Source organism: Zingiber officinale, chromosome 1B (genome assembly GCF_018446385.1).
Source record: "Zingiber officinale cultivar Zhangliang chromosome 1B, Zo_v1.1, whole genome shotgun sequence".
Classification (NCBI taxonomy): domain Eukaryota; kingdom Viridiplantae; phylum Streptophyta; class Magnoliopsida; order Zingiberales; family Zingiberaceae; genus Zingiber; species Zingiber officinale.
Genome location: NC_055986.1, coordinates 4,438,225 through 4,510,313, shown reverse-complemented (window position 1 = coordinate 4,510,313; position 72,089 = coordinate 4,438,225). Strand labels below are relative to the sequence as shown.

Sequence of the window (72,089 nt, the reverse complement as noted above, 5' to 3'; positions counted from 1 at the left end):
TATGTCTGCAATTCATTGCAGGGGTTCCAGGAAATCCGACAACTATATGAAATGGAAAATACCGTCTACATAGGCACTGCTGTAAAAGTAGCAGCTGTTGCAGTGGGAGATGTTCATCCTCCGATAGGAATAAAACATGGATTTTTGAGAAATTACCTTTATGTACCAAGTTTAGAAAGAACTAATTTTCATTTTCTAAACTATTCAAAGAACTTGATATTCTGCCTGATCCGGCGGTAAGAAGGGGGGGCCCACCCTCTGAAGGGTCCCAGCCTAAGGAAGGATGGAGGGCTGGCCCAGCGAATAATGGTCCGAGCGGAGCTATAGATAACCCATCCATGGGCTTGGATTTCCGACGCCAAGGCAGGAAGATCGAAGGGCCGAGCGGAAGTCCGCTCGGCTGGAACCAAAGGGCCGATCGGGTGGTCTGTTCGGCCAGGATAGGGGCGAGGGTGCAAAGGTGGTCGAGCGGCCTATGCGCTCGGCACGGGTTATGGGATATCAGCAAAAGCACGTCTGATGATTAGGCCGTACACAAGATCACACGATGGAGGATCTTGCCGTCACATCAGGGGAAGGTTGATACAGTAGTAGTATGGCCTCATGGACGTCTTCCTGACAGATCCATATCTGGGCATGGCCCCTCTGACAAACCCATACCTGGGCATGGTCGAAGGCAGGTGGTTGCTTTGACTGGTGCGCCTAGGCTTCTTCGAGAGGTCTATATAAGGCCTCCATTTCTTCATCGGAGGTACGAGGGTCTCCTACTTAAAAGCCACTTCTTTGCTATTTCCTCGCCTGACTTGAGCGTCGGAGGGTCGTCGCCGGGACACCCCTCCCGGCTCGGTTTTGCTGCAGGTTCGCCGGAGCGCTCGAGGATTCAGCAGGGAGCGCCACGTGCCCAGTGTCCGTTGGCTCCTGGTTCGGACAGGATCAAATTGGCGCCGTCTGTGGGAACGCTCCTGCATCCGACTGGAAACAATGGACGAAGCTGGACGACAACATACGATAGCGCTTTCGACGGAAGAACTCGAAGCTCTAGTCGAGATAAGGGCCGCCAAACTTGTGGAACAAAAACAGAAAGCAGCAGCCGAGCGGCCTGAGCAACAAGCAACATCTGCGTCAGGTGGCCGAGCGGAAGCACCCCCAGCCACCGTCGCATTCCATCGAGCCTTGTTTCGCACCCCTGAAGCCGTACCAGCTCGAAGAGATAGAGGATCTTCCTCAGATGAAATGCCAAGGCGGGATGACAGGAAGGGGAAAGCTCCCCGAGCGGACTCCTCCCCCGAGCGGATCAATCGCCAATTTTCGGAGGCTATCCTACGAGACCCTCTGCCCAAGCACTACGTGCCTCCGACGATCGGCGAATACAATGGAACAACAGACCCGGATGATCATCTGGGTAAGTTCGATAATACAGCCACGCTCCATCAGTACACAGATGGAGTAAAGTGTAGAGTCTTCCTTACCACCCTCTCGGGATCGGCTCAACGGTGGTTCCGGAGGTTGCCGGACGGATCCGTCACCAGCTTCAAGGACTTCCGAACGGCCTTCCTCCACCACTTCGCCAGTAGTCGGCGTTATCAAAAGACAAGTGTCAGCTTGTTCGCCATCAAGCAAGAGCCGAGAGAATCGCTTCGAGCTTACATTCAGCGATTCAACCAAGTGGCGATGGATATCCCCACGGCCACATCGGAGACAATGATGAATGCCTTCACGCAAGGCCTTGTGGATGGGGACTTCTTCCGGTCGCTCATCCGAAAACCGCCCCGAGATTATGATCACATGCTACATCGGGCCAACGAATATATAAATGTGGAAGAAGCGCAAGCCGCTCGGAAAAAGGAAGCTCCAGCCGAGCGGGCACCTGTTCATGCTGAGCGGAAACAGCACGCCGCTCAGCAGCCACCCAGAGGACCGAGGGCCGAAGCAATTCGATCCCCTCACGCCAGATCGCACGTACAAGAAGTGGCTGCCGCTCGGCCCAAACCAAAGAAGAAGTGGACCCCTATGTTCTGCTCCTTCCACCAGTCAGATACGCACAACACGAGGGATTGTCGAAGTCTTCCCTTTGTGGCTAATCCCGTTCCCAGGAAAGCCGAACGACGGTCTCCTCCCATCGACAGGAGACAAAGGACCCGTGAAGCCGACCGGACCCGCACCGAAAGTCGACATCAACAGACACCCGATCGGCACCGATCTCCCAGACAGGAGAATCGCCGAGCGTCCAGAGAACGGTCCCGACCATCCGCTCGTGAAGAGGAAAATAAGAGCAACACTTCCCGAGGCGAGATTAATGTCATCGCTGGTGGGCCGACCGGAGGAGACTCCAACCGAGCCAGAAAGGCGGGCGTCCGGCAGCTGCAGATCCACGCGGTCGGCTGTAGCCAAGAGCGGGCAAGTGGACCGGAAATCACTTTCGGGCCCGGAGACTTAGAAGGAGTAGAAGTGCCCCACGACGACGCGCTGCTCATTAAAGCGGTAATAGCAAATTACACCGTTCACCGCATATTTGTTGACACAGGAAGCTCGGTCAACATCATATTCAAGAAGGCGTTCGATCAGCTGCAAATTGATCGAGCCGAGCTGCTGCCCATGACGACCCCGCTCTACGGGTTTACGGGCAACGAAGTTCAGCCGGTCGGACAGGTCCGGCTGGCCACCTCGCTGGGAGAAGAGCCGCTCAGGAGGACCAGGACAATAAATTTCGTGGTGGTCGACTCTTCATCATCCTACAACGTCATTTTGGGACGAGTTGTCTCAACCTTCCACCAGAAGATGAAGTTCCCCGTCGAAGACAAGGTGGGAGAGGTACGGGGAGACCAGTTAGCAGCTCGGCGGTGTTACATAGAGATGGTCCGAGCGGAATCCAACTCCACTAGGAAGGCGCCTCGAATCGAGGTAAATGCTATCACTGAAAAGCCACCCGCCTTAATTTATGAGGAAAAAGAGGAGGTGCAGATTCATCCAACCCGATCGGAGGCCACGACTTTTGTTGCCTCTGATCTGGAGGAGAAGCAGAAGGAGGAGCTGATCCAATGCCTCCGACGAAATCATGATGTGTTCGTCTGGTCGACACATGAATTGCCCGGAATTTCGCCGGGCATAGCGCAGCATGAGTTGCACGTCCGACCGGACGCTCGGCCAGTGAAGCAGAGAAAAAGGGATTTCAGTGCCGAGCAGAATGCAATCATCCGGGCGGAAGTAGAGAAACTTCTGGAGGCCGGCCACATACGAGAAGTGCAGTTCCCGAGCTGGCTGGCTAACGTGGTATTAGTCTCCAAGCCGGGCGGCAAGTGGAGGGTCTGCATCGACTTTCGGGACTTAAACAAAGCATGCCCCAAAGATTTTTATCCCTTGCCTCGGATAGATCAGCTGGTGGACTCTACGGCCGGTTGTGAATTAATTTGCATGCTTGACGCCTACCAGGGATATCACCAAGTGCCGCTCGCCCGGGAAGATTAAGAAAAAGTAAGCTTCGTAACGGCCGACGGCACTTATTGCTACAACGTGATGCCGTTCTGATTGAAGAATGCCGGGGCTACCTATCAACGCTTGATGAACAAGGTATTCCGGGAGCAGATCGGGCGGAATCTGGAAGTTTATGTAGACGACATTCTTATTAAATCCGTCCGAGCGGCAGATCTCTTCAAGGACACGGAAGAAACCTTCCGAACGCTGCGCAAATATGGAGTCAAGCTAAATCCCCAGAAGTGCCTGTTCGGAGCAAAAGGAGGGCGTTTCTTGGGATATATAGTGACCGAGCGAGGAATTGAAGCCAACCCCTGCAAGGTGAAAGCTCTGCAAGACATGCTTCCTCCTAGAAACACAAGGGAAGTGCAACGGTTGACCGGGCGGATAACTGCTTTGTCCAGATTTATCTCCAAAACCGCCGACCGGAGTCTGCCATTCTTCAAGATCCTGCGCAAGGCTACTAAGTTCCAATGGGATGAAGAGTGCGACCGAGCATTTGAAGAGTTGAAAACATATCTAAATTCTCTGCCTGTACTGGCCAAGCCGATTGGGGGTGAGTCACTGTATATGTATTGTCGTCAACTGAGCATGTTGTAGGCTCCGCACTTGTGAGGGCGAGCGGCGAAGAGCAGCCAGTGTATTTTCTAAGCCACATTTTAAAAGATGCTGAATCTCGTTACACCGGGCTCGAGAAGTTGGCCTTTGCTTTGGTTCTAGCCGCTCGGCGCCTTCGACCGTATTTCTTGGCTCACACCATCATTGTTCGGACGAACAGTCCACTCGGAAGAGTGCTGTTGAATCCAGAAGCATCCGGATGGCTTATCAAGTGGACGACAGAATTAAGTGAATTTGACATCCAATATCAGCCCCATTCGGCTATTAAAGCCCAATCCTTGGCTGATTTTGTGACCGAAGTGCAAAGGCCAGAGCCGGAAGCTATGTGGAGAATATATGTGGATGGATCCTCCACTCGGCTCGGAAGTGGGATCGGAATATTACTACTCTCACCTCAGGAAGAAAAGATGCACCTATCCGTCCGGCTAGATTACAAAGCTACTAACAATGAAGCAGAGTATGAGGCCCTCATAGCCGGATTGCAGGCAGCACGGCATGTGGGAGCCGGTCGGGTAACACTTCACTCGGACTCACAGTTGGCCGCTCAACAACTTTCCGGCACCTTTGAAATCAACTGTGTTCGGCTTAAACTCTACACTGAGGCCTTTGAAAAACTCAAAGCTACTTTCCGAGAGGTTCTTATACAGAAGATCCCCCGAACGGAGAACCAGGCAGCAGACGAGCTAGCTAGACTCGCGAGTTCAATAACGCCAATAGCCATTCAGCAACCAATTGAAAAAGTACTGCTGGTGGCGCACGTCGATCGGATGCAAGGCCTCACGTTTCCAAGCGACTGGAGGACACCTATTATAGAATTTCTCCGTTCGGGCACCACACCATCCGATGAATATGCAGCCCGGCTCCTCAGAAGAAGAGCCGGTCGGTTTACCCTAATCGGAGATCAGCTTTACAAGAAAGCTTTCTCGCGCCCTTTGCTGAAATGTGTAAGCTCGGAGGACTCAGCTTACATCCTCCAGGAAGTACATCAAGGATCATGCGGGGGTCATCCGGGCGGACGCTCGTTGGCCAAGAAAATCCTCTTGGCCGGATACTTTTGGCCAACTTTACAAACAGATGCCGCTCGGACAGTATCTGCATGCCTTTCATGCCAGAAGTATCACAACTTCTCCCACCGACCGGCAGAGGAGATGAAGGCATCAACCATCTCCTGTCCATTCGATCAATGGGGAATGGATATTGTGGGTCCATTTCTGATGGCGACCGGGCAGAGGAAATTTTTACTAGTGGCAGTAGACTATTTCTCCAAGTGGGTGGAGGCCGAGCCGCTGGCAAAGATCACTGAACAAATAGTTAAAAAATTCATCTGGCAACACATCATTTGTCGGTTCGGCATCCCTCGCCGACTAGTGTCCGACAACGGGCGGCAGTTCACAGGGAAGATGTTAGAGGATTGGTGCAAAAGCTACGGCATTGAGCAACATTTCACATCCGTAGCCTATCCTCAAAGCAACGGTCAAGCTCGTATTCTGCGCACTCGGCTCGATCATTTAGGAGGAAGTTGGCCGGACGAAGTGCCGAGCGTCTTGTGGGCCATCCGAACGACGTCAAAAGAAGGGACAGGAGTCACACCGTTCCATTTGGTATATGGCGGTGAGGCCGTCATTCCGGTCGAAGTCGGCGTTGAGTCAGCCCGGATCCAGAGCTACGATGATGACAACGCCGAAAGGAGAAACATGGAGCTGGATTTGGTAGAAGAGGAGAGGGCAAAGGCATCCGTTCGGCTGATGGCGTACCGTCAACGAATGAAGCAAAACTATAACCGGCGCGTCATTCCCCGATCATTCCAGGTCGGCGACCTTGTCTGGAAGAAAGTCAAGCCGGTTGGCGACGTCGGCAAACTTGAAGCTCCGTGGGCAGGTCCCTTCAAAATCATCGAGAAGCTCCACTCGGGTACGTATTATCTGGAAGATGAGGAAGGTCGCCAGCTAGATAGGCCGTGGAGCGCGAACCACCTCCAGCCTTACCGGGCAGGGTGAAAGGTGTGCCTATGTAAATTATCTTGTGTACTTTTTTCGACTGAATACTTAAATTGCAGAAACGAAAAATCAAGAGAACAAATAAGACATCGCCAACAAGAGAACGAAGGCCCCGAGCCGCTCGGCCGGAGGTAAGTGGGTCAAGCCAAGCGCTCGAAAATTGAAGGCCCCGTACCATTCGGACGGAGGTAAATTATCCGAGCCAAAATGCTCGACGCAGCAGACCCTGAGCCGTTCGGCAAGGAGTACGTTCTCCGAGCTGGGTGGAAGGGGCATATGGATTATCCGAGCCAGGCGCCCGAATAGCGAAGGCCCCTCCAGCCGATTATATTCGCAAGCAAATGAACCGTGCTGTTCGGCCGGGCACAAAGACTGTCCAAACGCGAGATAAGTTATGAAGGCCAAGGTCGCTCGACCTGGTAAGGAGTTAGCCTTCAAGGCCGTCTAGCCCAGACGTTAAACCGTAGAGCCGCGCCAACAGGCTATAAAAATCGAGCGGAAAACCAACGAGCACCGTCGTTAAAGATCGAGAGCCGCGCCAATCGGCTATAAACATCCGCGCCGACGAGCACCGTCGTTAAAGATCGAGAGCCGCGCCGATCGGCTATAAACATCCGCGCCGACGAGCACCGTCGTTAAAGATCAAGAGCCGCGCCGATCGGCTATAAACATCCGCGCCGACGAGCACCGTCGTTAAAGATCAAGAGCCGCGCCAATCGGCTATAAACATCCGCGCCGACGAGCACCGTCGTTAAAGATCGAGAGTCGCGCCGATAGCGCCGATCGGCTATAAACATCCGCGCCGACGAGCACCGTCGTTAAAGATCGAGAGCCGCGCCGATCGGCTATAAACATCCGCGCCGACGAGCACCGTCGTTAAAGATCGAGAGCCGCGCCGATCGGCTATAAACATCCGCGCCGACGAGCACCGTCGTTAAAGATCGAGAGCCGCGCCGATAGCGCCGATCGGCTATAAACATCCGCGCCGACGAGCACCGTCGTTAAAGATCAAGAGCCGCGCCGATCGGCTATAAACATCCGCGCCGACGAGCACCGTCGTTAAAGATTGAGAGCCGCGCCGATCGGCTATAAACATCCGCGCCGACGAGCACCGTCGTTAAAGATCGAGAGCCGCGCCGATCGGCTATAAACATCCGCGCCGACGAGCACCGTCGTTAAAGATCGAGAGCCGCGCCGACGAGCACCGTCGTTAAAAATCAAGTCGGACCGGCGACTATAAATACCCCGAGCGGACGAACGAATATCAGAGCAAGATACGTGCAGAGCGAGTAAGCCTCCCCGCTCGGACTTTATGCAATGGGCCAAGCCGATCGGACGCGTGACGGTGAACGCTTAAGAGCATGACTGACTCTAAGCATACACGTTAAGCAAACAGAAGAATATTATGGATAATGAGTAAGAAGACAAAAGCAGAAGGGCATCGTTGCATTATAGGAAAAATTAGGCCGGACGGTACATACAAAAATTTTGCATCCGCCGAGCGGATGAAATACAGAAGGCACTTAACTCGCCTCACTCAGGGTCTTCAAAATTGAAAAAGGCGTCCGGGATATCATCGATCATGGCCGCCAGGTCGGAGGCGGGAATATGCATTCCCTCAGGAAGGTGGCCACCCCTCTTGAAGTACGCCATGGCGACCTTGACCGCTTCGGCGAAAGTAGAGGAGACGCTGCCACCGAATTTTACGCCGAACCTCTCCGAATGGAGGTATTCCTGGCGCGCTGCTGCTAAGCGACTCGGCTCTCCCTCTTTATATTTTTTGAGCACCGCCCGGGAGGCGATTAAGGAATCTTGGAGGGCCTTCAAGTCCATTGCAGCCTTTGTGTGTTCTGCCGAACGGTCCTCTCGCTCGGCGTTCAGCTGGGCCTCCAGATCCTTGGATCGCTGATCTAGCGCACGGACTTCGACTTTCATTTTATCTAGATCAGCAATTGCTCGCCTCTTCCGACCATTGGCGCGCTTCACGTCCCCGTCCCGCTTCTTCACCAAGTCTTCGAGTCGGGCCACCTCTGCAGCCAGATCGACAGCCTTCTTCTGTTCGGCCTCAAGAGCTTGTTTCTCCCGCTCGGCCGTGGGACCTCCCGATACTTGAAGTTTTTCCAGGAGATCCTCCAACTCGGCTAGCCGATGGCTAGTGGCGATTTGCTCAGCCCAGCGCTGTAAAGGAAATAATGAAGTCAGTAACCAAATAGTGTCATGGTACAGGAAGAAAAATGAATTTACCTGAGTGGCCTGCTGCATATTGTTGTCGCCGAGCTGCTTGGGCGTCATGAGGGCCACTTGAATCTGGGCGTCCTCAAAGAGCTTGGCGAGTGGACCCGTCAGGGTTACTTCGTGGACAGGGCTCGATGGCCGATCGGCTGATAGTAAATATTCCTCCGATGGGAATCGGAGGGTAGTCTTGATGGTCGGATGGCTGGACGGCGCTTCTTTAGTCGCGGCCGCCTGATGCAAGGACTCCCCTATGGTGGAAGTTTCGCCCAACCGACGTAAGCGGCGGCGAGTTCGGGGAGGAGAGCCGGAGGGCTGTGCGGTGGGCGAAACCGCAGGGGTCCCGATCTGTGATGGCGTGCGATCCGGCGAAGTTACGTCGATTGGCGCCTGTGGTTCCGCCTCTTGGGTCGGCGGACGGCTGGAGTCTCTTCGACGTTTCCGCCGAACATCCAATGGGGGATCCCCGACCTGGGGAACGCCCAGCTCGGCGGGGGCTGAGGAAACAGGATCCGCCTCAACCTCCGTTGAAGCGGATGGGGCAGCTTCTGCTTCAGGGGCGGACTGCGCTCCCCCCTCTCCTGCATCTGCCGGGCGGCTGGGGATGAGACCCCGCTCGGCGAGGTCTTTCTTGGTGGCCGCTTCAATCTCCACGGACTTTAATTTCAAATTAGCGGTAGCCTTGGAGCGCCACATGACTTCAGCTGCAGTAAAAGAAATTAAAATCAGTTAGACAAAAAAGAGTAAGAAAGTAAAGAATCCTTACTCATGCGGAAGGGTAGATTTGCCCGAACGGGAGACAATCCGAAAATATACAACACCCCCTTGAGCAGCAACTGGTCGATCTTGTATCGCTGACCGGACAACCAGTTCGCCGCATGGAGATAAGCTGGATTGCTTCTGAACTTGCCTAGCTCCGGCTGAGGCGGCACAGCGGTCTGCCATTTGGTTCGGAATGCTGGCCGCTCGGGAAGTCGGATATAGAAGAAAAACTCCTTCCAGTGTTTGTTGGAGGTCGGCATATTATCAAAAAATCTAAAGCCTATTCTACTTTGGAAGATAAAAGTGCCCGGCTCGGATTGTTTGGGGTAGAAGAAGAAGTGGAATATTTTGGGGTCCAGAGGGATACTGTGCAGCTTGAAGAGGACGACCGCTCCGCTCAGCAGCCTAAAGGAATTTGGCACTAGTTGGCCGAGCGGGATACGAAAATAGTTGCAAACTTCCAAAATAAATCGATGGGTGGGAAACCTAAGGCCGCCTTGGAATTGGTCTAGAAAGAAACAAATGGTGCCGGTCGGCGGGTCATGGGGCCGATCGGCTGGGCCGGCTATAATTATTTCATGGTCATCTGGGATCCCGTACGTCCGAACCAGACGCCGAGCGCCCTCTTCGTCAAACCGACTCTCCATACTCATATACCATGGACCGTGAACATGGGTAGAGGGGTCAGAAGAGCTCGCCATCTCGAAGAGACAAAAGGATAGCAACGAAAGAGAGGTAAAACGGTTAGGAAAGACCTGGTAAGCAAGGAAAGAAGGCTCACTAAGAAGGGAATGGGCGGAGAAGATCGCCGGTGAGATGGTAGCTGCCGAAGAACAGGAGCTGGATCGCCGGAGGCCGCAGCAACAGAAGAGGCAGGGGGGCAAAGCACGGGCAAAGATGCGTAGGCGGAGGAGGGCTAAGGCTTTATACGGCCGAAGTCGATGGGCCTCCACCGTCCGATCCAGGTCACGGGAAACAAGGACGCCATCGGGTCGTCCATTTTAAACGGAGGCGTCCCATCGTAAGTGACGCCGCCGTCACACAATGGTCGACACGTGGCGCTCTGTCACCAAGCGCAATTAATGCGCCCATACTGCGCATGCTTCGACTTAATGGAGAGGATTTGTGTGATTTTCAAGAAGATTTAGACAGGCAAACATTCCTGTTGAGCGACAAGACCACCATAACGAAGAGCCGAGCGGCTGAATTTGGAGAAAGGGCCGAACGGCCCCACGAATACTATAAGCAACGGAAAGGCGACGAACGCCCGCTCGGACACATAGTCCAGTCAGTCGGACTCACTGCCTCCTTGGCAAGTGATCCGGCGGTAAGAAGGGGGGGCCCACCCTCTGAAGGGTCCCAGCCTAAGGAAGGATGGAGGGCTGGCCCAGCGAATAATGGTCCGAGCGGAGCTATAGATAACTCATCCATGGGCTTGGGTTTCCGACGCCAAGGCAGGAAGATCGAAGGGCCGAGCGGAAATCCGCTCGGCTGGAACCAAAGGGCCGATCGGGTGGTCCGTTCGGCCAGGATAGGGGCGAGGGTGCAAAGGTGGCCGAGCGGCCTATGCGCTCGGCACGGGTTATGGGATATCAGCAAAAGCACGTCTGATGATTAGGCCGTACACAAGATCACACGATGGAGGATCTTGCCGTCACATCAGGGGAAGGTTGATACAGTAGTAGTATGGCCTCATGGACGTCTTCCTGACAGATCCATATCTGGGCATGGCCCCTCTGACAGACCCATACCTGGGCATGGTCGAAGGCAGGTGGTTGCTTTGACTGGTGCGCCTAGGCTTCTTCGAGAGGTCTATATAAGGCCTCCATTTCTTCATCGGAGGTACGAGGGTTTCCTACTTAAAAGCCACTTCTTTGCTATTTCCTCGCCTGACTTGAGCGTCGGAGGGCCGTCGCCGGGACACCCCTCCCGGCTCGGTTTTGCTGCAGGTTCGCCGGAGCGCTCGAGGATTCAGCAGGGAGCGCCACGTGCCCAGTGTCCGTTGGCTCCTGGTTCGGACAGGATCACTGCCTATTTTAATAACAAAGTTATTATCAAGAAAAAGAAGGAAGTTATCTGTTCTAGTACGTTGGTCGGCAATTTAAAAATCCAATAACTCCCACGATGCAACAAATGGAAATTAATAACATATCTTCTAACTCTAATAAGAGAAAGCAACCTTCGAAAGTGAACCAATTATATCTTTGGTACCTAAGGCTAGGTTATATTAACTTGAGTATGATTCAAAGGATAATAGCCGATGAACTTTTTGGTTCGTTGGTAGTGGAGATCTTTCCAACCTGCGAGTCTTACTTGGAAGGAAAAATAACCAAGAAGCCTTTTAAATCTAAGGGGAATAGAACCAAAGATGTGTTTGAAATTGGTTCATTCTGATTTTGTATGAATCTATAACTATCCAGGCAAGAGGTGGTTTCGAATATTTCATCTATTTTATAGACAACTATTCAAGATACGGGTACATTTACTTGATACGCTACAAGTTAAGTGCTTTGATACAGTTCAAAGAGTACTAGGCTGATGTGGAGTAACGTCAAGGTAAAAGTATCAAGACACTACGGTTAGATCGTAGTGGCGAGCACCTCTTAGGAGAGTTTAGGAGTCACTTATCAGAAGTCGGGACTCAATCCCAACTAACTGCACCTGGTACACCCAAACAGAATGGTGTAGAAGAAAGAAGGTATAGGACTCTTATGGAAATGAGTAGATCGATGATGAGTTATTCAGAAATTTACCAAATTCGTTTTAAGGATATACTCTGGAAACAGAAGTGAACATAGTACCTTCCAAGTCAGAACTCTCTACTCCCATAGAATTGTAGAGTAGGCGTAAGCCTAATCTGAAGTATATTCGGATTTAGGGTAGTCCAGCACATGTGCTGAAGGGAGACACTGAGAAGTTGGACAGGAGTTCACTTGTTTGTGGGTTATCCTAGAGAAACGAAAGAAGGTTTGTAGTCCTTAAAAATTAGAAGGTCATTGTAAGCACTAATGGCCGATTTTTAGAAAAGGACTATGTAATAAACCACAAGCCTATAAGTAAATTTGTTCTTAAAGAAATAATAGAGGACACATCTAATCTAGTACCAACTGTACAAGATGAAATATCACAAGAAACTGTAACACGTATCACAAATGATACACAATTACATACAGTGCCTCGTCGTAGTGGGAGGGTTGTGAGGCAACCTAAAAAATTCATATTTTGAGAGAGTCTTTGGACTTGATCCCAAGTGAACATAAACCTGATCCCTGGATATATGACGAAGCGCTCCAAGATAAAGATGCAACATCTTGGCAAAGATCAATGAATACAGAATTATAATATATGTATTCTAATAAAGTCTGGGAGCTTGTAGAATCACCAAATGGTGTAAAAGCCATTGTGTGAAAATAAGTCTACAATAGGAAGAGAGGGATAGACAGGAAGGTAGAAACTTTCAAAGCAAGGCTTGTTGAAAAAAAAACTTTTTCACCGATTGACATGCTTAAGTCTATCCGAATTCTTTTATCTATTTCCGCTCATATGGATTATGAGATTTGGCAAATGGATGTCAAGACAGCTTTCCTTAACGGAAGTCTTGAAGAAAACATCCATATGAGGCAACCAGAGGGGTTTATTGAAAAAGGCAAAGAGCATCTAGTGTGCAAGCTAAATCGGTCCATTTATGGACTGATGCAAGCTTCAAGGTCTTGGAACATCCGGTTTAATGAAGTAATCCAGTCATATGGATTTATTCAATGTCCGAATGAATCTTGTGTATACAAGAAGTGTAACGGAAACGTGGTGGTATTTCTTGTACTATACGTAGATGATATTTTGTTAATTGGCAACAATGTAAAAGTGTTATCGGACATAAGGGTATGGTTGTCCAAACAATTTGATATGAAGGACTTAGGAGAATGTGCACACATTCTTTGGATCAAAGTCATAAGGGATCGCAAGAAAAGGATGTTGCGCCTATCTCAAGTTTCGTATATAGATATAATCCTTGCTCGTTTTAGCATGCAAAACTCCAAGAAAGGTTTCTTACCTTTTAGGCATGGAGTAGCTTTATCTAAAGAGATGTCTCCAAAGACATCAAAGGAGATAGAGGACATGAAGGCAGTTCCTTATGCTTCGGCTGTGGGAAGCCTAATGTATGCAATGCTGTGTACGAGACCGGATATCTGTTTTACCGTTGGCATGGTTAGAAGATATCAAAGTAACCTTGGACAAGGACATTGGACTGCTGTAAAGCATATATTGAAATACCTGAGAAGGACTAGAGATTATATGCTAGTTTACCAAGCAGACGATTTGCACCTTGTAGGTGACACAGATTTGGATTTCCAATCAGATAGGGACAACAGTAAGTCTACATCAGGCTATGTGTTTAATTTAGGAGGTGGAGCCATTGCATGGAGGAGTGTTAAGCAGAAATGCGTTTCAGACTCAACCGTGGAAGCTGAGTATATGGCAGCCTCTGAGGCAGCCAAAAAAGATGTATGACTCAGGAACTTCCTAATGGACTTAGATGTGATGCTTGGTTTGCCCAAAATCATCATAATTTATTATGATAATAGTGGTACAGTTGCAAACTCGAAGGAACCACGAGCTCATAAGGTGAGTAAACATATAGAGCGCAAGTACCACCTGATACGAGACATCGTCAAGCGAGGAAAAGTTGTCATCGTCAAGATTGCATCAGCAGATAACCTGGCAGATCCTTTCACTAAGGCCCTTCCGGGGAAAGCTTTTGATCGACATGTAGAGGGGATGGGAATTAGATGTATGGCAATAGATATGGCAGCTTAGTCTTTTAGTATAAGTGGGAGATTGTTAGAGTGTATACTAAAAGCCTAACTTTTGTAAACATTTATTTTGAAATAAAGAATCACTTTTGGTCAAAAATATCTACATTTATGTTAAGTATAGTTGTTCAATTAATTTAAATCATAGATAACATGGTGTGTGGTGTCACACATAGAAGATCATGTTATCAGTTCTTTATAAATTATAAACAGTTGCTCACGACTAAGATGGAAAGAAACAAACCGTTGGAATAGTCGTAATGTAATTAGGTATTAGTTTATCTTAACTAATAAATTACACTAGTACACTCTAAGTGTATTGAGTAGGACCAATTAAGGCAAGTTCTTTTTATACTAACTTAATAAAAGAACAAGTCCTTAGTTATTATGGAAGTGTGTGCTCTTAATCTTAATATTATAATAATAAGCACATATATTTAGTATTTATTTCTTTGACTTATCAAAGGGTGAGATTTAGCTCGATAAATCAACAGGCCTGATAAGTTGGGAAATGATATTACTTATAGTGTGTGTTGTTGATTATAGAAGGAAACTGTATCCTAGTTATCTAGGTTGAGAATGTCCCCAAGAGGAGCTCATAAGAATTGTCATGTTAAACCCTGCGGGTGGACTTAGTCCGACATGATGATAAAGTTGAGTGGTACTACTCTCGGAGCTAGATATTAATTAAATGAGTTGTCAGTAACTCATTAAACTAATGGGCATTTGATATCTTAAACACAGGGAGACTAACACACTCATGATAAAAAGGAGCTCATAATGTAATTTGGGATTGGTGCGGTAATGTAACAATAACTCTCTAGTGGAATGAGTTATTGTTGATGGACTTGAGTTGTGTGTTCGGGGTGAACATGAGATATTCAAGCTCGTCAGAAGTCCAAAACTAATTTCTCCTCTAGGTCCCTGTCGTAGCCTCATTAAAACCTCAAGTCCATCCAAATAAAAGCTCATCTTAGTGTCCAAGAGAGGGCCAGCCCAAGGCTTGGTGACCAAGCCAAGGGCTGACCACCATCTTCTCTTAAGGAGTCGGCCCCTTGCTTTACAGATCGGCCCCTTGCTTGGTGCCCAAGAAAGAAGGGGTCGGCCACATTAATTCAAAGGTGAGGGACTTTAACCAGCCGGATAGTCTTGTTCCGCAACTGACGCTCTTTCCGGTCGAGAATCCGTACCGGAACCTCCTCATATGTAATGTCAGGCTGAACTGGAACTGGAATATCTGTCAGCACATGCGTCGGGTCGGGCACGTATCTCCTCAGCATGGATACATGGAATACATCGTGCACGCCTGACAGGGACGGTGGTAGTGCTAACCGGTAAGCTACTGCTCCAATCCTCTCCAAGATCTCGAAAGGACCAATGTACCGCGGAGCTAGCTTACCTCTGAGGCCAAATCTCTTCACCCCTTTCGTGGGTGAAACTCGTAGAAATACATGGTCACCTACAGAGAACTCTAGTGGTCTGCGTCTCCGATCAGCGTAACTCTTCTAGCGGTCCTGTGCCTCTGGCATCCTCCGTCTGATAGTACGGACCAACTCTGCGTCCTGCTAAGCTCTATGAGGTCCCAACAGCTGGGCCTCACCAACCTCATCCCAGAGAGTGGGTGTCCGACAAGGTCTACCATACAACGCCTCAAACGGTGCCATCTGGATAGCCGAATGAAAGTTGTTGTTGTAGCCAAACTCAACCAACGTCAAATGATCCTCCCAACTGCCTCCGAAATCCATAACACAAGACCTCAGCAGATCCTCAAGAGTCTGAATAGTCCGCTCTGACTGTCCATCTTTCTGTGGATGGAAAGCTGTACTGAATCGGAGCTGAGTGCCCAAGGTCTGCTGCAGACTCTGCCAGAAATGAGACGTAAACCGTGGATCTCTACCTGAAATGATACTCAAAGGAACACCATGTAGTCTGATGATCTCTCAGCAATACAGATCTGCCAATCGATCCAGGAGATCAGTCCTCCGGATCGCTAAGAAATGCGCAGATTTAGTTAATCGATCAACGATTACCCAAATCGCGTCATGGTCTCGTCGTGTCCTCGGCAAACCCACCACAAAGTCCATGGTAATGTGATCCCACTTCCACTCAGGAATAGGAATCCGCTGAAGTAACCCTGCAGGTCTCTGATGCTCAGCCTTCACCTGCTGACAGACAAGACATCTAGCTACGAAATCCGCGATGTCTTCCTTCATGCCGTTCCACCAGTAGGAACGTCTCAAGTCTCGATACATACGGGTTCCACCTGGATGGATCGCAAATCGAGAGCGATGAGCTTCCTGAAGTGTCTCCAGTAAGACCGGATGAGACTGAGATACGCACAATTTGCCTCAGAAGTATATAATACTCTCCTCGTCTCGTATAAACTCGGTCTGCTGCCCGGAAGCTATCTGGCTGCAAATAAACTACAAATGTTGATCACTGGCCTGGGCCTCTCGGATCCTCGTCCTGATCAACGACTGGGCAACCATGGTAACTAGAGTACCCTGCTGTCCTTAACCCTCAAGGCCCAAATCAGAGGAACCTTAAATCAAGTCTGTGACCACAACTCGGTGGCAAGCTAAAGTCCCTCCGGACTTCCTGCTAAGCGCATCGGCAACCAACCTTAGCTCTCCCCGGGTGATAGCTAATGGTACAATCATAATCCTTTAGGAACTCCATCCATCTCCTCCGTCGGAGATTAAGTTCCTTCTAAGTAAACAAATATTTGAGACTCTTATGGTCAGTGAGAATCTCAAATGTAACGCCATATAAATAATGTCGCCAAATCTTCATGGCAAAATAATGACGACTTGCCCAGATCATGTACAGGGTAGATCTTTTCATGCTCCTTCAACTGTCGAAAAGCATAGGAGACTACCATATCGTTCTGCATCATAACAGTGCTCAAACCCTGAATAGATGCGTCGGTGCAGAGGACATATCCATCCTCTCCAGAAGGTAAAACCATAATCGGAGCCGACACTAGTCTCCGCTTCAGCTCCTGGAAGCTGATCTCATAATCCTCAGTCCAAGTGAACTTCACGCCTTTCCAAGTCAGGCGTATCAGTGACATAGCTATCTGAGAGAAACCCTCAACGTATCTTCGGAAACACCGAGCCAAACAAAGGAAGTTGCGAGCCTCCTATATAGACTCTGTCTACTCCCAACGGTAACAACCTCTATCTCCTGTGGAACCACGGTATACTACTACTGGTGACCGTGTGTCTCCAACATCTCACAGAAGATAACCAAAATACGCACTACTGATCTTCACATATAGACGTTTCCATCAAAACATCTCTAGAACTATGCGAAGATGGTGTACGTGACTCACCTCAGATCAGAAATATATCAACACATTGTCAACAAAGACAATGGAAACTAATCCAAACATCCTAGGGATACCCAAATCATTGAGTCCATGATAATATCTAGGGCACCTCAAGCACTAATGGTAAAACCAAGATACATAATGTCCGTATCACAGACATTCCTAAACATAAGATCCTCAACAATAAACAGATCTGACCACCAACAATATAGAATCGCCAAAAAAAATAGATCCTCCAATGTGAGAGCAATGCTCCATCACACGAAATACCACATATATGGGAGCAACGCTCTACCACAAGAAATCCTCCATATGTGGGAGCAACGCTCCACCACAAATAATCCGAATATGAATCTACAATAAATATGGGAGCAATGCTCCGCTACAAGCAATTCGAAATATGTGGGAGCAACACTCTACCACAACAAACAATAATATATAGGAGCTACGCTCCACCACAAACGATCCTTAAGTGCGCAAGGTACCTAACTATCCAGCTAGAAACTGCACGAGGTCTCTCTACCACAGATCACTGTGGGTAGCCTAGGGTAAAATAACCCAGTAAGCAAGTCAAATCCATAGTCAACTCTATCATCATCCTAGTGGGTCGGTCACCCACAAATAGGAGAATTAGTTGACAGGGTAATACAACCAATAACATAATGTAGACACTCAGCATTCTACTTTCAACATAGGTAGAATCATCACGATACTTTCAACAATGCATACCGAACCCGTGTGCATATATCATCGTAGATAAAATCAACAATACACCTCAAACATCACTCACATGACATATATACACATATGCCAAGAGTATAATCAACATATACTTCCAATAAGGCATACTAAACCCAGGTGCACTCACAAATCACACATAATCAGCAAGATACCTCAGATACCACACCAAACACATATGTATATATCACAACACCGATATAGTCGACAAGATACTTCCAATATGACACTCACACCCATGTGCACATACCACGACACAAATTTAAATCAATAAGATACCTCCAATATGTCAATAAGACACGTACAGCTAACTAAATAGCTAGAATCCACAAGGAACCTATCATAACTATATCAAGATGGGAATACACACACTACCTGCAAATGATCTATCCATCACAGAACTCCTACAACTCATAACAATCATATAAACACGATCAAAGATAGGAATAATCAACATATTTAACCCAATCACCCTGGCATTCTGAAACAGTAGGGTCACCTTCTACATTATCCTGCTAGGTACATACCGTCAAAAATTAAAATACCCCAAGGAATAGGATACATCGATCCTCTATAGACTAACCAAGCCGACAATGGTATACGGCTAATTTAGTCTTTCCCCACGTCAGTACAGGCTTTGTACTAAATATGCTTAAGATATCAACCTAAGCACGAATAACCCAAAAATCAACATCTCTATAAAATAGAGTATAACAATCCCCTACGGATCGAACTAACAAAACTATATCGGTAATCTACTGACTAATCAAGAATACCTTAATCCTCCATAAGCTACTAAGGTATATCAATCTGTGACTACCCAAGTCAACAAGCGTAAATCAGTCTTCCACTGACCAATCTAACAAGAGTAAATCGGTTATCTACTGATGTAAATTAACTAAGATAAAATGTTATACCACTGGCTAGGTCAACATAAAGATATTAATACTATCCACTCCTAGCTAATAATAGCAGAGGCTGGTATGTGCCTCAATCTGCTAACCAAATAGTATAACAGAAACTAAAAACTACTGGTGTATGATATGAACACTTACCAGAGCCTATAATCCTTAATCTCTATTAAGGTCAATTAAGATCAATGGCTTACCTAATACATAAAATATATGTCATATCCACTAGGCAGGTACTAATAAAGAGTACTATACATGTCATAACTATGACAGACAACAATGCATATACTAACAAGAAGGTAGAATGACAGTATACCAACATACCTCCTATAGCTTGGAGATGTCCTGCCGCTGCTAGGTCCCAAAACCCGAAAAAAATCACATCAAGAAAACTAAAACACGAAATCCGAAATACGAGAAATAAAACTCGTATACCATGCTCTGATACCAAATAAATTGGTATCAGATAAATCTCGAAAATCCAAAACACATAGCAAGTATCGTAACCTCGCTCTGATATCACTTAATTGTCACGCCCCGGGGAAGTCCCTGTCCGAAGAAATTTCGGCAACACCTCCCATGTACGGCTGACAATCTGAAGCATTTCTACAAGCATAATATACATCAGCCACATACGGCTGGAACATATACACAACCACGCAGTTTATGTCTTCAGCCCACTCGGCTGGAACAAAATATACAACAACCACGCAGTTATATATATATTTTTCAGCCCACTCGGTTGAAACAAAAACCAAAACACAGCAGAAAAATGATAGAAATCCAAAATACATGACTCCTAGCCGGCTAGGCTTACACCACACAACAAAACAACACTCCGGAAACAAAACCGGATCACAAAGCCAAATACAAAAATTTCATATAGCGAAACAAAAATAAACATAAGCATAGACTGGTCTTCTGATGTGACGTGGGGACCAGCAGACAGGATACTCCAAGCGACTTCATAAATAATCTGGTACCTGAAAAATATAGAGTCCACGGGGGTGAGTTCAACAACTCAGCGAATACCAAAAGACATGCCTAGTAAGATATAACTAACAACAATAAACATGGAATACAGCTTCCGAATGATATATAGGCAATATACAAAACTGAAAAGTAACCAAGGAAGATGTACTCACCAGGAACTCCTATCCTGAACTAAAGGTCATCAAACCGATACGCAGTATGTCTCCTGTATGCATGTCAAACAAATGCATCCACCAAAATGCAGCATATAAGTGCAGCAAACACAAACAAATAAATGCAATCAATGCATATGATGCTAATGATGCGTCCTGGTCACCCCTGACGCCAGTCAGTCCTCTCACACACAAATGGCGAGACCGAGTGGGTAGGGCTATGACAACCGTGCACTCTGTCGTCACTGCTTCTGATGACTGACCGAGTGGACGGGATGCTGTCGGAGTACTCTTGTCCTCTGACCCCAAATCATAAATGGGGGAGCTCAATGCTCTCATCTCCCGGTACACGATGACGGGGAGGTATCTCTGCCGGCTACCACGCTGAGTCACCTGACCAACGGAGCCAAACAGAGTCCACTGTCTGTCGGCTACCACGCTGCTACACTAAATGCCAACGGAGCCAAACAGAGCGGAACTGTCTGCCGGCTACCACGCTGAGTCACCTGACCAACGGAGCCAAACAGCAGAATCGTCACACACCTGCCCATGAGTGGTGGTGTGTGCAGTACATGTAACTGGCGATGGGCTCAACCATAGTGGAGCCGACAATCGTACAGCATGCAATCATGATGCATGACACTAAGCATAGCAAAACTGATCAACATAACCATATCAATATGTATAAAATGACTACTGTAAAATCGATGGTCACATACCAAGATCTAGAGTACACAGGTCAGATAGAATATCAAAAACCTATGTCCTGAACATAATAAGTATGGAATATCCTGATCAGCATAGAAAAATCCATATATACATAATATGGGTACCACAGTATCAGTAGGTCAAATCCACGGATCTAGTGTATACAGGTCCTCTATGGTATAATAACCTAGATCCTAAACATATCCCCCTTGCATAGCATATGTACCAACAATATGCACAGATCAAAGAAACAATGTCTAGGTACACAAATCATATATGATATACAAACAGAGGTACACAAGCCAGGTATGGCATAAAAACTTAAGTATCAGATAATTTAGATACACATGCCAGAAACAAAAATCCAGAATCTAGTCCTAACCTCAGTAAAACATGGTATGTCACTCTAGAAACTAAGATACTCATGGTAATAAAGTACTCATGGCAATAAGATACTCATGGTACAAATCACGAGATATAAGCACAGATACTTAACAAGCGACAAACCTAACATGCTATGGATATCAAACAGTGACATACCAAAGACAAACATGTTAATTGCTTGAAGCTATAAAGTACTATGCATATCCAAATGACGATATCATAAAAGATAAGTCAAGAGGTACCCGCCTCCGATAAGAGGATCGTATCCGGTCCAATCCGATGTCAAGATGCTCGTTCCAAAACAAAATCCTGCGATCACATATGGTATTATATCACTAGTCAAGTAAGAACTAGTTAGCTAAATTCATTATAAACCAAATAGCTAACTTATCCCAATCTGAATCAGAATATATATATATTAATTCCATTTTAATTATTAACCCCAAATCTAGTAGTTAACCAATCTTATTAATCCTGTGAGGTTTAACTCAATCCATAACCTCTTATCATATCACAACCCAATGTGTAGCTCAATTAAATTTAACTATTCCACGGCATCTAGTTAACAACTACACCTTTCAAATTTGAATCTACATTCATGTATAAATCAACAATAACTTACCCAAATCAATGCATTCCACTACTATCTCATAGCCGGAGCAAGTTGTTGTTGTGAATGTCCAAACCAAGTATCCTACATTACAATCATCACGGTAATATCTTAACATTAGATCTAATTCCACCATAAATCTCAATATCTGAAATCATCCCAATTATGGCACAACAACCTCCTTACTAAAAGGAGTCTTACCTTTGCTTGACCCGTGATCCAGATATCCCGTTCCATACTCATCTATTAGATTACCTTACTGTTGGTTGGGTTGCTACCGGCACCAAGAACACTCACTCCGAGACCTCCACAGCTTCAAGAAAGGAGAAAGCAGTGATCGGTAACAGGAAAAATCCACAGAAATCCGTTGCTTCCCTTCTATTGATCGCCTAACGCCATTACTGTGAAGAGGAAGCGAAGCCCGAAGCTAGGGCATGGCACAGTAAACCCCAAGCCGGCAATGAACCTAGGGCACAAGCGAGGTCAGTTTGTAGTGGCGTCGGCGCTGCTCGGTGTGGGAAGAGGGCGACACCTAGGCATCGGCGGTGGCCTTCGGCGTTCAGAGGAGAGGCGTCGACGTGAGGAGAGGGTTCGGCCGGCAGGAGCTCGCACTGAGAAGGAAGGATCGGCACCGGCGCTCGGCCTCGCAGCCTCAATCACTGCTCGAGCATGGAGAAGAGCGGCAGTGCAGACGGGGGAGAAAGAAATGGAGGAAAAAGAGTGGAAGAACAGCCGGCACAGCAGGAAAGGGCAGAAACTGTCGTCGGGCGGTTTTTGGCAAGGGCACGCGGGGAGGAAGAAGGAACGGCGTGAGAAGAGGAAAAATAAAGATAAAGAAAAAGAATATAAAAGGAAAAGGAAATTAGGAAAATAAATATTTCCTCGCTAAAACGGGGTAGTCTAAACAGACTTTCCCCGGGGCCCAGTTTTCATCCCCGTAAACTCATCCGTACGAGTTCCGAAAAATTTCCAAAAATTCCCTTATTATTATTCGTCATTTTCCGGTATTTTACAAAAGGTTATTCTTAAGACTATGACATAGATTATGAGAAAATATTTGCTCCTATTACAAAAATGATGATTGTTCGTACTTTGATTGTTGTTGCTTTTGTTTGTCAATGGAGAATATTTCATATGGATTTTAATAATGCATTTCTAAATGGTAATCGATCTTCATGAAGAAGTTTATATGACACCTCCTCCTGGTGTTTCACACCAACCTAGTGAAGTTTATAGGCTTAATAAAATGCTTTATGGTCTCAAATAAGTACCTCATGCTTGGTTTGAGAAGTTCTCTATAATGATTACTTTGCTTGTTTTTTATCCTAATAATCATGATTCAACATTGTTTGTCAAATGTACGAGTGCATGTCATATTCTTTTATCGTTATATGTTGATGACATAATTATTATTGGTGATAGTTATGATAGAATTGCTTCCTTGAAGTCTGAGTTGACTCGTTATTTTGCTATGAAAGACTTGGGTTTAGTATGTTACTTTCTGGGCATTGAGGCCGCCTATTCCTCAAAAGGTTTTCTTTTATCCCAGTCAAAATATATATCTGATCTGTTTGAACGTACACGTCTTACTGATAATAGAGTCGTTGATACTTCTATTAAGACTAATGCTTGATATTCTCCATTTGATGACCTACCTTTGCCTGATCATAGTTTGTACTGAACTATTGTTAGGAGATTGGTTTATCTCACCATAACTTGTCAAAAATATTGCATATGCTGTTCATGTGATTAGTCAATTTGTCACTATACCAACTATAATTTATTGGACTGCTATTCTTCGTATTCTCAGGTATCTTCGAGGTACTCAATTTCAAAGCTTTTATTTCCTTCTACTTCATCTCTGGAGTTACGTGCATACTTTGATATTGATTGGGCTAGTGATTCTATGGATCGTAAATCTACAACTGAGTTTTGCTTTTTTCTTAGTGATTCTCTTATTTCTTGGAAGAGTAAGAAACACAATGTTATTTCTAGATCTTCCATAGAAGCCAAGTACCGTGTCAATACCTCAACTACTTGTGAGATAGTTTGATTATGTTGGTTGCTTGCGGATATGAGTATCTTTTTTTATCAACTTACTCCGTTATATTGTGATAATTAAAGTGTTATTCAAATCACATGTAATTTAGTTTTTTATGAGCAAACGAAACATATTGCAATTGTTTGTCATATTACTTGTCATCATCTTCAGATTGACATCATCACATTGTCATTTGTTCCTTCTAATATACAGATTACTGATATGTTAACCACGATACATTCCTCTTCATATTTTGGTTTCTTGTCGGATAAACTCTCAATGCTAGAGAATGTTAGATTATATTATTATTATTAGATTTTTCTATTTATTAGCTAAAGATAGATTATTTTTTTATTTAACCTAACTATATAAATATTGTGTAACATTTCATTAATAATAAAGTAAGGTGGCGTTTGGTTCTCTCCTAGGAATCGGAATAAGAATGAATATTATAGTATTATGGAATGAGAATAGGTATGAGCTTGAGTATCATTCCTAAAAATAATGTTTGGTTAGTTGAATATTTTCAATCGAAATGAACTTAAATTTCTTTTTTTACCCTTAGAGAAAAATAAGAGAAAAAATTAGATGGAAGATAAAGTTGAATGTGAGAGAAACATATGATGAGAGAAATGATGAGAGAGAAAGTGTGATGAAAGAGAAAGTGTGATGGGAAAAAATGAAGAGGGAAAGTGTGATGAGAGAAAATGAGGAGAGAGAGCGTGATAGGAGAGATTGAGAAGAAAAAAGTATGCTAGAGAGAAAGTGTGTTGAGAGAGAAAGAGTGATGGGAAAAAATGAAGAGAGAGAAAGTGTGATGAGAGAAAATGAAAGATTGAGAAGAGAAAGTATGATGAGAGAGAAAGTGTGATGGGAAAAAATGAAGAGAGAGAAAGTGTGATGAGAGAAAATGAGGAGAGAGTGTGATGGAAGATAATGAAAAAAAGAGAAAGTGTGATAAGAGAAAATATGAAGAAAGAGTATGGTAAAAGAGATTGAGGAGAGAGAAAGTACGATAAGAGAGAAAGTACGATAAGAGAGAAAGTATGATGAAAAAATAAGGAGAGAATGAAGAGAGGGAAAATAATGAGAGAGAGTGTGTGTGATGAGAGAGAATACAGAGAGAAAATTGTAGAGAATTTATGATGAGAGATAATAAGGAGAGAGAGTGTGATGGAAGAGAATGAAGAGAGAGAAAGTGTGATGAAATAAAATATGGAGAGAGAGCATGGTAAGAGAGATTGAGGAGAGAGAAAGTATAATGAGATAGAAAGTATGATGAGAGAGAAAGAATAATGAAAAATGAGGAGAGAATGAAGAGAGAGAAAATAATGAGAGAAAGTGTGTAATGAGAGATAATACAGAGAGAAAATTATAGAGAATGTGTGATGAGACAGAATAAAGAGACAGAATAAAGAGAGAGAAATGATGTTGAGAGAGAAAATGTGATGATAGAATGAGGAGAGAGAAAGTACGATACAGAGAATAAGGAGAGAGAATGAAATAAAAGAAAAATTGAACAAATATACTAAGGATATCGTCCAAAATTTAAATCTTATTCTCATTGCATCAAAACCCAAGGGAGGAGGTGAGTTTCATCCATTCCCAAATTTTTAGATTTCATTCCAAAATCTTAATTCCATTTCCATCAACCAAACATAAGGTTTGAAAATAAATCCATTCCCTCATTCCCAAACCTCTAAACCAAACTACACCTAAATCCTAATTTTCTCTTTTGATTTCTACTTATGCGTCCCTTTCCCTGAAGAACAAAATGAGCCAGAGGCAATCAATGCCCGTGTCAAACCCGAGACGGCAAGAGAGATTGATAGAGATTTCAGGGTGTGAATAGACTTAAGCGAGAACAGATGCGTGAAGGATTGAGATCCACTAGGAGTGTGGTGTGAGGAGATCTAGCTAGGGTTGCTTGGCAGGAGGTGGCAGCGGCAGCGGCGGTGATGAAGGTGCTGGTGGGAAGCCCTGGAACATGGAATGGACTGCTACTGTGCGTCTTTGCAGGGACCTCCATTGAGGTTATGGAATTTGCATTGGAGTTCTCCAACTACACTGCCTTATAGTACGGACTCGATTTCTTCGCTTCATTTTCCAGATTTGTTGTTATTGCATAATTGTTGAACTGCATTGTCTGATGATTATATTCTCATATGGTTGTAGGTTTGAAATTTGACTGCTATACATTTGGTATCACAGTTGATAGATTTGCCCATTCTACATTTTTTAGATTTAAAAAACGTGTTATATATTTTAAGAAAGCTGGATAAATGTGACGCCATTAGGAGGAAGGATGTGAGTATTCGTCTCCGTCCTAGGAGTTTTGAATGCTTTAACCACTGATGCACTCAAAGAACCCATGTTTCTTTCCTCTTTGTCTTAACATCCTGAAGAAAATCTGAGAGAAGATCAAGTCTTTTTTATGATCATTAAGCAATCAGCCTTTAATGAGCTCCGTGGCCTCTGTTAATTTCCATGTTAATTGCTAAGGCGCATGCTCTCCTTCCTGAAAAATCTACACTGAAGTATTTGGCTTTCCCTTAATGATATCAACGCCAATTTTGTTTCTCTCTTTTTTGTATTAACACAATCGTTCTGTAATATATTATTTATGACGTGCAAGAGTTTGAGATCTTAATCAAGCACTATTATTTTTTTTAATAAAATTTGTTGGGATATAATTGCTTCCTAGATCATAATTCGAAGTGCTCTATTGCAATTCCTCTTCGACGCGGCATGTGTACATCTTGGTTGCTATGTTTTAAAGAGAATCTAGATAAGATTAAAGATCTCATTTCTCACATTATATTGTCTTTGCTATTCTTGACACCCTGTTTTTTCAGATCAAACTGTGAGGATATACTGATGTAGATGTGGCTTAACTTCCCTAATTGAGCAGGAGTTGGTGAATGAACCATTTTATATTTGGAAATGAATTCAAAATACTTCCTGGACTTTAATCAATGTTAAGGTAACTCCAACAACAATAATAACCTAATAAAACTAAGCTCCACTCTACAGTTGAATTTAATCTGATCTACATTATGATGTTTGTTTTTTCACTCTGATTCCGCATTGCTCATTTGGATGTTTTTTTTTTTAAAACAAAAAAATTCAGCTATTTAATTAATTACTTTTATGGGGCTACAAGTTTTGTGGAGTTTGGGACTTGCATGCCTTGATGTATATGCGCTAAAGATGAAAAGGGACCTCCATAGCCCAGTTCTAGTTATCTTATTCGTGGTCGGTGACTGAGCAAGTACTTAAAACTGTCTTCTTTTTTTTTTAAATAAAAAAAAGTCATACTGTCTATGTTAATGTCTGTATGTAAGTTTGACTTTTCTTAGTGGTTTATAGTTGAAGCCTTTGAACTTGATTTAAGTATGACCTAGGGACTTCTTATGCTACTATAATTTATTCACATTGGTTCATGTATCTATTCATTGCATATGTTATACTGCAGAAAGAAATGTGTTTATTTAATGGAACATAATACATGTTTCATGGCTCATTTTACAGTGTGGTATGACTTGCAGCTTGTTGGTCAGGAAATAATATGTATTAAAAAATTAGAAAATTGATGTTATATATCTGTGCTTGAATCATGTAGTAACTTATTAGTTAACTGCTTTTTATGGAAAGACTCTTTATCTAATCAAATATTAAGCTGGTACGACTGATTCCTTACTGCAAGAGTGAATGCCTTAATTGATCGGTGATACTAGTATAATAAAAGTATCAACACCTTGTAATAACACTTGATAAAGTACTTAACCGAACCAATAATAGTAGCATTTCAGATTTTACTTATGCTATGTTGTTTAACGCATGAGCAGGGACTAGAAAGAACAGGACTTTTAGAACATAACAGCAACTGCAGGGATGTACATTTTTAGCATTCATGGCAAATGAATTAAATCCCTTCTTGGTCCTTATATTTAGCAAAGCACTTCATGCCTGCAAAATGCCTGCTCCTTTTTGTTGTTGTTGTTGTTGTTGTTGTTATTATTATTGTAGGTTAAAATATGTTTAAAATGGAGAGGAGTTTTTGGACACTCCTGTGATCATTTTTTCCCCTAGACTGAAAGAAAAATATTATAAGACTTGTGTTAACAGGAAGCAACACATAAAAGAAAAGTGAGATAGATGAGAATGTGTAAGAGTTAACAAAACCAATAAACATAAAAAATATTTATATTCCAACACGCAATAAAATGACAAAAATGATATGAATAAGTTAAAGACAACTAATAGAATTTCCATTTGATTGAGTTAAATTTATTAAGTAGATGCATGTAAAAGAGTGAGAGACCAAAGAAAATAATAATTCATTTGAATATTGTTAGTGATTGAGATAAATAAAGTAGACATTGTTGGCATGTAAACTTATTCATAAATTTACTTCTTCAAATGCAAGCACAATGTCAAGAATAATTTGACTTCATCAACCATACAAGGAAGTTGTCAAAATCAATTTGACTTCATGTGACTCTTCATCAACTAAGCAAAGTTCAATTATCCTACTAAGTTCAATGAAACTCTTTATGACAAGAGTCATTAGTATAGAAAAGCACAAAATATAATTATCTTGTGTTTAATGATGCAGTGTAATTGTAGAAAAATGTAGAAGCATGAATCTAAGTGTATAAATAGGGACCTTGTATGATAATGAAAATAAGTAGTAAGCATTTTTCTTCATAGAGTGTTTCTCCCATCCTCATACTTTGTTATAAAGTCTCTCTTACATTCTTGTTTCCTCATCCTAGTTCCACCAAAAGTCCAACAAATCTAGTATTAGAGTCATATACACCAATGGCTTTGACGAGTTCCCTCTAAGTGCCGCGGTTAACTAAAGACAACTACAGAATGTGGAGTATACAAATGGAGACTCTATTAGGTTCCCTTGATGTATGGAACCTTGTGGAGACCGACTATACTATAGCCGAAATAAGTGATGGGAATGAGCAAGCCCTTAAGACGATGAAGAAAAGAGAAAAGAAGGCTTTGATTGCTCTAGCAACAACGTCACAAGAGGCTTGGGAGATATTGAAGACAACATATGATGGAGTAGATAAAGTAAAGAAGATTTGCATACAACAAGAGGCTTCAAAAACAATTTCTAATTATTTCTCCCGAGTTATCTCTATTGTTCATCAAATGAGAAAAAGTGGTGAGGAGCTCAAAGATGTTTGAGTCATTGAAAAGATGTTAAGGTCTTTAGCCTCAAAGTTTAATTTTATAGTTGTGGCGATCGAGGAATCAAAATATTTGGAGGTGATGGATGTGGAAGAGCTTATGTGATCCCTTCAAGCATATAAACAAAGAATATTGAAGAAAAGTGAAGGAAGAACTTTGGAGAAAGCACTCCAAGAAAAACTATCATTCGAGCATAATGAATCATCTAGTGGAGGTCCTCAACGAGGAAGGGATTCTACATAGAGAGGAGAGGTGATCGTACTTCTAACTCCAATTGGCACACTCAAAATCGAAATGATGGAAATGAAGAACATGGACATGGAAGAGGTCATGGTGGAAACCGAGGTCAAGGTCGTGGACAAAGTAGAAACACTAGATGGAGGTATGATAAAACCAAATATCAATGTCATATTTGCAAGAAGTATGGTCATCACTATAATGAATGTTGGTATAACACTAACAATGGAGATGATCAAGGGAACCTTGTCAATAAGGAGGTGGACAATGAAAGACTAGTATTGTTGATGGCATGCGATGGGCTAGAATTTGTCCAGCCTATTACATGGTTCCTAGATACAGGAGCATCAACAACATGTGTGGGAGAAAGGAGTTGCTCACCAAGTTTGATGAGAGGTCAATAGACAATATCACCTTCGAAGATCTATCACAAAGGCCAATTATAGGAAAAAGTGATATTTTGTTTGAATTGCAAAATGGAATGAAGGTATGCATCTAAGATGTTTATTATGTTCCTGATATAAAAAAATAATCTTTTGAGCATTGATCAATTATTGGAAAATGAATACGATATACAAATGAAGGACTTGACTCTTAGTATTTGTTATAAAAGTAATAATCTTATTACTCATGTCACAATGACCAAGAACAGATGTTCCCACTGAAGTTAAGCATCAATGAAGAGAATTGGTTCAAGGCAAGCACTATGGATAGTTCCACTCTTTGGCATCTTCGATATGGGCATCTAAACTTTGAAGCATTAAAGCGATTTTCAAAAACCAACATGGTATTTGGATTGCCAAAGATTGAAAGTTCCAACCATCTATGTGAAAGATGTGTTGTTGGAAAGCAATAGGGGAAAACCATTCAAAAAGTACAATATGAGACAAGCATCTTCACAACTGGAACTTGTGCACTCCTATGCTTGTGGACCCATCAAGCCTATCTCTTCTAGAGGAAACATGTATTTCTTGACTTTCATTGATGATTATAGTAGAAAAACTTGAGTGTATCTACTGAAAGAAAAGAAAAAAGTTTTTACCAAATTTAAGCAATTTAAAAATTTAGTTGAAAAACAAAGTGAATATCATATACAATATCTGCGAACTGATCGAGAAGATGAGTACACCTCATTAGAGTCCGAAAATTTTTACAAAGAAAGTGGTATTCTTCATCAACTCACAATGCCTCAAACACCACAATAAAAGCTTGTTTCAAAAAGAAAAAATTGAACCATTCTAAATATGATTCAATGTATGCTGAAAGAGAAAAATGTCCCAAAAGAATTTTGGAGAGATGATGTTGCATGTGTTGTATATTTATTGAACAGGTTTCCCACTAAAAGAATTGGAGACATCACCCCAGAGGAAGCTTGGAGGTTACGCAAACCAAAGGTAGATCATCTTCGTATTTTTAGGAATGTGGCATATGCAAAAGTATAATAAGAGAAGTAGATAAAACTTGAAGATAAAAATCAGAAGTGCTTGGGCAATTGCGAGAATGTTAGTGGGTACAAAGTGTACAATGTCATAACTCAAAAGCTCGCGGTATCAAGAGATGTGGAATTTGATAAAGAACAAGCATTGAATTGGAACAACAATAATAATGATGACATGAAGCAAATCTCATTTGAAGAAGATTATAAAGAGAAGAAAGACAAGCAATGAGAGAGTGAAGAAGTATCATCACCCCAACAAATTGATACTCGCCAGAAAGTGATGATCCAAATAGTCCAATCATGAAAAAGATGAAAAGCATCTAAGATATATATGACTCCAGTCGAGTGATTGATGCTGACTTTGCTCTTAATAATTTGTGTCTATTTATAGGATATGATCCTATAATTTATGAAGAAGCCTCCAAGGATGCAAAGTGGAGAAAAGCAATGGAAGAAGAGATTCACACTATAAAAAAAAACAATACATGAGAGCTCCATTTCCGCAATGACACAAAGCTATTGGAGTCAAATGAGTGTTCAAAACAAAGACAAATGCAAAAGGAGAAGTTGAAAGGTACAAAGCAAGGTTGGTTTTTAAAAGATACAAGCAAAAGTATGAAATTGACTAAAAAAAATCTTCACACCAGTAGCCCGGCTTGAAACAGTAAGAGTACTGATCTCTCTTACACCTCAATGAAGATGAAAATATATCAGATTGATATAAAATCTGTTTTTTTAAATAGAAATTTTGAAGATGTTTATATTGAGCAACCACCCAGTTTTATCATCAAAAGGCAAGAAAAAATGTATACAAATTAAAGAAAGCTCTTTATAGACTCAAGCAAGCCCCTATAGTTTGGAATTCAAGAATTGATTATAAAGGAAGGTTTCACAAAGTGTCCCTATGAGCAAGCATTCTGTATACTTAAAGAAGAATTCACATGGAGATATTCAACTAGTCTGTCTTTATATGGATGATTTAATTTTTACATGTATGATTAGATAATTCAAGCAGTTAATGGAGAAGGAGTTTGAGATGACAGATCTATGATTGATGAGATACTTTCTCGGCATTAAAGTATAACAAAGAGAGGAAGAAATCTTTGTATCATAAGAAAAATATGCCAAAGATATTATGAAGAAATTCTCAATGGAAGATTGCTATGCTATGGATATGCCCGTTGAATATGACATTTGCATGGCTAAAGACGGAGAAGGCAAACTTGTGAATCCAATTTATTACAAGAGTACTATGGGATGCCTCAGGTATTTGACATGTAGAAAATCTGATATATTATTTGGAGTTGGTTTGGTATGCAGGTACATGGAAACTCTAAAAACTTCTCACTTATATGCAGCTAAGAGAATTCTTAAATATGAGAAAATTGATTATGGGCTTCTTTATTCATCAACAAAAGATATGGAGTTTTTTTGTTTCAGTGATAGCGATTAGGTTGGAAGTTATGATAATCACAAGAACACTACTGGATACGTGTTTTATCTTGGTAATACTGCATTCACTTGATCTTCAAAGAAACAATTAGTTGTTGCTCTAGCAACTTGTGAAGTTGAATATATTGCTACAGCCTCTTGTGTTTGTCATGCTCTTTGGCTAAAGAGATTACTCCAGGACCTTAGATTGCAATAAGAAGATCCAACCAAGATCTATGTGGATAACAAATCAGCAATTGCTTTAGCCAAAACCTAGTTTATCATGAAAGATCCAACCATATCGATACGTGCTTTCATTTCATTAGGAAGTATGTTAAGTCAAAAGAAATATAATTGCTCCATGTGAAGTCAAGTGATCAAGTTATTGATATTTACAAAACTTCTAAAAGCATAAGCTTTCTAATATCTAAGGAATTTGCTGGGATTTCAAAGGAGAACAAGTTTAAGGGGGACAGATGTTGGCATGTAAACTTATTCCAAAGATAAATTGACTTCTTCAAATGCAAGAACAATGCCAAAAATAACTTGACTTCTACATGGAAGTTGTCAAATCCAATTTGACTTCTTGTGACTCTTCGTCAACTAAGCAAAGTTCAATTATCCTATTAAGTTCAATGAAACATTTTATGACAAGAGTTATTAGTATAAAAAAGAATAAAATCTAATTGTCTTGTATTTAATAATGTGATGTAATTGTAGAAGAATGTAAAAGCATAAATCTAAGTGTATAAATAGGGACCGTGTATAATGATAAAAATAAATAGTAAACACATAGTTTCTCTCTCATCCTTATACTTTGTTACAAAGTCTCTCTTACTTTCTTCATCCTAGTTCCACATAAATTCCAACAGACAGATTGTTTCTCACTAATGCTTAGATGTTCTATGCAACTTTTGATCCTTCAAGACACCTCCGGCGTTTGAATTAGTACGTTGGTATGCAACAATCAGGATTTAACAAATAAAACTGAAATAACATTTAGGTTTTAATTTGGGCAAGTACGAAGTTTTGCAAATTCATTGATCAACACAAAGCTTTCCCATGTCTCATAATCAATGTGTCTCCACAGGCATAGTTGAATTATAGTTGGATAGTAGACTTGACACATAGATCGAATTTCCGAATTTCAGAGAAATAATCTTTTAGGGAATAAAATTTTTGCCATATAAGGAGGTTTATTTCGCTGTGAGACCGGCAGTGAAGAGCGCTTGGAGTTAGCGGGTCAATTTTTGCCACATGTCTCATAATCAGTGCATGCAAGCATAATTAGTCAGTTAAATATAGCTTAATTAGCTATCTTCACCGGTTTAAAATCCTTGCAGTATTAAATTAACCTTTCAATTAAGTTGAGTTTTTATATCAATAGCAGCAAGATAAAGCAGCTGCTTAGTGACGTTGCATGGCAGCGGTTAAGATGTAATGGGAATTCTTAGAGTGTTACGATTCGATCTTCCGCTATGTTAGGATACGTGCTGTCATTGAAATTAATAAATTCATATTTAATCTTATTTAATCTTGATCCTACTAGTTTCCAATATTACTATTTATCGACCCTCTAGGTTTTATACACAAAAGTAATGTAAATCTATACATAAACTAATTAAGGTAATCGTTTAGTAACAATTTTTAACCATCTAACGTGATAAAATTAATATCAGTCATAAATTGCAAATCACTATGAACTGATTACTATGTAATTCAATCTCTTCATCTAAGATTACATCCCAATTAATTCGGTATATTATGCATCATTACCAAATTAATTATTTTACTTGATTTCTAAGATATAATAAACTCCTCTTGACTGATAAATCATTTCTCTCATGGCCATGGATTTCGAGTCACTAATATCTCTATCAAGCGGGCAGGAAGTTAACTCTTAATCTAAGAGAGCGATGAATTCTCTATTAACTCAACACTATTCTCTCAACGTTTTACTATACACCCAACTACCGTATTAATCATAATCCCATTAAAGACTACTTTTAACGGCGTCAAAGCACATAACTCCACGCATAGAATAAATGAATGTCTCAAGTCAAAAAATTAGTTACACTCGTTCATAAGAGAAATGACCAATGATGCTTAATATATGGTCTCCTTTTAAGCGGGTCGTGCCAGTGTACCTCTAAACTCAAGGCACTCCTAAGAACAACTTGGATATCCATCCCCCGGTCTATCTTGACCTATTCATACTCAGCATTGATCTAGATATTCATGTCCCCTCTAGATATTTATCCGATCAAGGATCGTTTTTAGATTAATATATCCATTAATCTGTGAGACTTTATCATTAATCATATATGTAAAAAAAATAAATAATTAATGATAAACACTTACCTTTATAATATAATTATCTACAAAATATATAAAAATACCTTGACACATAAGTACATACACTAACAATTAATTGGACGGCCTAGTTTGACAATGCTTGTTAGCCATCAAACAAAATTCTGATTAATCTAAATATTATAAACAAGTAATTGAGCCTGCACGTACTTGCTCTAAACTAATTATACTCTGATCCTTCTGTGACAGGAAAATAAATCATCCTCACTCAATCCAGGTTGATCATTTACAAATTTAGTTTATATTTTAAAAATTTGAGAGACAAATGATTTTTAAATCTTCACATCTAGCTCTGATAAGATTTTCATTCCCTCTGCAAATTAAAACCAACTCTATATCTACCTGTCTCCATCTTTAGGAAGCATGCTGTTAACCCTAACTATGGATAAAGCCAAATAGTTGATGATAGCGAGGAGAAGAGTAGAAGACCGAGTGGTGAGATGTCAATATTTCCCAAATCCTTATCAACATGCTCACGTTATGATCCCTCCTTGATTGTGGTCCTCAGATAAAAAAAAAAGTTTTACGTTCCTTTTATTTTGATTTTGATTTTTATTTTTAAAAGAGATGCTCATCTGACCTTTTTTATTTTATTTTTAATTTAAAGAGAGGTCATCTGACAATTTAATAAATTTGAGACGTTCCTTTTTATGTTTCCCATTTAATAAATAGGTGTCAGTAATTGTTTTTTATATCTAGTGGCAGGGCCTTGTGCTGGTTCATGGTGCTGGGAAGGAATCCTCGGATCTGTAAATATTGAATCATTCCCTAATTCAGTATTTATATTAGTAGAAGGTAATGACCTCCACTTGTATAATACGTGAGGGTCATTATATATCTTTCACTAATTTTTTTTTTTTTTTTGTCTAGGAGTAGATCAGGAACGGTGGTCTAGAGGAACTCATCCCCGTACGTGGTACCTAGGAGTTATGATCGTTTTAGATTAGGGGTATAAATGAATTGAATCAAAATGAATATATAGAAAAATCTAAGACGCAAATTTAGCTAGAAATAGATATATTTAAGTTCGAGTTCGATTCGAAGTTTGAAAATTTTAAAATTTTTAATTTGAGTTTGATTCGAATTAGGGATCGGATTCGAGTTCGGCTCGAAAGATTTGAACATGTTCGTAAATTATTTGAATTATTACTCGAAAATAAGTACTTGAAAGATTCAAAATTTATTTATTTAATATATAATTACTTTATATTAATAAAATATTAAAGCTTGCGAACTATCGAACAATATAATTTGGATTCGAATTCGACTCGAAAAAAATTTGAACATGTTCGAATTCAGCTCGAATTCGATAAATTCGAATATGAATCAAATATTTTTCGAACCGTCTCAAAAAACTCATGAGCCAGCTTGATTCGTTTGTGCCTTTATTTTAGACGCACGCTGCACATGGACTGTTAGCTGGGTTTAATTTACTAAATTATATTTTACGGAGTTTAAGTTACCGTGTTAATTAGGCTATTCGCTAATTATGAAGATGAAAATGAAATTAATATACAATTTCTATAGGCTTATCAACTTCAAATCTATAAGCTTGAGAAAAACATTTTAGTATCATTTTACATGGATTAGGGAAGAAAAAAAATATATTTTGCAAGTTGTTCCTGAGAAAAACATTTCATTTTCATGAGACAAGGTGATTCACCTGTCCCCAACATTCTCATCGAGATTTTTTATATGACAACACTCCATATTTCAACCATCGTACCACCCCAAGAAAATGAAAAAATAATATATAAATAAATAAATTTATATTTTCAAACTCAATAATCAACCCATCAAATTTAGAATATAAAAATTTTAAATAAGTTTATCAAATAAACTTGAATTGAGAACTTTATAATATCTAAATGAATCAAATTTAAATCAAACTCCAAACCAATCAAGCTCAAATTTATAAAATATAAAACAAATCAAATCATTACGTTAACTTGATTTATTTTAGATTCAATTTAATTATCTTATGAAATAAACTTTAACACCATAAAATTTAACTTGACGTAGGTGATTTATCATCCATATATATGACAGTCTATACGGATCCTCACAGGTGGGCATAATTAGTATTTACATATATGATTGCTCTAATATATAAGTTTTAGGATGCAACCGTTTAGGCTGATAAAGCGGTAAACGAAAAACTTCAGATGCTACCTTACCATATATTTTTATGGTAAATTTACCAACATACTTTCTTCTGGTAGTAAATACATCTGTTACGAGTTTAATGATAATATTTGAAATTTCTTTAATAATTCTGTTGAGCTTTCCTCTTAATCTCACTCACTGTTATCTAATAAATTTATCAGGATTTCCTCACTTATTAGGCTTATAATATTCATTTAAACCTGTTCCATACTATGTTGATGGTGTTGACAAGAGAATTCATTTATTTTATTAATGATAATATATGGTATATAAATATTATTATAAGTGTAAAATAAAAAAAAAACACATAAAATATTAAGAAATAAATAAATATTTCATAATAATAATTATTCCCTAATATGTCCTTTCAAGATGGTGTCCTAAAAATGATACTAATCTTGTTGTAAATAGCAAACAGTCGAAGTTGAGAAAGCGATTTAGTAAGTGTATCGGCTAACTAATCCTCAGTAGACATATGAGTAACTCATAGTTCGGAGGACTGTACCAGATCATGAACAAAGTGATAATCAATAGCTAAATTAGTTCATCCGAGAGTGAAAAATAGGATTAACCGAAAGATAGGTGACACTCAAATTATCAGTGAAAAACACAGTAGACGTAGTAACCAGAAGAAGCAGATCTGTTAAAAGTGGCTTAATCCATTGTATCTCAGATGTCGTAGAGGCAATGACGTGATGTTCAGTCTCAGTCAAAGAGCGCGCAACCGTGTGCTACTTGGTAGATTTTCAAGAAACCATATTAGGACCCAGAAAAATAACAAATGTACCCGTGGAACACTAATCATTCGGATCTCCGACCTAGTTCGTATTGGAGAAACCATGAAAAGTAAGAGGTATATCTGCAAGAAGACTAATGCCAAGATCCCTAGTACTATTGAGATACTGAAGTAAACGCTTCATAGCACCCCAGTGCATCTTTGAAAGGGCATGCATAAACTATGAGAGCTTGTTGATCATAAAGGAAATATCAGAACGAGTCATATGGAGATGTTGTATAAGCCCCTAGCCACTTGTCAGAACTTAGTCGTATCAAAAGACGAAGACCCATCATGTAAAGTAAGACGAGAGCCAACAATATAGGAGTGGAGATCGGCTTGAAGTTAAGTATATTGTGTTTGGAGAGAAGATCAGTGGCATACTTTTATTGGAACAAGAGAAGACCATTTGAGGTTGGGTGAACCTCAACATCGTTGAAAAGGAAAAGAGTCTCAAGATCCTTAATCATAAATTTTGCATAAAGTTTACATACAATAACGTCAACAGAAGAAGCATCACTCCCTGTAATGATTAGATCATCAACATATACAAGGAAATAGATAACACTACCATCTCAAAAATAAACAAATAAGGAGGTGTCAGCCCTAGATGTGACAAAACCAAGAGAGATTAAGAATGCGCGAAGCTCCAAATACCAAGCATGCGTAGCTTGCTTCAGGCCATAAAGTGTCTTATGCAAACAACACATATGATCCAGAAATTCAACACTAGGCATACTCGAAGGTTGCACCATATAAACCTCTTCGGCAAGACGGCCATTAAGAAACACATTATTGACATTAAGTTGGCGAAGACACCACCACCGATTCATAGCAGAGTAAGAACAATGTGCATTATTACTGGATTAATAACAAGGCTGAGTGTATCATGCAAGTCAATACTAGGACATTGATGAAAATCGTTAGCAACAAGGCGAGCCTTATATTGATAAATTGATCCATCAAAATTATGCTTAATACGAAACACTCACCTGTTACCCACAAAATTTTGGTCTGGCGAAGGCGAGACAGAAGTCCAAGTCTAATTACGAAAAAGAGCATTATACTCTGTGCATGGCCTGTACCCAATTCAGATCTTTGAGCACCTGTGTGATAAAGGAGGGTTCACAGAGTTATGGAATGCTAGTATGAAGAATTTACTTTGGATTGAGTTTGTAGATGGAATTTTTGGAGTGAGTTTGCATGAGATGTTGGTTTAGAGAAATGAGAGGGGGATAGAGAGGTGGCGGGCTAAAGGGTTGGTTGCCACTAGGCAACGTGGACAGCGCGACAGCAGACAGCGGTGAAGAAGTCAGTTGCGGGTTGCTATGACTAGTGGTAGGTTGTTGCACCGATGCCCGAGGGTCCCACGCGAGGATTGGTGGCGGAAAGAGCTCAAAGTTAGTGTATATTACTGTGGAACCCAAGGAGGAGGTGACGATAAATGGAAAAACATGCTCCACAAACTTAATATAACAAGATACAAAGACTTTTTTCAGAGCAATATCATAGCACATGAAGACACTTTGGGTGTGAGAATAGTCAAGGAAGACACAAGAAGTTGACTTGGATCAAGTTTGTGGTGGGAGTAGGGGCGCAGCCACAGAAAGTAGACATCCGAAAACTCGAAGCTTAGAAAGATCAAGAACGTTGGTGAATAATTTTTTAAGAGCACATGTGGGAAAGACGGACCTTAGGCATGCGGTTAATCAAAATAGACTGCCGCAGCAAAGACATAAGGTCGGAAAGTGAGTGAAATAGATGCACTGTGCAACAAAGTGAGACTAGTTTCATCTATATGATGATGATGACGTTCAGAGTATCCATTGTGTTCAGGAGTGTGTGGAGTAGTAAGGTGATTGATACCATGAGTAGTAAGAAATGAGTGAAGGGCTAAGAATTCACCTTCATTATCAGTGAAGAGTGTTTTGATAGTCATTGAGAATTGATTTTAAACAAGTGTTTTGAATGTAATAAAGGTAGAGTATATATCCCTTTTTTGCGTAAGGGATAAAATCATATATACTTTGTAAAATGATCAACGAAGATAATATAATGTTTGAGTACATCAAATGATGATGTAGGAGATGTCCAAACATCAGAAAAGATAATATTTAAAGGAGTACAAGACGAAATATTAGATTTATGAAAGGGTAATTTATGACTTTTATTAATATTGCATGAAGTGTATGAAAATTAGACAAAGTATCCACAGGAAACGAAAGACCCAAGCATAATAAATAACGATTGGGAGTGGACATAACTGGATGTGCAGGAGGACGCACAGGCAGCTTTGGGTAGGCATGCACGGCTGATGGGACATTGAAAGAACCTACTGATGACCACCATGATAGTTTAAATACCGATTATGAGAATTCCATGTTGGAGCCACAAGAGTAGTCATTGGCGTCAAAGATGGAGATGATGTCGAGACTTTTAATAGGGTCTCATAGTTGAGGAGCTATTCGAATAGTTCATCAAAGGTAATATGGACGTTACGAACTTACAGAGCATGTGAGATATAACAGTTGCCTTGGCTAAGACCATTCAGGACACGAATGAAGATCTCATCAAAGTCAACTTTGACATTTATAAGCGCAAGAACATCAATGTTTCTTTTGATGTTTTGCATATAATTAGTGATAGATCTATTGCCCTGGTGAGAGTTGGTAAGATTTTGACGATGAGTCATAATCCTGTCATGTGAGGGAGCAACGTAGGTTCTCTCTAGCGTCTGCCACACGTCTCGCAATTCAGTTGATGAAGAAATAAACTGCACAAGAGTAGGTGACATCAAACCTATAATAATATTGAGGAGAAGTTGATCCTGATAGAGCCAGAGAATATGATCAGGATTCGCGTTAGGGAGCGTGGTGCTCTAGGCGTTATCTGCGGAGGGGGGTAGGGACGTAAGCCATCAACAAATCCAGTAAGTCATCCGAATAGAAGAGACGTGAACTACAAGCACTAGGTAGAGTAATTGGAGATGATGAATTTCAACAGTGTCTGATCATTGACATTGAAAAATACAAGGACAGAAGGTGAATCATGAGCATTTGTAAGAGATAGCTAGCGAGTAATGTTGTCGGCGGCAACCATTATAGAAGGTGGCTGGTGGATATTGTGGGCGACGATTAGGGTTTAAGGAGAAAAGAAAAAACGATGTTAATATTAAGCTTAGTACTCTGATGTTGACGATAGAATTCACTTATTTTATTGATGATAATATGTAGTATATAAATATCATTACAAATGTAAAATAAGAAATACATAAAATAAAAAAATACATAAAATATTATGAAACAAATAAATATTTTCTAACATGGAATCTTAAACGATTGATTTAATCCCATATAAATTTTTTATCAATCAGAATAAATTAAAAAAAATACTTAATTAACAGACGACAATCTATAAGTCCAATATCCTAAGATTACAAATAAAAATTAGATCATGACTTACACTTTTCTATTGGACAGTAGCCAAGGCCAATTTTAATTAATCCAACCTCTTAAAAACGACGTCCTTTTGATTTCATTATAAAATGCTTGGTTTAAAAAAAAACTGTACACAAATTAAATATTTATCTTTGCAATTATATAAAATAAATATTTTTAATTAATGCTTATTGAATGGTCGAGAAGAACCTGTTGCACAAAATATTTTTAACAGCTGCATAATTAATATTTTTAATTAATCAGGCTGAGTCAGCTTCCGATGAAATTAAAACGCGTGAAAAAAAAAATTATTGTCACGTGCCAATCTGAATGTAGAGGCAGAAGTCTGCAGCGTTAATTGGATCACAACGACCTTTTAGTCAAATTGAAGTTATCATGAGATGCTCGCGGATAGTATTGAGTTGGTTAATGCTGATTGATTTAGATCTGAATCTCAGTAAAATTAAGAAAAAAAGTCCTTTTCATATTGGTTAATTATAATTTTCTAATTTATCTTCTTCTCATATTGATTAATTATAATTTTCTAATTTATCTTTTAATAGAGGATTACAGGGTCGATTGTGTAAGACCATTAGATGATAAATTTTATCTTTACATTACAATGGAGTTAACATGAGACCAAGGGAATTAAGCGAGAATAAATATTCCGATTTGATTAGAAAAGTTAATGTTAGTAAACTTTTTCAGTGAAATTTCATCCGATTTTTAATGCGTTATAATAAGAAGTTGGTGTCAGTTGAAGGGCCAAATTGAAAATTACTAAATCTGACTAGCTCCTGAACCAATGCATGTTCTCATATTCGTTGCACAGGAAGCCACGTTCTCCAATACAGTGTAAAATTATAAAATTAATTCAGTCAGAATTTTTTGATCATAATTTACATAAAATAATTAATTGATGAAAATAAATTCCACCTATCTCTATCAAACAATGAATATAATGATCTATCCTCTAGATTATAAATTACGATCCAAATGATGTATACTTCTAAAAGACAAGTTTAAGATTTGTAATTTTAGAACAATAATAAAAATTTAAATATATTTTTCTGTCTCAAAATTAATATAATATATATACAGAGTCATATCATTTAGAATTTTAACTATATTAAAGAAATTTTAATACATTTTTATATCATTAATGTAGCATATTAAAATTGTAAAAAAATAATAATAATTAAAGTTCTGACCATTATGCGTATCACATGGGCCTTACTGGCGATGTGCGCTCATGGGGCCATGTGTTAGAACAATCTGATTCAGTTAGAGTCGGATTGTGAAGCTTATTGGGCATGTGTTAGCACATGAAATTTGATGCTGTCAATGACGATGGAAATTTTGGTTGCAATTTAAAGTGAAGATTATTTTTATATTGAGTTGTATTCTATGAAGCATATATAAAGAGTATTTCAGATTTTAAATTACTAATAAAATATTATTTAAAAAAAACTGATGACATAGGTAATCAAGAATTCCTTTTGAAAAAAAATAAGTTGAAAAAAAGACGTTAAAAATTGTGTCATCGGTGTGAAGTATATGTGTGAACTTACTCAATACTTATTGGGGCATATTAACTCATCATATTGTTGTACAAATTAACTATTTTTAATTAACTTTTATTTAGTCAGCTTCTATAAATAAATAAATAAATAAGCTGAAAAAAATGACACTAAGAAGCGAGGTAAAAAAATGAATCAGGATCCATAAATTTAATGGTCCAGATAAACTTCTGCTTATAAAAGTGAGACGGCAAAAAGGAATGCAAGAGAGATTAACGAATTTAATCATCCAAACAGATATATTTATCTATATAATTATAAATTAAATAGTCTTGATTAATGTTTAATTTGTAAGCTTCCCAAAAAAAATTGAAGAGGAGAGAGTTTGGTTGAGTTGAATGAAGCGTTCAATATTTATTTTTTAATTATATTAAATATTTATAGTTAATCGTGACTCAGTCAGCTTCCACTGAACACAAAACGAGTGTCCAACCGATAATGAAAGATTTAAGAGCATCTCCAATGTAACTTTTTTAACAGATTTATAGAGTTGAAAAAGTTCAACAAAAAATTCTAATGAGTAGAGACATAAGTTTTGAGGTTTTTATTTTAAGAGCAGATTTGATATTTCAAACTTGTTTTTTCCTCTTGAAGATGAAGCCATTAATCATTAAAAAATTAATATTACATGTTTAATTTTTTTTTAAATCATTAAATATTTTATTTAATAGTTAAATTATATATTTTTCTTTTGAAAATAAATATATTTGATAAGTTAAAAAAATATAAATGACTATAATTAAATTAAAATTCATAAGTTAATTAAATATTAAATAAAAATTATAAATTAAATTAAATTAAAAATCATAAGTTTATTAATTTATTAATTAAAAATTACAAATAAATTATTTTAAAGATGAGAATTAAATAAAATATTAAGTAAAAATTATATAGAAATATTAAATGAAAAAATAAAAATAAAGATGTATGATTTGTAATGTAGGACCCACAACAAAAGTTGTATGGAGATTTTTTTGATTGTGGAGAGAATAGTAAATTTTTCTACTTATGATATGACATTGATATGACATATTCAAAATTAAAAAAAAATTATGAAGAGATTTAACTATTGAAGATGTGCTAAGTTTTAAATCTCAGCTGTAAAATATTCTAGAACACGTATCAATTCATTCTGTTGGTTGTTGGTTGATGTGTAAGTCAACTCTAAAATTAATCAATTTGGATTAAAAAAAAACGAATGAAAAAAATTATTATCACGTGACATGTTCAGCGTAGGAGGTCGAAGTCTGCAACTTTACTTTGAACTCCAACTTCCTTTTAGCAATATTTGCTTCCTGAAAGTATATTCTGTAGTTTGCAGAAGCATCGCCCACTCAACGGTAGCAAGTAGCAACGATCACCTCCTGTTCCACTTTATTTAGAGGTAATCAAATCTCTTATAATTTTCAATAGTTCGATCTACTACGAGGCGTGTGCCGTTGATTACTACGGTCTTTGTTTTGTTTTTGCAGCTCTTTTGGTTTGCAGATCCGAAACAAGAGCAAGGATCTGCCGCTGCTCTCTGATCTGCAAATAGATGGCGGTGTCACTAACAGTGGTGGGGGGATGGTTCGCGCAGGCCTTCATCCAGACCTTGATCGATAAGGCCAGCGACAAAGGCATGCAACTGTTTGCGGAACGCCGGGGTTTCACGGCGGACATGGATAAACTGCGCATCTCGTTGCTGGAGACTCAAATCATCCTTGACGAGGTGCAGATTAGCCGGAGCAACAACACCAAGTGGAAGAGATTGATGCAGGAACTCAAGGATGCTGCTTATGATGCTGAGGACTTGATTGATGAGTTCCAATACCATTTCCTCAGGAAGAAAGTCAAAGGTGAAGAAGACGACAAGGAAAGTGGTTCCAGTGGCCTTCCAGACATTTTTTCTGCTGCAAAAGAAAAGTTGTTTGGTTCTTCTCATTCCTTGGAGGAAGATGCCATGAGAGCTAGCGTGGTGGAGATTCAAGGAAGGCTGGAGAGAATTGCTAACAGTATGAAGAGCATCATGAATGTGTTACCACCAAATGATAGAGGGAAGCAACCAGATCAGGTGAAGTTTCAGACCAGAGAATCATGCTCTTCCCCGGTGACGGACATATTGTTTGGCAGAGACAAAGAACTCAATCAAGTGGTGGACTGGTTGTTAGAGTCAGCTAATCAGGTGGAACCAGCATCGGGATTTCTCAACGATGCCCTATCCGTCTTGCCCATCGTCGGTATAGGAGGGGCTGGAAAGACTACTCTTGCTCAGTATGCCCACAAAGACAACAGAGTTCAGAATCATTTTCACCTCAAGATTTGGGTCTGTGTGTCTAACAATTTCACGGTACAGGGACTCGCTAAATCTATAATAGAGTCAGTAACTCTACAAAAACAATATGATAATATGGGGTTAGAATCTCTTCAAAAAATACTCCATCAGCATATTGCACAAAAGAAGTTTCTGCTTGTTCTGGACGACGTGTGGAGCGATAATAAGAGAATCTGGGAGATATTTTGTGCACTACTCAAAGTCGGAGCTTATGGTAGCAAAATCATTGTTACAACTCGAGATATGAAAGTTTCCAAAATGGTTAGCCTGGCTGAACCAATTTTGCTCGATGGTTTAGACAAAGATGCCTTTTGGCAATTGTTCAAGAAATGTTCATTTGGTACACTCAACCCTGAAGACTATCCGGAGCTAGAAGACATTGGTAGAAAGATTTCTCACAAGTTGAAGGGCTCACCATTAGCCGCAAAGACATTGGGCAGTGTTCTACAATCAGATTTGTGCCAGCAACACTGGGCCATCATAATGGAGAGCGACATATGGAAAGTAAAACAAGATGAAGATGACATTATGCCAGCCCTGCATTTAAGTTATCAATATCTTAATGAAAATCTGAAACAGTGTTTTGCTTTTTGCTCGTTGTTTCCTAAAGATTATAGATTCTATAAAGCTGAGTTGATTCAAATGTGGATGGCCGAAGGCTTCATCGAAGATAAAAACACAAAGAAGATGGAAGATGTTGGAAGCGATTATTTTCTTGAGTTTGTAAACAGGTCTTTTTTTCAAGAATTCAGATATGATTATGAATTTGAGGATGAATTTGTGATGCATGACCTTATACATGATTTAGCTGAGATGATTTCTACGGAAGAGATATATAGGATTGAAAATAACAGGCAAACAAAGCCGCCTTCCACAACTCGACATCTACGAGTAGAAGAAGAAAAATTGCCGCTGGAGTTCTCAGGATACAACAAGTTGCGCACTTTGATGTTGAGAAAAAATTTGCCTACCGATAGCCTTTTTGAAAAACTAAGAAGTATTCGCGTTTTGGATGTAAGTTGGTGTGACTTGCAGGAGTTATCTGAACATATTGGTAAATTGATTCACCTCCGTTACGTTGATATATCATACAATTTTAAAATTAAAATTTTGCCTGGATCATTATGCGACCTTTATAATTTGCAAACACTGAAGGTAATATGTTGTCCTGAACTACAGTTTATACCACAAGAATTGGGTAAGTTGGTCAATTTGAGACACATTGTTGCAGATGATGAATTCTGGGTGATGATAAAGGATGTACGGAAACTAACTAATCTTCAAGAATTGCAAAGATTTAGTGTTGAAGAGGACGACAGACTAAAGCTTGGACAACTAAAGGATTTGACACAGCTTCACGGTACACTTTGTATTCAAAATCTTGAGAATGTTGTCGATAGCAAAGAAGCACAGCATGCTGAGTTAAAGAACAAAGTCCACCTAAAACAGTTGGAGTTAGATTGGAATGATGAGAAGGATGCCAAGTTGGAAGAGGAAGTAATTGAAGCTCTGCAGCCACACGAATCAGTTAAAATATTGAAAGTTGAAGGTTACAATGGAGGTAGGTCGCCTAGTTGGTTGATGCCAAAAGTTCTACCCAATTTGGAAAAACTTGAATTAGTAAATTGCAATGGATGGGATGACGTTCTGCCATTTATTGGTCAACGTTTGCATCTAATTGAGCTTATCATGTACAGCATGCCTGCTTTGAAACAACTGAGTCATGAATTTGAAGGCAAGTGTTTTCCAAAGTTGAAAGTGCTTAATTTATGGAATTTGCCGGCATTGGAGGAGTGGTCTTGGACTGAGGGCAAAGATCTATTTCCCTGCATGCGCAAACTACTTGTCAGCAATTGTCCCAAACTAAAGAGATTACCTCCTTTCCCGCCTTCCCTAGAAATATTGGAAATAAAAAAGTGTCCCAATCTCATATTAAATAGCAAAACGGAAGATGAAGAGGAAGTTGACCGCCATGCACTGCCATCACTCAAGGTATTGGAATTGGCAAACAGTGGCGAATATGCAAAACTTTTGACCGACTTCTTGCACAACCTTCGTTTAGTTACTCGATTGAACATAAGGGATTGTCCATACATAACGTCTATTCCTCAGGCTCAATTGTTAGAACTGCAATATTTGTCCATCTCTAATTGTGTGGAGTTGAGAAGAATGGAGTGCTTAGGACTCCTTAAATCCCTCAAGGAATTGAGGATCGTAGGATGTCCTAAGCTGGTTCAGTTGGATGTAGGAGATGAGCAAGCAGGGAGATTGTCATCCCTGCGTAAATTATATGTGGACAACACTGCTCTGCTTAAAATGTTTCCTCTGAGAAACTCATTGTCATTCATCACAGAACTTAAAATTGAGTCATGTTCTGAGGAGGTGATATTTGAGGAGTTGATCTTGGCGCGAAGCCTCACTGCTGTTACATCTCTAAGCTTCTCTTATTGCAAGAAACTACAGTCTCTGCCGACAAAGCTGCTGCATAGCTTTCCCTTACTAGAAAATTTAATGGTGTATTGCTGTCCACAACTCCAATCACTGCCAGAGATAGGACTTTCTCCCCTTCTAAAAAAATTAGAAATATGTCACTGTCCACAGATTCAAGCGATGCCAGAGGATGGGCTTCCCATGTCACTAGATGTTTTCAAGTGCTCAGGCTATGTTCATCCAACGCTGATGGAGCAGTCAGAAAAGTTCAACGCGAAAAGAGAGATGAGGAGAGCAAGTACCCTTGACGCCCGTTATTTTCATGTATAGAGAGCTTTTATTTTGCATTCCTTCTATCGTATTTTTAGTTGATCTTCGCAATAGAAGAATCATAGTCTCTCTTTTCACGTGTATATATATACTAGTACGGAAAATAGTGCACGACTGACAAGTCATTATTTGATATATTCTTTTGGTTTGATATATTTTTTTTTGTTTGAAATTAGGTGTTTTCTAACTAATTACATATTTTAATTGACATCTTTTATCATGTTTATAAGATCAGGATTGTTTTGAGCTTAATTATATTTCTCTCTTCAATCATGATATTTTTCCTTACATTGTGAATTTGGTTTGGTAGGACATTGAAGTTGTTTGAATTGACACATGGTTCAAGAGGAAGCAAATCATTACAAGGGGAAGCAAGATTCATCTAACCAAGTGAAAGAGCCTAATGCCCTACTAGGGTTCAATTTGACTCCAACTCAATTCATGAAGCCAACCTATTGTGCTCAACCCAAGTTCAATCCATACCCCAAAGCCCTAGAATTCCCTTAGACCACACCCAAATCCCGGTTCAAATCCGGTTCAAAGCCAAGGTTTAAAAACCCAGGTTCGGCACCGTGAACAATGGTTTGCGCTACGGTTCATCATGCCCGATTTCATCTTTGCGCATCACATGTCCCATCTCATCGTGAGATCTGCATCTCAACTTGACTTCATCGGTGTTGAGGTTTCCAGCAACTTGCGCTCAGCTTCTTGGGAATGCCGGCGAGAGGTTTCTCCGGTGTACTTCTGTTTCCGTGATTTCTCTATTTCCGCTACTAATCGGAGGCGTTTCTCCGATCTAGTTGTTCCACCTCACATCAGCAAACATTGAAGGCGTTCCTCTATGTTACTAAGCTCATTCCAACGACAATCCATCACCAATCGCCTCTATACAAATCAGAGATTCCAGTTTCCAGAAATCCAGATTTAACAATTACTGTCAGTTTTAGATTGTGTTTAGCTCACTTGAGAGGTTTCTTTGGCGTGCTGAACTATGTTGGGACTGAGTTTGTAGCTGAGGGTTTCTTCTCCGACACCTACATGAAGTGTTCGCCTTTGGTTCTTTGTGTGACAACAAAGAGAAGATAAGTTTTGAAGTGCGATTTAGGTTTAGAGATGAACTAGTTCAATTCTGCAATTCTGCAATTCTGTTCCTTTAATTCATGTTCCCGAATTCTTATTTCTACAATTTAGTTCTACAACTTGTTTCTGTAACTCTGAATTCTGCAATTCTGTTTTTGAATTTTTGTTTCAGCAATTTCAATCTCTGCAACTTTGTTCTTGCAAATTAGTTTCTACAATTCCTGCAGATGTGTGCATACTTAGTTTTTGAAAACCCTTGTTAAGTTTGATTAGTTAATTTCATAATCTAGCATTGCTTTGAGTAGTCTAAGTTTTGTTTAGTTGTAATTTGTTTCTCAAGTGCTAATTAGCTCGATTTTTGTTAAGGAATAGCTTAAGTTAGTGTTACTTGTTTGGTTGCTTAATTCCTAGCTTAGGTTTAAAATTCTGCATTTTCTTCGTTGTTAGCCAATTTGGATTTCAATTTGAAGGGGCTGTAATTTAGTAATGCTAGTTCTTTTAATTAGTTATTCCTTTCCCCTTTCCCTTGTTGAGTAGTTTTTAGCTAGGATTTAATTCCTGTTTTAGATCAGATTTAGTCAATTGTCATTTCCTTTTCTTGTTTGCTTTTCATTCCTTAATCTAGGATTTAAACCAAAAGTCCATCAACCTCCATTTTAAAGTGAAAACCCCAAAAAAGGTTTTTAATCTAGAACAAGTATCCACCTATTAGTTCCTCGAAGATTCGACTTGAACCTTGTACAACTTCATTTGTTTTGTGAAGTTGAGAGTTTTTAAACACTTAATTAATTTGGAATTCATTCGTAACACTTAGTATGGATTATACCAATGACCCCAGTAATAGGGCGGAGACGATAGTCAAGATAACGTGACAGTCAAAAGTCAGGAGGAGGTGATAGTCAAGATCAGGGATTACATGTTAAGGTAGTTCACTCCTCTACTCCCGACCAATTTTACGCAGATCGGACATTCAGGGCTCAGTCCTCTTACTTCTCCTGACAACCGCCCCAGCCTATTCCTGGTCATTCTATAAGCCGATCAAAACTTAGGGATCAGTCCTCTCATTCCTCAGCGGCATGGCTCCCAGATTACGCTAGGTTGGATTCTCGCCAAGGGACAATGTTGTCAGGGAATTGCAGTAGTCTATCAGAATAAAGGCCAGTCGTCAGGAAATATTTCGATACTCTACCACCTACACCTTCTGGTAACTGAAATTCCCTGACACCCCTGTTACTTAATGATTGCGCAGATTACAATTGATAATATAAAAAGGGAGCTCCTCTCCATTGGTCAGGCAGGCTGACACCGCATTCACTCGCATCTATTACTGTTCATTTTTTCCCGCACTTTTCGCTTTGATACAATACTAAATAATTTCACGAATATTTACTTTGAAATATTAGCTTAGATATACCTCGTGTCATTGCGTTACTAAGTATGTTGGCCAAGCCACGTGTTCCAATAGCTTCACATTCATTGGGAATCAAAACTGGCAAATGTGTTGATTTTTGCATTGCTTCATCGATGGCTACATGCATGCAATTCTTGGATAACAGAACACCATCGAGAAAGTAATTAATGTTGGGGTTGCAAGATTACAGACATAGTCCTATATTGAAAACATATAGGAAAGATCATGAGTTTATAAGAAAAATATATCTTCATTAATATGAGACCTTTTGGGTAGAGCTCAAGAGCAAAACCATCAGAGCTTAGGCCCAAAGTGGATAATATCATATCATTGTTGAGATATCTAAATTTCTTTTGGTCCTTCACTTGATATCAAAATCTGGATTGCCAGAAGGTCTAACCATCGATTATGCACAAGAGCTATGGTCTAATTGAACCATGTGAGTAGAATATTGATCTTGAACAAAGGAAGTGGGTGTTCGCATGTCCGGATCAAGAGAACCAGACACCAAGTAAGCAGTCCTAGTTACGGTTAGGCAAGGAAGTCCTAGTAAGTCAGTTGGACCGAGGTGCAGGAAAACTTAGTGGGTCGAGAATCGGATATGGAGGATCCTGTTGTCCTTTGTTTGAGGGGGGATTGTTGGGGTTGCAAGGTTATAAACATAGTCCCATATTGAAAACATATGGGAAAGATCATAGGTTTATGAGAGAAAAATATCTCCATTGGTATGAGACTTTTTGGATAGAGCCTAAGAATAAAACTATGAGGGATAAGACCCAAAGTGAATAATATCATATCATTATGGAGATATCTAAATTTCTTTTAGTCCTTCAATTAACTCCATTGACCTCAACAACTATACCATATGCAACAATGTATGTGCTAGAATCCAATTTCAAAATAACTGGTTCATCCTAAAAGACAAATAGCTGTGTCAATTATGCTAACTCTTTATTGCAATAATATATATAACCACAACAACTTATATACTTGTAAAGCAACTGCTTTATCCACAACTTGTATTTCAACATCATTGAACTCTTCATAACTAGGAAAAGTCTTGTCGATTTTCATAATTGTCATTCTGTTGAGGTAATTTTATCGAGCAACTGTCTTTGTCATCAATATCACTGACCCATGCACCCTTTTTGTAGACAATTGCTTCCAACCCTCACACGTCCAGCATGTTCTCTTTGGTAAGAATATCTTCTTTTGTTCCTTTTATTTCCAGTGTACCCTCATGCTTCTTGTATGTATTCATCCTGTCATCCAAATGAAAAAAAAAATTAACTACTTTGACAGATTTCATTGAAATACAATAATTATTTTTTATGACAGTTTCTCATAATATTGTCCATTGTTATTTTCAACTCTTGGCCATTGAATTCCACTTTTTTATTGACCCTTCATTTCTTCCAAATAATAGATCTATCGATTTCAACATCGCCACAATTCATTTGCCTAAGAACAAGAACAATCGAATGATATACATCAAATAAGAATGATTATTAAATGCTGAAAAAAAAATTATTATATGAATATCACGATGCTAATAAGAAAAAAAGCCTTGAATGATGAGGAATTTTGAAATATGTTTACTATTTCTTTAGCATATTGTGCATATCCTTTACGAGTAAGGCGATGAGGGTATATGCTCTTCTTTCTTCTCTCCTATTGATCACTTAGTTTCTAATCAAGTGAAACATTTCACATATGAAATTTACTAATTCGTCAATTATCTTAATGTCTACTTATTTTGAAAGAACAAAACAACTAAACTTACAACGAAGTTGTCGAACATGCGAGTCATAACAAAAGAAATCCAATCATCTATTGCAAGACCATAACCATTAGGTGGTTCATTTAACTCTTCGGGTTTGTCAAGCTTGTTCGAAATGAATGTCTGAGTGAGATGAGATTTCAACTATAAAACATAAAATTGGAAATCCAGTAAAAAGAATCACATAATATAAATATATCATAACGATATGGATACTAACATTTGACTAAACACACAAACTTACATTAATAGATTCCCATAAAAATTCTTTAACTTAATTTGAAACTTTCTTCCATGTCTTGTAAGTTATCTTGACCTTTTCTCGAGCAAGCAAGTCAATGTAACTTTGCATTTCAATAGCAGCTTCTCCCATTGGCTGGATGGAATGAGGGAAGGTTCATTAACATAAGGGGAAGGGAGGGGAAGGAAAGGGAAGTGAGGGGAAGGAAAATATTTAACTTCTCCTTGTTTGGGAGGGAAGGAATGTTCATTAACATAACATGTGTTACTTAGTTTGGGAGGAAAGGAAGGGGAATGAAGGTTAAATAGATAAAGTTACAAAAATACCATTTCTTTTAAAATTAGACATTTTTCATAATATTAATATTTATTTTATAAATATAAATTAGATATTTTTAATAATAAAATTAAAATTTTATATTATCATTTAAATTAGTTGTTTTTTTAATAAAAAATTAATCTTTCTATACTACTCATAACAAAACGATGAATTATCGATAATCAAGTAATTAAATGAGAAATAATGAAAATAATGATTTAAAAAACCTTAAATAAAAAAAATTGAAAGACAACACTGATAACGAGAATTTTTATTTTTTTAAAACTTATTAAATTTTGATGGGAAAATTAAAAAATAGTAGATATCCTCTTAAATTTTGAGGACAAAAATGGTTTCTCCCTTTAATTCAGTTAGAAGACGTGTCGTATCCCCTTCTCTAATAATCTGGCAGCAAGCGAGCTATGAAGAATGTGAGGAAATTGGACTTTGGCGACATAGCAAAATTAGAAATTGGAACATTTCTTAAACTATTAAGAACAGAGATAAAATTGGAATAAAAAATCTTTTGTTTTACCTTCCCCTTCCTTACACCCCAATTCGGGGTGTTCCTCACTCCTTCCCAAACAAGATTCAAAGTTCCCATTCCCCTTATTTCCTGTTCCTTCCCCTTTCCTCATCTCCTCCCAAACAGACCGTTATTGAATTCCATGAACCCTTTGTCTAGCAAGCTTATCCATATGGGTACGAGCTTTAGATGTTCTTGTTGTTTTAGTATTTGTAGTTCCAGTATTGTCTTACCCTCCAAGTTCTTGTTAGTGGGCGTAGTTGCAATTTTTTCTTTACCCTTCCCAATCATTGCAAGTTGTCCTATTCTCTTGATCGAAGCATGAATTGTGTTATCACTATCGAACTTGATTTTAAGCCTTCCAAAGGATGTCATATGGTCAGATCTAATCTATTGATCAAAAAAGTGAAAAAGCATATCAATATTGAAAGAAATACACAATAAAAAATTCATTTTCAAAAGAAAATTAACATACACAGAAAAAAATTAGAAATTCAATATTGTCTACAAAATCATATTCAAAAGCAAGATACATATCAATATTGTCTACAAACATATCTTCAAAAGCAAAACATATTTGATTAAACATTGTCGACCCAAGTCCCATTACAATCTTTACGAAGGCATAGAGGTTCATTGTCATCTACTCTATCAACATCTATTGATGGTAAGCCTTCGCTAAAAGATTGATAGTGGATTACAGTGTCTTTCAATTAATCCTCATTTGCATATTCAAATAACTCTCTACTAGGAGTTGCAAGTATAATACTCGATACAGGATCTTCAATGTAAAATACTTGCATTGCTTGACTTCCCAAGATACAAAAAAATATTTGATTTGAATCCAATTCTTTTCGGTTACCAACGTGAAACCAAGATCATCTACTTTAATATCATTATTATTCTCCACTCAATTACATTTAAACATTGAAATTTGAAATTTGTGGTAATTGAGTGTGTGGGACCGTTGCGGCCGGCTAGGAGGGGTTGGATGTCCCTGTAAAAATCAAAAGAAAACAAACCCTCCTCGAACTCTTTAAACTAACACTTGCATATATAAAGTAAGCTGATAAATTAAAAGCATAAAGAAAAAAAGAGGCACAAAAGGTTTACTTGGTTACAACCGATGTGGTTGTTAATCCAAGGAAGATTAAGCTCACTAAAAACTCCTTCAAGCGGAGAAGCCTCGTACAACGTTGAAGTGCAGAAAATAGAAGCTAAACTAGAACAGAAGCGCACAAGTGTTGGAACCACAATTCAGAGTTCGTTTTTAAAAGCTTCTGGACCAAGGCTATATTTATAACCTTAGTCGGGGCGCCTGGAAGGGTTCCGGGCGCCCTGGGGAAGATAAAACTTATCCCCCAACGATCAGATCGAGTCAAAGCTCGATCTGGTCCATTTTCAAGGTCCGGGCGCCCGGAACCCTTCCGGGCGCCCCGGACTGTTCCAGGCGCCCCGGACTGTTCCGGGCGCCCCGGAGCCCAAAGTCAACAGGCGTTGACTTTTTCGTCCGGGACCTCTTCTCTGGTTCAGTACCGCCTCGGTCCGGTCCTTCTCCTCCGGATCCACTCGCTTGGATGATCTCTGCCATCCGGAAAAGGGCTCACCCGAACCCAACTTTCGGTCTTCTCGAGCAGGCTTCCTTCTGGCTTCTCGTCCCTCGGAATTGCCACGTGTTTCCTTCTCGTCCGCCAGCGTACTCATCCGTAGTCTTCGTCCCTCGGTCGTCGACCTTCTCGCTAGCTGCGTCTCTTGCTCACCGAGCAATCTTCCGCTCCGGCTTTCGTCCCTCGGAACCATCGCGCACTTCCTTCTCGTCCGCCAGTGTACTCTTCCGCAGCGCCTCGTCCCTCGGACGCACAACGTGCCGTCCTTCTCGCTAGCTGCGTCTTCCGCTCGACTACCTGTGTTCCTAAGCTCCTGTACACTTAGACACAAGGTTAGAAACACACAGAACCTAACTTAACTTGTTGATCACACCAAAACAATCTTGGGGGTTCCAACAATCTCCCCCTTTTTGGTGTGATCAACCCAAGTTAAGCTAGGGTTAAAAATAGACATAGAATAAAATAATTTATTGCAATAACATGCAACATGATAGAAAAAAATTAAATTTCAAACATTCCAAATTTTAATTTTCAATTTTCTACCTCCCCCTAGACTTATACTTTCCCTTCTCCCCCTTTGATCACAATAAAAATGGGGTTTCAAGAAAAATAATCTAAGGGTTACAGACTTAATAAAAATATCTCTAAATCAAAAAGAATTTCTAAGTCATTAAATTTCGAGAACTTTGAAAATTTTGCAATAATTTTCACCAAAAAAATCATTCTAAGCCCAAAAATTTATGCAAGAAAAGAAAATTGATAACATTGAAAAAAAAATTCTATGCAATTAAAAAATTTTCATGCTTTCATCAGAAAGTTTTTAAATTTTCATTTTAATATATCATGACTTCTTAAATCACATTGTTTCAAATTTAAAGCCACAAATATTAAACGTGCAAAAATTTGTATCATGTTAATTTCTATTATTTTTTGAATTTCTACTTCACAAAAATATTTCAATAGATTAAATTTTAACTTGATAAAATTTTTCGACAATATAAAATATTCTTTTGACAATGTGCAAAATTCGTTCGAAAAAGTATTTTGTAATTTATAAAATTTATTCGACAGAAGATCCTCTAATTCGAAAAGCTCTTTCGATGAGATAAATTGTAATTCAGAAGATTTTATAGATCCGGAAAAAGTTTTCGACAATATTTCTAGTTTTCGTAATTCTTTCGAAAAAAATTCTTTGTGATTCACAAAAGTCTTTCAACAAAGTTTCTAACTTGCAAAATTCTTTTGTCAAGGTATTTTGTAATTTGCAAGAAGTGTTCGACAATTGATTTTCTAATATGAAAAGTTCTTTCGATGATTCAGTTTTTCGCAAAAATCTTCAGGTAATTTTTCGATTAATTGAGCCAAGGGTGGAGGTCATACCTTACTTACCTCGTCGGCGGTTGATTCTCCCCCTGTTGAGCTGCTTTCTTCCAATATCTCTCCCCCTTCATTGATGCTCACCTGGGATGAACTTTCTATGTCCTTGGGATGGAGATCGACTATCTCGGCAGTTTCCTCATTCTCGGACTGTTCTGTTGGCAGCTCGGTGTCCATCAAGGATTCGGATTCGGCTTCAGCTGGTTCTTCGTAGATCTTCAAGAACTTTTCCCAAAGTTCTTTTGCGCTTTTGTATGTTCCGACTCTATCGAGATCCTTAGCAAGTAACACGCTCAAAAGACTGGATTCAGCCTTACCATTTGCCATGAATTTGTCATGCTGCACGTCAGTCCATTGATGCTCCTTAAGTTCTTCCCCTTCTTCGCTTTTGGGCATTATAAAACCATACTTCATTATTAATAACATATTGAAATCAGTTTTAAAGTAAACCTCCATTCGTCGTTTCCAGAACGCGAACTCCCCCTCGAATGCTGGTGGATAGATGCTTGATCCGGCCATCTCGTTGCTTCGTTCGGCGGTTAGTCCTCCTGAAACGTCTCAGCTCTGATATCACTTGTGGGATCGTTGCGGCCGGCTATGAGGGGGTTGGATGTCCCTGTAAAAATCAAAAGAAAACAAACCCTCCTCGAACTCTTTAAACTAACACTTGCATATAAAGTAAGCTGATAAATTAAAAGCATAAAGAAAAATAGAGGCACAAAAGGTTTACTTGGTTACAACCGATGTGGTTGTTAATCCAAGGAAGATTAAGCTCACTAAAAACTTCTTCAGGCGGAGAAGCATCGTACAGCGTTGAAGTGCAGAAAATAGAAGCTCAACTAGAACAGAAGCGCACAAGTGTTTGGAATTACAATTTAGAGTTCATTTTTAAAAGCTTCTGGACCAAGGCTATATTTATAGCCTTGGTCGAGGCGCCTGGAAGGGTTCTGGGCGCCCTGGGGGGGATAAATTTTATCCCCCAACGTTTAGATCGAGTCAAAGCTCGATCTGGTCCATTTTCAAGGTTCGGGCGCTCGGAAGGGTTCCGGGCGCCCCGGAGGGATCCGGGCGCCCCGGACTGTTCCGGGCGCCCCGGACTGTTCCGGGCGCCCCGGACTGTTCCGGGCACCCCGGAGCCCAAAGTCAACAGGTGTTGACTTTTTCGTCCGGGACGTCTTCTCTGGTTCAGTCCCGCCTCGGTCCGGTCCTTCTCCTCCGGATCCACTCGCTTGGATGATCTCTGCCATCCGGAAAAGGGCTCACCCGAACCCAACTTCCGGTCTTCTCGAGCGGGCTTCCTTCCGGCTTCTCGTCTCTCGGAATTGCCACGTGTTTCCTTCTCGTCCGCCAGCGTACTCATCCGCAGTCTTCGTCCCTCGGTCGTCGACCTTCTCGCTAGCTCGTCTCTTGCTCCCCGAGCAATCTTCCGCTCCGGCTTTCGTCCCTCGGAACCATCGCGCGCTTCCTTCTCGTCTGCCAGTGTACTCTTCCGCAGCGCCTCGTCCCTCGGACGCACAACGTGCCGTCCTTCTCGCTAGCTGCGTCTTCCGCTCGACTACCTGTGTTCCTAAGCTCCTGCACACTTAGACACAAGGTTAGAAACACACAGGACCTAACTTAACTTGTTGATCACACCAAAACAACCTTGGGGTTCCAACAGAGTGACCATATTTCTTCAATAACTCCATAAAAACCATGTCTGACACAATTGGATTTTTATCCTTTGCACTGGCAACTTTTATTGTTTTTACGACTAAGCTTACTCTAAATTTTTTAGCAACTCGTACATTATCACGTTCTTTCAAAGCATAAGTAACTCCATCAATCAAATAACTAGAATATTCTAATACTTTCTTGCTAGGTCTACGCGCTATCCACTTCAATCTTTCAGATATTTGAAGGGTGGAATGATCAACCACACGTTCAACCTATATTTAATAATATAATAAAATTTATATTTTGCATAAGATACCAAGAATTGTATATATGCTAATACCAAGTACTTTTGGAACGTACAATATCATGCAACCAGCTACTGAATGTTCGGTTATGAACATCTTGTAACAACTTTTTGGACTTAGCTGTATGAGGAAATCTTGCTCTCAACACTACTATGTGTGTCCTAATGGAAATATTTTAAATAAATAAACCGATAGAATATATTCAAGTGGCATGAAAGTATTGATAAGTTGGAGATCTTACTCGATATAAGGATCAATCTTATCATCATTCGCCAAAACGTAACGATGTGCTTGCTGTAACTCATCATGACTAGCGGAGTGCACTATTGCTCCTGATAAAGGCTTAGTACATTCTACTTCGCGATGCCTTGGTGGTATCCCAATTGTGTGAGCATTGGACAGATAATCTGAGCAAAATTCTATAGCCTCTTCAACAATATAACATTTGGTTATACACCCTTCAGGCCGATTGCGATTGCACACATAATCTTTCAAAATCTTCATGTATCTTTCAAATGGATACATGTGTTTATATCAAATGGGTCCACACAATTTTAACTCTCACATAAGATGAACAGTTAAATGAATCATTATATCAAAAAATAAAAGGGGAAATACTTTTCAAGCAAACATAATATCATCACAGTCTCTCTTTGCAAGTCATCCAACTTTAAGATGTCTATTACTTTACTATATAACACATTAAAAAAGAAACACAACTGAGTGATAGTATCTCTGACATATTTTGGCAAGACACCGCGAATGACCACTGGAAGTAATTGTTGCATTAAAATATGATAGTCATGTGACTTAAGGCCAACAAGTTTCAAATCTTTCATCGACACAAGGTTTTTAATATTAGATGAGTAGCCTTCAGGGACCTTTATTCCCAACAAAGAATTGCAAATACTTCTTTTCTCATCTTTACTTAGAGTGCAATAGGCAACTAGTAACAAACGTTCTCTTCTCCCCAATCCAGGGTGCCAATACAGTCCTTAAATTCATTTTCATAAGATCTAATCTTGCTATGACCCCATCCTTTGTTTTTCCTGGAATGTCAAGTAACATACCGATGAAACTTTCACAAATATTTTTTTCAATGTGCATCACATCAAGACTATGCCGAACATGTATGTCTTTCCAATACTTAAGTTCAAAGAATATTGATTTCTTTTTTCAACATGTTTCTTCATCATTCCTCTTTGGTTGTAGTTTTCCGCTATTTTTTCCCAAATGATAATTAATCCTTTCAACTCTTTCCATGACTTCATGGTCACTCAATGGATTTGGTGTAAGGCTAAACTCTTGATTCCCATTAAATGCCTTCTTTTGCTCTCGATAAGAATGACTTAAAAGTAGAAACCTTCTATGACCTGTATATGACATTTTTCTACAATGTGTCAACCTTGTCGAATAAGTTTTTTCTGCACAATTAGGACATGCATGATATCCCTTTACAAAACATCCTAACATTTCTCATATGCAAGAAAATCATTAATTGTCCATAGCAGAACAACTTTAAGAGAGAAATTTTCTTCTTCTTCTTGATATGCATCATATGCTTCAACACCTTTATCCCATAAGCATTTTAAGTCGTCAATAAGAGGTGCTAAGTAAACATCAATATCATTTCTCGATTGTCTAGGGCTAGATATCAACAAAGTAAGCATAACAAATTTTCTCTTCATACACAACCATAGTAAAAGATTGTATGTGATCATTAAAAGTGGGCAATAACTATATGCAAAACTCATCAAACTATGAAGATTGATCCCATCTGCTGATATAGTCAATCTTAGATTTCTTAGCTCAGAAGCAAAATCTGGCCACATGCAATCAAATAATTTCCAAGAAGGCACATCACATGGATGACGTAAGTATTCATCACGAATTCTTTTATCAGCATGCCAAGTTAATTCCTTGGATATCATCTTATTTTGAAAGAGTCTTTGAAATCTTAAAATAGGTATGAAATACCACAAGGCCTTTGCAGGAACTCCTCCTTTTACCTTAGATTTGTTTCTCAACTTCCACCTTGATGTTCCGCAAATAGGGCAATTAGCAAAATCTTTATACTCCTTCCGATATAAGATACAATCCTTCAGACAAGCGTGAATTTTCACATAGTTCATCCTTAATGCTTGTAAACTTTTCTTTGTGTCATACAAAGATAAAGATAATTCATTGTCATCTGGATGCATTTCTCCAAACAAACTAAGTAGATCGGTGAAACTTTTATCAGTCCAACTACATTTGCCTTCAAGTTAAATAATTTCACAACTACAGATAATTTTGTGAATTTTGTACATCCAGGATATAAACTTTTCTCAACATCTTCAAGTAGCTTATTGACCTAGCTTGGATTCTTAGTATAACTATTATATTCAGTCTGTACCATATCTATAGGCTCCTCAGCAAAAGATTTGTGTCCATCTTACCCTACTCAATCATTACCATTAATTGAGTTCCCTATCATAGATTTTTCCCTATACCATATCCATGTATGATATGTCAAATCTATACCATTACAATACAAATGCGCCCTTATAGTTTCAACATTTTTCTTTATATTACCACATCTTACACATGGGCAAGGTATTGCATTATGATTATCAACATTTTCCAATGTAAATTGTAAGAAAGACTCTACTCTAATATTATATTCATATGATAGTCTATCCTTTGGCATCCATTCTTTATCCATTTTTATTACAAGTACTAATCAGCTAGAAATGAGCCAACACCTATCTTCAAAACAATTGTACATTATACAACAAGATCTTGACACAACAAACAAGAAACAATTAAAAATAGGATTGTTTAAAGCTGTACAATCAATCTTCAAGCAAAAACAAGTAAATAAGGGAGAAAATAGCAAAAACCTTAAGCAACTTTTTACCAATGGTTAAGCAATTGAAAGATAAATTATTAAGCATGTACATATGATTATCCTCAAATGTTTGAACATTAATAGAGTCATTAAGAATAAAATACATTTAGCCGATTCAATTTGTTGAGATAAATAATATTTGAGGTGTGTGCCACAAGTGTTTCTGCTGAGAGCTATTGGAATCCTTCTGCCATTGTACTTAGTAATACGTTTCATTTCAGCATTCCAGGAAGCAGAACAACAAGATCACCTGCACCACTTCCATGTCCCTTTCATTACCCCATTTCCTTTTATTTTATAGAGAATTTAATTACATCACTATTGTAGAGTTATCTGACATTCATGTAGCTTAAACAAATTTTCAATCCCATTGACCTTGTAGATCAAACTGATAATGTAATTACCCAAAATACATCAGAATTCATCTTTGTTTTAACTTGCAAATCTACCATAGTGTTCATTATAAGGATGCAATATGATAAGTGTACACCAGCCAGCTTATTGGAATATCCATTTGTCACGGAACTTAGATAAATACAAAAGCTGAGCTATTCCATAAACAAGTCTCAAGGAAAAAAGACAACAAAACAGAATATTCCTAGACGCATAAAGATGGCAAAACGTGTTCCATATCATTTTACTAGTAAAAACAAAAATTCCAAATAAGACAAACTGTATTGAAAATTTATGTTGTGTCTTTAGTTAAGGAGTAATATAATCAGCAATCAAGTGCTTATAAGACTCAAGAACTGCATAACCACCAGCAATAGTACAATTATGCCAGATTAGAAAGAAGAATAGATTGTTAGGCTATTATTCTAAAAAAGCTAAAGATCGCCTATCAACATTTTCACAATAAAAATCCACAATGTAATTTACTAAGCATAATCTTGAATCTAGACCCTCCGTAGAAATCAAAGATCTTCAAAAACCTAAAACTATGACAATGACTTGTACCAATGATGCATGTAAGCGGGAGCATTCGAGTTAACTAATGCAAACTGGAAAGAGGCCTCTTTGGGCTTTAATTCAAGTTTTCAAGAACAAGAACCATAACAATACAAGATTTATGCATCACGACTGATATAATGGGTGCACATTACAGATATCAAAGCGATCTCGCTAACAAGTGATCATAAATCCCCAGATAGTGGCATTGTAAAACATATCCAATCGCCAAGAATCGAAAAAAAAATCCAAATATCAAAAAAAAAAAAAAAAAAAACTCCAAGAAATTCACACAATAGAGTGAGAGAGTGAATGTAAGAGAGAGAACCTCGAAGGAAGGAGGGTAGCTTTGTCAATCCCGGGTCCCCGTGTCTCTCTTTCCACTGTATATTAATTTCTCCGGTTACCGTGATTAACCTCCCTCGTAATAATCTTGGGCAAGGTACGGCGGGAGCGCTGAGCGCGAGCATTATTGCCTTTTGCCCAATATCGAAGGATTTTCTGAACACAAAATGGTATAGAGAATCCGGCTTACTTATCAACACGCTTACACTAAAATGACAATTTAATTATTTTAATATGATGAAAATAAACAGAATAATTACATGCGTTTACAAGTAAATTTCATCGAAATAAAATATAACAAACACCAGAAAGGAAGAATGCCTCCCCCATTAAATGAGATTAGATCCTCTATTCCGAGATTCCCATGTCCTCATGTTCCCTCGCCGATCGGACGGACTAGATCACATTTCAAGGATGCAGTGCACATCACGAGGTTGTAATGACCGTCCGATCGGTGAGGAGACATGGGGACACAGGAATCTCGGGACAGAGGATTTGATCTCTCATTAAATTAGCATAATGACTAGCAAAAAAAATAAATAAATAAGAATAAAACTTCTATATCCTCGAACATGAAACACGATCAAGGACAACGGAGTGAGTGTTAGTTTCAACCACTACTGTGCCTAGTTGCGTTGTTTTTTGTTGCAGAAGTCAAACCAAAGTAACGAAAATTATTTGTGTATGTGAGGAAAAGGATGTTGGACTCAATTTTATCTGCCCTCTTAATAACTGTCTGCAACTACAAACAGTCATGATTCATTGAAATTTTTTATGTTCATATAAATAATATATTCCTGTTGGATAGATTACAAATAATTGAGCCCTTTGTCTTTGGTTATGCATTTCAAGGTTCGAGGTTCGAGCAACCTTGTTTAGTGTACAAAGTTGTTCATGGAGTTTTCAAAGTTAAAAAATAGCTAATAGACAACAATTTTTTTAAAAAATCATTATCTTTGATATATATAAGACAACGATTTTTAAAAAATCATTGTATTTGATATATAGAAGACAACATATTTTTAAAAACTACTGTCTTCTTTTAGTCAACAATAACGATTTTTGATAAAATCGTTGTTTTGTGTTGAACTGTTCTTGCAAGTGTGAGATTGATTGCATTAGAAATTTTGGTTGCCTATATATACAGTTTGAGCTAGTTATAAACTTTTGAGTTGCTCTAAGGGCCATGAGATAGTGGAAAGATACTTAGTAGTTATTATCAAGATACTCATGTTTTAATTCCGGTATATTTATAAGGATTTTTAACCAAGGGATTTTTTTAAAATTTGATCAATTTTTGAAATTAAAAAATATTTTTAACTGAAGATTTTATGTTATATCTAATATTTTTAACCCTTATAAAAATATTAGACTTGCAACCAGCCCCGGTTCTAACATTCAGGAGGCCCTGGGCAAAACGATAAAATATGCCCTAATTTTTTTAATAAAGTAAAATTTATTTACAATGACTTCTTCTAACTTTTCTAGATGCAAAATCATCTATAATATTATTAATTTCAAGATTTTTTTAAAATATCTTTTTTCAATAGATAAAATTGTTAATCCATTCAATCTCTCTTGCAACATCGTTGATCTCATTTATGTTTTCAGTAATTTTAATTTTGAGAAACTTCTTTCAGTTGATCCTACGGTAACAGGCAAAGTCAACAATATTCTATAAACAATTGCAACATTTGGATAACAATCTATATTTTTTACAAAATTAAAAATATCAACTGCCGACATTATCTCATTTGGTAAAGTTAGTTGTAGTATTTTTAATTCTGTAAACAAATCATCTAACTCAACATCTAATGAATTATTATGCATAAAAGTGGATGTCAGATTAACACAATATTTTCTCAACACATCATTATCCAATGATTTTAATATTTTCGAATCAAACAAAAAACCAAATATGTTTTCAAATGTTTTCATTTCATCAAATCTACTTTTCAAAAAAGAAATTGTTATGTCTACAATAATCACAAAAAAATCAATTCTAAAAGATTCTTCAGGTGATAGTGAAATTTCATCATCTTCTTTCTCATCAAATTGTTTTTTTTTTCTAAAAATATGACGTTTCATTGAAAATATTGGTATATTCATATCAGATGAGACTTTTAGCAATAGTCAAACTTGTTGCAAAACCATCATTCCTATATTTTTCAAAATATTATATTACACCATCTAATTGTTTCATAGCAGAATCAATGCACATAGATTTTGATTGTGTTTATAGCAAATAAAATATCATACCAAGTAAAAATTCAAAACTTTCAATTGAGTTAACTATACTTTCAGCTTCACTCTTAGACTTTGCATCATCACAAATGTCATATAATTCTAATAAAGCACTTCGCACTTCAAGAGCTTAAAACCTAATAGCTTGAACACTTATTTGACAGTTAATCCTTTCACATTATCAAGTAAAACTTTCCATCTTTTAGGAGAATTTGAACTACTCCAAAAAAAGAAACACTTTTAACACAAGAATGTGTCATATCACTAAGAGTCAAATTAAAACTATGACAAGCACATGGCATGTATAACACTCTTGGGTTTATTTCAATCAACCTCTTTTGAACTCCTTGGTGTTTCCTTTCATATTAGAATCATTATCATAACCTTGACCTCTAATATTTTCAATACTAAGATCAAGTGATTTTAATACATTTTTTAATTCATTAAAAAGTCCAAAACCAGATGTATCATTAACTTTTAGAAACTCTAAAAAATACTCTTCTATTTTCACATTGCTAGATGACATATTAACACATCGTACTATGAAAGTCATTTTTCTTGATGACTAATATTCGGAGTACAATCAAGAATTATTGAAAAATATTTTGCCTCCTTAATTTTCTTAATGATAATACTTCTAACATTATCGGCTAAAAGAGAAATCAACTCATTCTGAATTTTATGACCAAGATAATGATGATTAATTTCATTATTTTGAATGCGTCTAATATGATCTTGCATCACAACATCAAATTCAGCAATCATTTCAATCAACCCTAAAAAGTTTCCATTACTTTCTTAGTATAGTTTCTCATTAGATCCTCGAAAAGTCAAACAACGTTTAGAAAGATATTTTACAATTGCTAATATTCTTGTAAGAACTTGTCTCCAACGCTCTCTTTCTTTAGAGATTTCTCGTTATAGATTTTTATCTAATCTCATTTTTAATTCCTTCCAAGAGTTCATATTAATTATATGTTCAATAGGATTTTCATGTTCTTTAAGTCGTTCACTGATATGTTTCCAATCTCTAAACCCATCATTCGCTAAAGAACTTTTATTGTTTTCAGATTTAAATAACTTACAACAAAAGTAATAAACTTTATCAACATGTTTACTGAATACCAACCACTTTCGGTCTCTTTCCTCTCCATTACTTAACTTTTAAAAATAATAAGTACTTGAAAAATGTCTAGAGTAGTGATCAAAAGGAAATGTGAGATTTATTTCTCTTATAGGCCCCTTTTCAACTAAAATATCACGTGCATTGTTATCAAGATTATCCCAATTTCTTGGGTCATATATATCAAGTGGAGGAATAAATTGTTTATCAATATTATTATTCTCATTATCTACTATATTAGTAACATTTTCATGCTCTCCTAAATTATCTCTATCTTCATTAATATCATGACTTTCATTAGATTCATCATTAACATCATGAATTTCATTAAATTCATCATTAACATCATGAATTTCCTTAGACTCCTCGCTAATATCATGTATTTCTTTAGACTCATCTATATTATCCCTATTTAAAATTTCTATATTTTCATTAGAACTTGTACTTTTAACAAATAATTTATTAAGAGCACATCTTTGTGATTCAGTTAACTGTTCTAGTCTTTTTTTTTTTTTCTTTTTTCACATCCAGAAATATGTTTTTTAGGCAACATATTATAATTCACAAAATCACAATTAAAAAGTTATAATTTAAATCAACTTAGTTTGAGTATAAAAGGAATAATAGCACCTGGATTGAAATTATTTATAGGCTTAACACTTAGCAGCTTAAGCACCTCGCCTCAGATACGGTAGACTACAGTAAAACACCTGTTTATTAATTTAACAATTAAGTCAACATTAAATTCCAAATTTACAATTAATTAATTAACAAAAAATTCCTATTCTATGAACAATTGTCTAATTAACAAAAAATCGTAGTACAACACCATGTAGAGTTTGTAGACTTACAATCTTGCACTTGCAGTTGCAGACGAAGAGTTGAAGATGAATAGATCTGTAGATGGTCCAATCGTCGGCTCGCAAGTCGCAACAGAGTGGAGCAGCCGTGTAGGGCAGAGGCAAAGGACTGAAGTAGCACTGGCACAGCCGCGCACAGCGCAATGCCACAACCTCGTGGTGACGCGGTCGCGAAGGCGAAGCGGCGCCTCGACGGAGACAGGGAGTCACGGGCAGAGGTGAGAGACGTAGAGGTGAGAGAGGTGTAGTCGTAAGTCATGTAGTCTAGTGGAGTGATTCGCTAGAGGAGAGGAGCAGGCGAGCAGCAGCCGCCGGCCGACGTAGGTGAAGGAGAGTAGGAGACGCAGAGCGGCAGAGGTGAGAGAGGTGCAGAATGGGGCAATTTCGCCAAAGCAGCAGCAGCCGACAATGAATTTTGTGGAGCAGCAGCCGGCGGATGAAAAGCAAAGTAAAACTTAACCTAATTCCTAAATAAATGAATATATATACATATACTTATCTATAAACATTGGGCCGTGGGCAGACGCCTAGAACCGCCCGACCTCTCGGCTGTGCCTACTCACAACCGAGGGTATTTGAGAACATGAATATAATCAAGCTAGGTACACGAATATATAAGAACTAATTTCATATAAATATGAGGTCATTTGATTTATCGATTGATTTTGTCTAAAACTGATTGATGGATCAAATGGCCTCGGATTAATATGAAATTAATTTCTATGTATTAGTCTACTTCTATACCCTCAAATTTCAATTTGACCTAATATATTAAGAGTAATGATTTTTTGAATATAAATGTATTTAAAAAATTAACGTCGAAATTTTTAGTAAACCAGTAAATTGATTTTTTAAATCTGTAGACCGATTTTTTTTTTTTATCAAAGTTGATTTTAAGTAAAATCTATTGATGAATCAAACGATCTCGGATTGATATGTAATTGGTTCTATGTGTTTAGCTAATTATCTTGATTATATTTTTGATCTCAAACGTCAATTTAACTTAATATATTAAGAGTTGTGATTTTTTGAATACAAATGTATTTGAAAAATTCAATTCGTGTTCGAATAATCAATGATCTGAATATATTAGTGATGGTGACTGGGTTTTCCTCTTACTGAAGGCTGGCAAGGCAATATTCCTCTGGTCTATTTTTTTGAAAATTAGAAGAGTTGGATCGTAGTCATGATTCAGCCATAATTATATTAATTGTGATCTCTTTTTGGATTTATCTTTCTATCCAAATTATAATTTGGATCGGAGTGGGTGGCCGGAAGTCATCTCCCGCTCAACGCCCGACGGTCCCTTGCTCGTGATCACGATCCGACCATAATTATATTATGGACTATTATCTTCTCATCTATAAAAAGTTGGATCAAAAAGATCCTTGCTCACCTATGGTCATTTTTATCATTTTTAAATGCAAGCCGCATATGGACTGTCAGCTGGGTTTAATTTACTAAATTATATTTTACAGGTTTAATTCACTGTGCTAATTAGGCTATTCGCTAATAACGAAGATAAAAATAAAATTAATATACAATTGGATTTAATTTATTAAATTATATTTTACAGGTTTTATCGAAGGGCCAGCGTAACAATATTGAACCACTGGCTATTCGCTAATTATATTTTACAATAGACCATTAGAGTAGAATAAAATATCCCTTATAAACCTGTATAAGGTTATCACTTAACTTACAGGTTATCACTTACACGTTTTATCTATCTATATATAATCGAAGGGCTAACAATATTGAGCCACTTAACTTCATATGATGATTATCACTTTTTGTTTTCTCCAACCGTCTAGCCAGATAAAACTGTAAACGGAAAACTTCAAATGATATCTTATCATATATTTTTATGGTAAATTTACCAGCAGGCTATCTTCTGGTAGTAAATGCATCTGTTACGTGTTTAATGATAATATTCGAATTCAAATTTTTTTAATAATTTTGTTGAACTTTCCTCTTAATCACATATATACTGTTATATAATCAATTTATCAGGATTTCAGCACTTATTAGGCTTATAATGTTCATTTTTAAACTTGTTCCATACTATGTTAATGCATGGTATAAAAAAATTTAACAAATATGTGTTGTTATGAAAATAAGTATTTAATTAACCTACGCATTCTATCACAACTGCTAAAGTTTTTCCCCATTAATTAAAAAAAATTAAATTAGATAACATCGAATATGTGACAATTGAGTTTGTCTTATAGAAATTTTCAATCCATCATCAAACTAAATCAGAAAATTCTCATAATAAGTATTTTAAAAGCCCGGTATCCTAAATTACGCGTACTATTTGAAAAACAATATCTCCATAAATATAACATAATTAACTGTTTATATCTAGATTATAATTTGATATTCTTCTACGCACCTACGCACCACAGTCCGAGGGTAATTTTTAATTAATCCAACATCTTAAAAAGACGTCCTTTTGTTTTCATTATCATCAAAATACTTGGTTTTGAAAAAAAAAACAAACTGTTACACAAATTAAATATTTATCTTTATAATTATATAAAACAAATATTTTTAATTAATGCTTATTGAAGGGTCGAGAAACCTGCTGCACAAAATATTTTTAAAAGCTGCATAATTAAATAATTTTAATTAATCCTGGCTGAGTCAGCTTCCACTGAAATGAAAACGCGTGAAAAAAAAAAAAAAATCATTGTCACGTGCCTATCCGAGCGTAGAGATCGAAGCCTGACGCTTTACTTGGATTCTAAGTCAAATTGGACCTAACATTACTGTTAGTAAAAAAAAATGTTCACATTGCTCTTTGAAATTTCGTCTGTTTTTTAATGCGTTATAACGTTATAATAGGAAATTGGTGTTAGTGAAGGGTTAAATTGAAATTTGCTAAATTTAACAAGCTCCCGACACATGCACGTTCTCATGTTTCTTGCACACGATCCATGCACGTTCTCTAATTCACACTATCTTAAGTTCTCAGTATGAAAAGTAAGCGGAACAACGAGAAACAATAAACGGAGCAACAACAAAAAATTTAGGGTAATACTAATCGGTCAAAATTACCATATATTTAGCGGAACAACGAGAAACAATAAACGGAGCAACAACAAAAAAATTTAGGGTAATACTAATTGGTCAAAATTATCATCCAAAATATATACATGCATGTATTTGCATGGGTATTTTAATTTTATATATATATATATATGTTAATTACATATATGTACATGCATGTATTATGATTAGGAAATAAAAATTTCTAATTGGTCAGATTCTGGCCAACAAAATTTACTGTTATAGCACAATAGTAAAATATCGTGTATCTTTGTTGATATTTGGATCCCCTTTATATATATAGTGCTTCTGTAGTGAGTATGGACATGTCTCAAAGCTTTCCCTGAAAAGACCTATCAGTAAAGTGTCCTTGACACGGTACCTCAACGGGCCGAATATATCTCTGAAGTGACAGTGAAAGTTTCAGTTATACGATCCTCTGTATCGACACTAGCTCCCAATAGGATAGTCTGCCGTGTCTGTTGCTTGGTCGAGCGGAATAATCGCTCGGCCGGAATTCCCCCATTCGCGGTTTGTTGCTGGGCCTAGCGAGCTAGCCGCACGGTCGGAAGTCCACTGTCCGCTTGCTCTGTTGTTGGGCCGAGCAAGATAGCCGCTCGCCCGGAAGTTCACTGTCCGGTGCTCTACTGATGTTGAGTTTACTGCTAGGCCGAGTGAAAGAGCCGCTCGGCCCGATTTCTGCACACTGCTCCCTTTGTCATCCTTTTATTTGAGCGTCGAGCGCTCGGCTCATGGCCGAGTCAAAGGTGATATCGGATTGAACCTTTCTCTTCCCGATCGTGATACGATCGTTCGGTCGACAGATGACCTCTAAACATTAACCGCCTTAACTTTGATCTCTTTTAACCTCTATCATGACAGTAGGGTAGAGTCCTCGTCATCACCGCATCACATTCTATCACAACTGCTGAAGCTTTTCCCCTTTAAATTAGTGTGTTATTTTTAATTAATTAAAAAATTTTTAAACCAGATAACCTTGATTAAGTTTTCAATCCGACACTAACATAAATTAGGAAACTCTGGTAATAGTCTATTATCCCATGATTGCGTGTACTATTAAAAAAAAATCTATAAATATAATATAGTTAACTGTTTATATCTATAATAACTTAATACTCTTCTATGCACCACAGTCCGAGGATAATTCTTAATTAATCCAACATCTTAAAAAGACGTCCTTTTGTTTTCATTATCATCAAAAAAAAAAAAAAAAAACCTGTTACACAAATTAAATATTTATCTTTATAATTATATAAAATAAATATTTTTAATTAATGCTTATTGAATGGTCGAGAAGAACCTGCTGCACAAAATAATTTTAAAAGCTGCGTAATTAAATATTTTTAATAAATCCCAACTGAGTCACCTTCCACTGACATGTAAACGCGCGAAAAAAAAAAATCATAGCACGTGCCAATGCCAGTGCAGAGGCCGAAGGCTGCCGTATTGCTTGGATTCCAGTCAAATTGGATCTAACATTGGAAGAAGGGAGCGGGAATAAATATTCCGGTTTGATTAGAAAACATAATGTTAGTAAAAATTTTCACATTGCTCTTTGAAATTTCATCTGTTTTTTAATGCGTTAAAAATAAAATAATCTCAATTAGTCTTATTAATTATCTTTAGAATGATTAATTCAGCCTTATATAAATTTCTTATCAATCATCAAGATAATTCTGAAAATTCAAAAATCTAATATCTTTTAATTACGTCAATCATTTAAAAAAAATTCTTACAAAATATCATAATAGAGATCGAATCGTGAGTATTTAGATAATAATTTGAATATCCTATTATGACATCGTAGCTCCGGTCATTTTTAATGGATTATAATGATATAATAAGAAGTTGCTAGGGTTAAATTGAAATTTGCTAGATTTGACTAGCTCCCGACCCATGCGGCCATGCACGTTCTCATGTCTGTTGCACACGAACCCATGCAGGTTCTCTAATCCACTATCTTAAGTTATCAATATGGAAAGTAAAAGGAGATGAACAAGGCATTATGGAAACTCTGCACTTCTGAATTCACTATATTGCCATCGTCTTATTTGCCTACGACTAGGATTTTAAAGTGAAGAATATTGGTCACAATTTAAAGCGGAGATTATTTTTATATTGAGTGCTTTATTTTAAAGATATATTATTCCACTCTATGAAGCGTAAAGAGTATTTCAGATTTTAAATTACTAATAAATATTTTTATAAAAAAAACTGATGACATATGTAATTAAGAATGCGTTTTAAAAAAATAAGTTGAAAAAAGACTCTACAAATTGTGTCATGGGTGTGGATTTCTTTAATTTTCAATGGTATATGTGTGAGCTTAATAAATATTGTGGCACATTAACTCGTCATATACTCATATATATTGCTGTACAAATTAACTATTATTTAGTCAGCTTCTACAAATAAATAAGCCGAAAAAATGACACTAAGAAGCTAGGCAAAAAAATGAATCAGGGATTGATAAATTTAATGGTCCAGATGAACTTCTGCTTATATCTATGTACTTATAAATTAAATAGTCTTAATTAATGTTTGATTGGTAAGCTTCTATTAAAAAAAATAGAAGAGGAGAGAGTTTAGTGGTGATTCATATTTGTAATTATATTATATATTAAATATTTTAAATTAATCCTACCTGAGTCAGTTTCCACTTAACTGAAAAATATTTTAAATTATGTATTAGATTCAGAAGCATCGCCCGACTTTGCTTTGATCTCCAGCTGCCTTTTAGCAATATTTGCTCACTACTGACACTATTCTGTAGTTTGCAGAGGCATCGCCGACTCAACGGCAACGACGATCATCTCCTGATCCATTTT

The 72,089-nt window shown here is 38.5% G+C and overlaps 2 protein-coding genes and 1 long non-coding RNA gene across 3 annotated transcripts in view; all 3 read left to right on the top strand.

The window, feature by feature from the left end:
• Positions 1-25,541: 25,541 nt before the first annotated feature.
• Positions 25,542-26,897, top strand: LOC122018378. Its single transcript, XR_006121868.1, has 2 exons — positions 25,542-25,836; positions 25,935-26,897. It is a non-coding gene; the product is annotated as an uncharacterized LOC122018378 (long non-coding RNA).
• A 16,755-nt stretch (positions 26,898-43,652) lies between these two features.
• On the top strand, positions 43,653-48,690 carry LOC122047543 (putative disease resistance protein RGA1). The gene is made up of 3 exons (XM_042608903.1): positions 43,653-43,788; positions 43,877-47,472; positions 47,789-48,690. Exons 2-3 carry the CDS (start codon positions 43,942-43,944, stop codon positions 47,804-47,806), a joined length of 3,549 nt encoding a protein of 1,182 aa, XP_042464837.1. The 5' UTR covers positions 43,653-43,788; positions 43,877-43,941; the 3' UTR covers positions 47,807-48,690.
• Positions 48,691-71,966: 23,276 nt separating this feature from the next.
• LOC122047533 (putative disease resistance protein RGA1) overlaps positions 71,967-72,089 on the top strand; it is a 4,368-nt gene continuing 4,245 nt past the window's right edge. Inside the window, exon 1 of the mRNA XM_042608894.1 lies at positions 71,967-72,089. This exon is cut by the window's right edge and continues 8 nt beyond it. The gene's annotated coding sequence lies outside the window, so the exon portion shown is untranslated.

What these genes read in the sequence shown, in the direction of transcription:
- LOC122047543 (XM_042608903.1), top strand. Translation starts at nt 43,942, where the DNA reads ATGGCGGTGTCACTAACAGTGGTGGGGGGATGGTTCGCGCAGGCCTTC.